Genomic DNA, 51,835 nt, shown 5'->3' with positions numbered 1-51,835 from the left:
GCTTAACAGTACAACACAATGAACATACCTTCTGCATTAGTTCCTGACACAATAGGACACAAGGGCAGGAAATGCAGCATAGAGATGCGCCATAGTGTTGTAGTTCACTTTCACATTGTTTAAAGCATCATTTTTAGACATGTAGTTCGGCTTTCTTTTTCATGAGACCCATAAAAAAATAAAGCTGATGATGTCATCAGGATGCTGTTTGGTTGCATTATGGGAATCCAGTATGAGCTGATTTATTTTTGGCACCTGGCCCCCTACGGTGACAAATAATTTAGATATGTTGGCCTCCGACGCTTCGATTTTCTGAAAGTGCAACACTCGCCATTTCATTCTGCAAACTAAACACTAACTTTAGCCAAAGCAACACAGTGCTAGAAAGAAAAAAAACCAGACATAATTCCCTCTGAAAAGGTGGTAAAGTGGATTTAGTGGCAGTGGTGTTGATCGGACGGCATTTTAAAATCACGTGAGAAATGCGTTTTGTTATTCAGTTGCAGTGTTATGAGTCCTGACTTCTTGGGCTGTTTAACCCTCCACAGTATTTAACCTGCGGTCGCTGTGGCGATCGGCTCCGCGCGGAGTGACAATAGCTTCAAAAACAACTTCTGTTTGCATGAGTGTTTCATCGCAAGTGAGCGAGAGGCCGAGTTCACACACCTGCCCTCCTCCAAACCTAATGGAGAGGCGGAGATTTACTGTTGTTGCTGTTTACTCACCTCAAGCAGCACCTGCCTGGTTGTGTGAGCTCCGGCATAAAGAAGCTGCCGCCACGCGGACCAGTATTCGTTCAGCCTTTCAGCAGACGTCGGAATTTCTCGCTCCCTTCATGGCGATCTTCGGTTTCCGTCTGCACGATGGGCTGCGGGAGCGGTAAGGTGCTGCCCGAGGCCTCCAAAAAGGGCTACGTAAGCGTGGTGCAGTCGCTCGTCGCTTTCGGTAAAGTACGTGACGACGACGATCCAAAGGAGCAAAAGGAGAAGCGAGGAGGTCTGTGGTTTTCCGCCGGCGTCGACGCTCCTCGGCTGACGGCCGACAGCCAACGGCAACGCAGACGAGAACGGAGACGGGACGGAGCCGCCAAGTACAAAGACAAGTTCGAGCCACGTGTGACAGCAAGGTGAGCACGTGGAGAGCATTTTAAAGTACATTTTCTTCAGTACATACTTTAAGTTACGGCATGAAGTAAACCAATGTCAGATCATTTCAAAATAAAAGTACTTCCTAAAAATGTTTAACTTTAAAAAAAAAAGTTATTCCCATTATTCTATGTAAAAATGTCCTTAAATCCATTGTCATTGTGTGTTTTTGCCATTAAACTGACAGGTAGTTGTCTTTTGTGGCAACATCCATTATATTTAAATCTGCTATTCTAGTTTTGAAAAGGTTAAAACCAGCGGACTCCCAAAATCCACGACAATAGCGAATAACTTCACGGTCTGTACCCTCCACTACTTTTATGGCAGCAGTAATTTACAGCACAACACAAGCTGAAGTGACTTATTAAGAGCCTTTGCAATGCTCATGGGAGCATGTTTTTCCTTCGGTCTTTTCAGCCAACTAAATTCCATGCAAGAGTAGACATTCGCTCGAGAGGCCTGCAGGCTGTCATACCTAAAGACTGCCTTTTTACGTACTTGTCAGATGAAAGCTTAGAAAAAAGTAAAGCCAGGAAAACACATGTCTCCTACATCTGATAGGTCACAGCGTCGATAAAGTATAACCTTGTTCATCGGGGCTCTAAATCAGACTGTACAGGATATCTTCCCATACATCACGGCGGCAGCAGCTGGGAGAGACATCGAGTGCTTTGCAACAGTGTATTATGAGATAGTTACGCCGTAATGAGTCATCATTCCCCTTCTGCCCTGTCAGATACGACATCAAAGCACTGATTGGTCGCGGGAGCTTCAGCCGCGTGGTGCGCGTGGAGCACAGGGCGTCGCGCCAGCCCTTCGCCATAAAAATGATGGAGGTGGAGGCCCCGGAGGGCCGCGAGGTGTGCGACTCCGAGCTGGCGGTCCTGCGGCGGGTGAGCCACGCTAATGTGATCCAGCTGACGGAGGTGTTCCAGTTCCCGCAGCGGGTTTACATGGTGCTGGAACTGGCGACGGGGGGGGAGCTGTTGGACCGCGTCGTCGGCAGGGGACATTTCACCGAGCGGGACGCCACGCGGGCCCTCCGGATGGTACTGGCCGGGGTGGGATACCTGCACAACCTGGGGATCACCCACAGAGACCTGAAGCCTGAGAATCTTCTGTACTACCACCCGGGAGCCGACTCCAGGTTGCTGGTGACGGACTTTGGGTTGGCCACGTTCACAGGGTCTGAGGTTTCTGAAACGGACGGGGGAAACCAAAGTGGAGGGGGCCGGTCGTGGTCTTTGAGGACCACCTGTGGAACCCCGGAGTACATGGCCCCTGAAGTGGTGCTGAGGAGACCCTACTCCTGTGCCGTGGACATGTGGGCCCTGGGGGTGATTGCCTACATTGTGCTGAGTGGATCCATGCCGTTCGATGAGGACAGCAGCACCCGGCTCTACAGGTCCATCGTGAGAGGAAAGTACAGCTTCCACGGAAACGTGAGTTCACATCTCTTTTCATTGAAGATTGGAGTTCAATTATGTCCTTGTTAGTGAGTAAATCTAGATGCAAACGCAATGTAACTCTAGTATCCCTTGAAATCACGCAAGTATTGGACAATTCTGCACCCCACGACAGAAAACTCTTTTTTTTAAATATTTTAGCCAACAACTATACACGTGAATCCATTTATAACGAGGAAACGTCCAGACGGCCAGTCTACATGTGGCGCTCACCTTTCTTTGGAAAGAAATTAGTTAGTAGTTTAGTTAGTAGTTCTTTTTTCCTCTGTTTGCTGTCGTTCTTTTGGGGTTTTTTTGGTACCTTAGTTTCCCTTTCTCGGAGAAAGACGTGACTCTAACACGGCGAACCTTCATCTGCATCAACTGCACTCGATTAGCCTCAGGAAGCCTTCACTATTGTTTTCTTTTAAAAAGTATGAGCATCTTAACTGATTCATTCAGCAAATTTTGTATTCAGTCATAATAATAATAATAATTATCTTTATTTTCATAGCACCTTTCATACGAGAAACGCATCTCAGCAAGAACAGTGTTTCGCTTACAAAGGAACATATAAAAAGATAGAAAATATATAAAATGCATGAGATTAAACACAAATAGAGTTCGAATATATATCATAACACTAAAAAACTGTTGCAAAGAAAAATCGACTTTTCACTGCAACACCCCTGTGAAGCCACCGTAACATTAGTGGGTGTAGGTTGTCTAACTTGCCAACTGTAGTGTGTCTTGTTGAACCACATCTCTTTTCCCCAGGTGTCGTATCTTTGTTCGAGCAACGGCTCGAACAAAGTGTGAAAAATAAGTAGATAGTTTAAAAACTGAACCCCAGCAGACGCCACAGACGCAAACACATACTGTTACATACTGATGCGTGTAGAGGAGGTGGAAAGCTGCAGTTATTGCAAAGCTCACGGGGGGGGTTTTTATAATGAAAACTTGACCCTCGCTCCGGCGCAATTTTTTGCATAATCATTACAATCATGCAGTCAAAATGCAAATTGTTTGTTTTCAGGATCAGAAGTTAAGGAAAGCAGTTTATGCAGAGAAATTTCTTCCCAGATGTATTTTTGTTTCTGTTAGTAGAGGTTAAATCTAATAAACACGACTAAATCTGCTTCCAGCATTTAAAAAGAATGAAGTAAAACCCAGATTTTTTTTTTTTTTTTTCCATTTCCAGTCTGACATCTGTCCGTTCCCACGTGGCCCCACGTCTACTCGCTGCTAAAGATGCGATTCACACCTTAATCGTGACTCTATTAGAACTGACAGAAATAGCTGCGTTATTCCATCATTGCCTGCTAAAAGCAGAAACAGAAATCTGCTGAACGTATGTCGGTGCAGGTGGACTTTACCTCGTCTTCGTCTCTTCCTAAAGCACGCGAACGGATCGGGGAAAGTTTGTTGTGAGATTAATTTTTTTTTTTTTTTTTTTTTGGCAGTTTGCTTTCCTTCAAAATGGGGGGTAAAAGGAAGCCTTGCATAATTTCTGCCCCACCCCACCCGCTCTATTTGCCGTTGTCATACAACAGAAGTGGGTATTTTTAACAGCCTATTCTGTCAAGCTCGGTGGTGAGTTCAGGGTTGTTCTTTCACGCTGATTACACCCAAGGCTGGATTATTCGCTGGGTTTAAAGCCTGGCCTGATTTCTCAGGGATGCGGTCTGACATTTTAGTCTGGCATACAAGAGGCTCCCTTACATACACCCTGGACTATTATCCCTGTGTTTACCGCTGCACTGACCACCAACTGAACAATAGTGCAAAAATCCTGGAGTTTATGTGCGAGGGCTTATTTCATTTTTATTTATTTTTTTACACGGTGGCTCTTTTCGACACAGCTCCCATTGTAGGACACACTGGTGAGGAAAATAAAAGCTAAAAAAAAAAAAACATTTCACACCACCGTATGTAGAGTATCTAAAACATGCCAGCGAGTTGGAGTGAAGGCATCAATCTGTGAATTCGTACGGTGACATATGAAGACATCATACATGCTGAATGAGAAGTCCACAGCTTGATAGACCGGCCATCAATCACATTTCCACGTTGACAAGACACTTATTGTTCCATCACGGGCGAGTACCAAACCCTCTGCAGCAGAGTGACAAGGCAGCTAAACACACACACACACACACACACACACACACACACACACACACACACACTGTTATGACAATAATAATAATAATAATAATGTTGCGGGGTGTGATGAAGGTTGACAAGTCTCCACAAAATGTGGACCCGAGCCGTCACAAGGGTTCTTGGTGTCACTCAGAAGGGTGCCCCCCCCCCCCATCCCCCCCCCCCCCCCCCACCTCCCCGATTCTTGAAGAGTTTCATTTAAAACGACCAATTGAACAAAGACACTCGGAGACCGACGAAAAGGCACACGACGACTTTCATGAGGAGCAGGTTGGCGATAACACTCGTTGAATACCGAAACTGCACTTAGAGCAAGTTAATAGCATTTAAAAGAATAATGCAGGGTTTTTTTCTCCTGAAATAACCGAGATGTGATGTCTTTTTAACTCAGGATTGTTATTTGTAATTGTGATTGGATGTCCACACAATAGCAGCAGACATTTTCACTTATCACAGTCAGCGTGTTGCTAATAACACAAACAATGGCTCCTTTTTTCTATTCGAGAGTCCCATGAAGTCGTGACGGTGTGAAAAGTGAGCCGTCACTCAAGAAACCATCAGAAGAAAAATGGGATTTAGCCAATCGTTGTTTGGATTATTGACACGTGTGCTTTCGACTGCTGATATATGTCGAAATGTAGTCCAAGAAAAAAATAATTCCTAGAGAGCCCTTATAAAGCTATTAAATTTAGTATGCAGAGTTTACAAATTTCAAATCAAAGCCAGGATGTTCTGCATAATGGAGCGAACCACCGAGCCAACGCGCCACCGTGATCTCAACAACGCTGGCAGTGCAAAGTTCTGTTTGTTCAAGATGGCAGAGATGCAGCAGATTAATACAATTTGACACGACAAAATGAGAATTGGGGAAACCATCTGGTAAATCAAATTCAAACACCAAATATTCTTCGTAGTTGACTGAATATAAGAACAAAAAACTGTTTGTTTTCCCAACACGTGCACTCAAATCCACAAATTTTGCAGACATAGAATAAATAAATGACCCAATAGCGATCTTCGAAGGCTGCAATTACACACATTTGTCCAAAAATGTGTGTGTGTGTGTGTGTGTGTGTGTGTGTGTGTGTGTGTGTGTGTGTGTGTGTGTGTGTGTGTGTGTGTGTGTGTGTGTGTGTGTGTGTGTGTGTCAGAGTGTGGATGGGGGAGGAGGAGGGGGTGGGGGGGTTTCAGCAGCAAGATGAAGGTGAGACTTGCTCAGGTGGCCCAACAGCCGCCGGCACCTTCTCACAAACCAGGTCCCTCTGTCTCCCCGCCCACCCCACCCCACCCCACCCCACCCTTCCCCCAACTACACTAGCAACACACACACACACACACACACACACATTCCCACACAGGTGCAACACCCCCTCTCCTGAGGACCTGTAGTGCAGACTCACATTGATGCCTTGGGTGGGAGGGAGGTGGGGCTGTGTGAGGGTGTGGAGGGGGTGGGGGAATCGGGGATTGATGGCAGGGTGGTGGAGAAGGTTGGAGGGTAGGAAAAGAAAGGAGGGGACGGAGGACGAGCAGGGCAGAGGCCTCCAGGGCTTCTCTTCGGGGGTTTTTTGCCCTTTATCACCACACAGAGGACAGATCATTTCCCTCGCATGTAATCAGGACGTCTCATCTGTGTGTGCGTACAAGTGCGGCTTTTTGTGTGTGCGTGTGTGTGTGCGTGTGCGTGTGCGTGTGTGTGCGTGCGTGTGTGTGTGTCAGGCTTTTTTTGCACACCAATCCTTGCATCAGTTGTGTGCAGGTAACCTCCTCGTCCGCATTCTGCTCTCGTTGAAGCGGCACTTTTTCTGACCACAAAACATCTACATCTTCGAAGCAGCACGGACACGAGTGTAACGGTTAGCCCAGTGTGCCCCCCAGTGGTCGCCACGGCAACACATCCGGCCTCCACTTTTGGTCACAGTGTAGTGTGCTCGACGGCCCCAATCTCCCCCCCCCCCCCTCCCCCCCTGCATCCGAGTATCGATATTTGAATTAGCGCGGTTCAGCTTTCAACTTCCCCCCTGAATGAACAACAGGACACCTTTTTTAAGGCCCATTTTTTTTTTTTTTTGTTATTTTAGTGGGGACTCGTCGACGAAGGCGCATTTTAAAACTTGGCTTTGTTGCTCGGGAAAACGCTGCCAGGTGATTAGTAGATTGTGATTGCGAGACGAGAGACTCTTGCCGTGGAGTAGTTCATTACTCAAAAAGTGCATTATACCCGTGATCACGTTGGCGTTAATCCGACCTTCTGGCTTTTTTCTTCATTTCTTCCAATTACGGCCTTGTCAGCGCGAACGCGCTCAGCGGTGCTTCTCATTCACTCTAACAAGATGTTGCTCAATAAGCCGAGCCCTGTAGGTATCTCCACTGCTCATCCCGAATCTGCACTCCCACCCTCCTCACCCTCCTCCTCTTTTGGCTACCTTTCTGCTCAACAGTGATGTATAACACCAGCTCTCGCCTCCTTCTTCCAAACGCAATAAAGCCTTTGTGTATTTTGACGTGAAAAATAACAGGAGAGAGTTTAAGTGTGCGGGAGAAAAGGAAAAACTTTTGATACCCCTCAGTGGTGGCATGAAAGATTCTTTTTTTATTTAAATTTGTTTTTATTGCATTATTTCCAACCTAGTGAAAGCGTTTTGTTTTTTTTAAGCCGGCACGCTCCAAAACGTATGTGCTCCCATCATTCCAGATCAAGAACCAAAAAAAAAAAAAAAGCCACAGCAGCTATCGAGTGTGTATTTCGCGGCACGGTACAATAAGGAGCGTCGGCTAGTCACCACCAGGGCTGAAGAGGAAAGTCAGACTTGTTAGTCGTGGGAGCTCAATCAAACGGTGTCACTCCGCCTGCCTCTCAGGTGTGAAATAGCAGCACAATGAGAAGAAAGTTTGAGTGAGAAGCTTTTTTTTATTTTTTTTTATATATTACTCCTTTACACTCCTCTCCAAGTCGGTACACTGTGAGAATAAGCAAGTCCTTGCTTCTTTGAATTCCTCTCACCGGCAACAGTCTCGCGATTGTCAATTTCATGCTTGATTAATTGTCATTATACCGCGAGAGACAAAAAAAAAAAATAAAAAAAAAAAAGAGAGAGAGAGAGAGAGAGAAATGCACTTCAGGATTAAAATGGAGAGCGAGACCTCCCTAAAGAGTGGAGATTTTAGTCTGAGCGGAGAATGAGAGAATTTATTTTTTTACTGTATTTAAAGCTTTGATTCTTCTTCAGCCAAATACGATGGAGAAATATTTGAACTAATTGGTGGTGACTGTGGAAATAGAGAGCGAGATAAAAGTGATTAAGAAAGCAGTCTTTGCATTACGCTTATTACACGACTTTGTTCTCATAATTCCAGCCTAACATCACGAACAGAAAAGGAGCGTTTTTTTTTAAATTTTATCCCGATTAAGGTAATTGTGTTTTGTCCCAGTTTCTGTAACCAGCCGTGTTGGACATCTTTTTTTTTTTTTTTATTTGGCGCCCCATCAATCTATTCAATGTGTATATCCAAAATATTTTATTTCAAGTGAGATGGAAGCACTAAAGGTTGTCAATTTCCCGAGGCGCGCCTCCGCAATGTTGTCCTCATGACAAAGAACCAAAAGCCACGATGAATAATTAAATGATTGTGAATTATGATAATGATTCTGTTGTCCTTTTTCTCCTTCTGGAAAGATGGCAGATTTCAAAGCGGCGTTGAATGTCTGCTCGGGTCATGACAAGGAGAAAATGATTTGCAGTTTGAATTAACAAAGAGCAAAAAGAATCCCGACGAAGCTCATCTGCAGTGCCTTTATCGCGAAGCTAAGAATAAACATGCACTGAAATCCCACACACATGCGGCAGGGCCGTCTTACCTCCCGGTCTCTATTCATTCAGCCAAAGACTGCTGCTTCCCTTTGCCCAGTGACATTTAGCTTTCCTTTGAATTTAGTTCTGCTTGTTAGGCCTGCAGAGCGCAGGGATCATAGTTTTATTGCTTTGTTAGAATGAATTCTTGCATCCCTCTTTGAAGAGGCTTTGAATCTTTGCAGGTGCCCCGTCTAGATCTTGCAGCTTTTAGAGCGCTGCAGGTTCCAGAGGGCCTATGCGTGTTGTCTGTGTGTGTGTGTGTGTGTGTGTGTGTGTGTGTGTGTGTGTGTGTGTGTGTGTGTGTGTGTGTGTGTGTGTGCGCGTGGGCTGACATGACATCTCCTGCAGAAAGTGTGCTATCAATCACCCTGCTCTTCTTCTACCCCACAGCCTTGGCCCTCCGTTTCCAACTCGGCCAAAGACTTTATTCTGCGCCTGCTGGTGTCGGACCCAGCCACCCGGCTCACCGCTGAACAGGCCAGCCGCCATCCCTGGGTGGTCACCATGGCAGCCAGCTCCTCCATGAGGAACCTGCATCGATCTATTTCCCAGAACCTCAGGCAGCGGGCGTCACGCGGCTCCTCGCGGTCCCCCAGCAGCACCGCGGGCCCCGGCGACGCTCGCAGCGCGGGCGCCGGCGACGGCTAATGTCATCCGAGACAAAACAGGAGCAGCAGCGGGGGCCGAGCAGCTGGACCGACTCGGCCTCAGAGAGCCGTACAACCTCCAGCCAGAGGGCAGGAGCATCAACACCATTCAGCTAAAGCATGGGGATTCGTGAGGAGGCTAATGAAGGGATGCAGCCAGCTGCCCCAGCTCAGTGTGTATTGCAACATAAACCTCGGAGCTGCAAACAGGGCGCCTAAGTGCCTGGAACAGGTGTTGTGACAAAAAAGTTTTCTGGGTTTCAGTCAGGTTTCTCTACTTGGGTAATAACCCAGGTTCCCCTGAAGGCTGATTTCCATCTTTCATTAGTTTCCTTTTTTGGGGTGAATATGCTTCAGTTTTGGAAGTCCGGGCCAAAGCAGACACAGAGCTGTCCACCTCCACAAATCCATGTAGCCCCTGGTTATCCACGGAGCTCAGACTGATGAGTTCAAGGTCTCATTTAGATCATTATGAGTCACGACATTACCTGCTTGTTGAATGGCTTCATTCCAAAAAAAACGGAGAAATGAATCATTTGAGGAAAAGGAGCTAATCTTAGCCAGGACGATGTTCAAATAAAAAAAATTAAGCTTCCTCTACTGTGATCGTTTTCCTTTTTTTTTTAATTGAATTTGAAATCCGCAGCAGCACCAAACAGCAGGGAAGATTTACTTCTTTTTTTGGAGGGGCAGGTATGCCAGCGCTTTTGTCTCCCCCTTTTGTTGTACTCCTCCTACACAGGAGCACCCACAGTCCTGTGTAAAGCACAAACCAGATATTGAGTGACAGGCCTCTATCAAGTAAAAATTGTGCTGCGGCTACAAAGAGCTCTCTCCTCTCCCCCCGTCACATTATGTAAGCTGTAAACAACAGCAAAGAGCATTTTCAAAACAAAGCTTCTTTTTTTTTTTCCAGTGAGAAGTTTTAAATTAAAATTGGTAATATAAATGTTTAAAAGGAGGAGGCAAAGCTCTGAGAGTAGATGAGAATAGAAGTGGGATGCAAAACATAATTAACAGTGAAATCCAATCTTTTTTTTGCAAAAAGCAAATTGACAAAAATTACCTCAAACTAACCTCTTCTCGTGGTCAGAAATATCTTGACTTTTATTTTTGCATTTTCTGCTGTTTTGTCCTATATTGTGCAGAATATCTTATCTAAACAACATCTAATAGTTTTCATGTGTGGAATACTACAAAATGACGTTTGATCTCAGGAAAATGCTCAAGTAATATTTACCAAATAGCGGCTAAGCAAAAATATCGAATTATTTTTTTTACCTCAGGCAAGGAAATAATGCTTTGGCTACAGTTTTTTCATTGGTGTGTTTGTTTGCAGGATTTTGGAAAAACTACCGGCCCAATTTTTATGAAACTCAGTGAAAAGGTGTAGCTTAGACCAAGGAAGGACCCTTTAAATTTTGGAGCAAATCTGAATCAAAACACGGATCCACAAACATTGCGAGATTTGGCCTACTAACTGCAGTGCATCTTAAAATCCAGTAGATGGCAGTAAAGTTCAAAAGTGACCAAACATAGGCCATTCTCGGAAGACGAAGACTCCATATCACAACCCACGTTCATGGTTATGAGTAATCCTCTGGGAAACACATGTACTTTAAACTTCAAGCAGTCGTTGGAGCACTCGGGGACGGTGAACGCGTCGACCGCGGAACCAGAACCGGAACCGGTACAGCAGCTGAAATGTGAGGCTTCAGCTGGGCATGAGCGCATTTTGACATGATTGTAATAGTTTTTAGAAATATATAAATAATATATTGCAGTTGGATACAAGAATGGACGAGTGGCCTCGGCAAAGGTCACCCCTCTTCAAGAACTCCTTTCCTGCTTTTCTTTGATGAGCAAATGTTAGAGGAGGGCGATGCGACGTGGTTGTAAGCTTCAGAAAAAGGGAAACAGACCTTGAATCACATTTTCTTAAAGTGTATACATTTTTATTTGCTGATGAAATAGGGCCGTTGCGTCTTTAATTCAAACTTCGGCTGGTTACATCTGAGGCCAAAAACACCCAACTCCAGTCTCACAGATCCAACCAGACCGGGTTTAGTGCGGTGCTAAATTGTGAATGATGTCATTTGGAGGAAGCTCATGTATTATTTCTCCAACAAGGACCATTGGAGAGGCGCTAATGCCTCTCAATGGTTGCCCATTTTCACTGACCTGAGATCGATGTCCCTTTGGGAAGAACAAGAGAGCTGCTCGGGTATTTTGGAAGTAATGTGTCAGCAAGTCCAAAAAAAACAGACAACTCCATGGTAGTAGGACGATAGTGGGCACAGAAAATCTCCTTCAAACAAACACTGCGTGGTCTTTTTTTCTCCACGCTTTCATGACATGCTCTATATTCTGCTTTAAAATGAGTCAATAATTCATTTTTTTTTTTTGCACATGCAGTCACACAGCCTTGTGTGAGGTGAGAAAATGCTATATATTTTTCCTCCTGAATTGTTTGCATTGTGTTGTGCAGCTCACCCTATATCAGCTGTTATCAAATTATGTTTGAGTGTGTGGTTCAGGGAGGGGTGGTTTGTTATGCATTTTTTATTCCAAACTCTGTCTGCAAACAAAATTTCACTCACAGATTGATAAAGACATTTGAATTGAATTAAACCAAATAGAAGTCAGCAATAATGGAATGTGGCCTTTTTTCTTATTATCCTTTATCTTTCCAAAAGGAGAAAAGCAAACCAACTGTCGCCTTTCTGTGTGTTGTCCTTCTCATTTTCGCACACTGACTAATCCCATTGTCTTTTTCTGTAGGTTTAGAGTGGGTGGCGAAAGCTGCTTGATCTTCAGGAAATTCTATACATATTTACTTCTGGTTTTAAATAGAGTACTGCAGATTATCCTTCTATTATTTTAGTCTGTGATGCTACGTGATCATCCAGCAATTTATTTTCCACAAACTGGATGAAAATAAGAAACCTAGCATAACGGCAAAGCGTGAATTAGACACGCCTGTCCGCCACAGCAAAACGTGACCTAGCTACGCTTAGGGCTGTCCAGGTGTGAAACTTCCACGTTTTGTAAGCGTGAAACTTACACGCACGTAAATGTCACGTGATGAAGGATCATGCGACCGTCACGTTTTGCTGCGGTGGACAGGCGTGTCTATTTCACGCTTTGCCATGATAGCAGGTTGCAACAAAATCGCCATTATTTTTGGTATTATTTATTTATTTCCTATATGTTCTGCAGCCGGACGTCGGATCTGACCGCAGAGGTTTAAAGGATCTGCCCTTTCAAAAAGGAGAAACTCTTAAACCTCTGTGTTTTCAGCAAGAAATGTGTCCTCAAAACTCATTTAGCTCGTGCGCTGCCGTGTCCACGTTTTTTCTGTACGGGCTTTAGTCTCATGCAGCGGTCAGCAAGGTCCGAACAATTGGGAAAGCAGAGCATAGCAAAGATTGCAGGCGATATGCGTTCGCTCTCTGACACCGCAGCCGTGTGCTTTGCGAGGACAAGTAGGACAGAAAGTGTCTCTTTCTTTTCTTTCAGCCTCTCTCAGCAGAAAGCCGTGGACTTACTCGCTTTATCTTTGGCCTTACTTGAAGAGATCATTTGCGGCTCAGGACCCCGAAACATAAGCCAGCAGATCCACTTGTGGCTGCCGTAAGAAAGAGGATAACAGAGGGAGGAGGGAGTGCTGGTGGAGTGTGTGTCCACCCCTCCCCCCCCCCACACCCCTCCCACCACCACCCCACCAGCTCATGTCTTACACAGGAAGCAGAGAGGAACCATCTGGTTCCCCCCCCACCCCACCCCTCCCCAAGAGGGAAGACACCCCTACTCCCCTTTATGTTTATCTCCACATGGTTGAATCAGTCAAGGTAAGTGCCTCTTATTTCTACTGTACTGTGTAAACCAAACAGCCGGTGGGTCAAATAATGTAGTCTTTTTTTTTTTTTAGCTATTCAGCGTAGAGATTATTTTCCTTAAACAGCAATTACAACTCCACTCCACCTTAATGATTTGAGAGGAAAGAAATGGTCCAGATTTTAGTCAGTAAATTGCATTTCCCTCTTTTTTTTTCCAGATGATCCTGCTATTTGCCGTCGTCCTGTTATTGTGCTGCAGAGACGACGCCACAGGAACACGAGGTGGGTCAATACTTTTTCTCATTGAGAATGCCATGAAAGTAAACCATCTCATTATTCTTCCTACTCAGAAATTCTCATTTAGATTGTAGCCTGGATCCCGCTAGTTGTTTGCCACTCAAAATTTGCACCTGTCATATCTTCAGGGCTGAGCAGGCTCTGCTTTAAATGCAGTGTGGATTCAAACGTGGTGGGACAGCAGGTGGACATGTCTTCACTTCTGTGGGGCATTTCAGCAGAGTGTAACGCTGATTAAACAAAATGGGTTCGAACCAAATTTAAAGAAAAGTGTTGACATTTTGGAAAACAATGTGTTTTACTGAACTCCACACACACAAAAAAAGGATGTTGATATTTTAAAGTAAGAGCCGTTTCGAATGCAATAAAAAGCCACTCTCACAATATCCCTGATCTTTACTTAAAGGAACAGTTCAACATTTTGGAAAATTCACTTATTTGCTTTTTTGCGGAGAGTTAGATCAAATATTGACGTCTGTATGATATGGAGCTGCAGCAAAAGGTAACAAACGATCAAAGGTAACTAAAGTCTGTGTCTGCTGCATGTGAAACAGGTGTGATAGATGTGTATAGATGTCCAGTGTGGCTGGATGGAGTCCACGCAGCCTGCAGAGTGATTCAGATCACATATTGGCTTCAAATAGAATTTGTGAGGTTGTATTTTTGATGCGGAAAGTTGAGTTCATTGCATCGTTTTCAGACTTTGAGAACCGCGTTGCTCGGAACCGGCTTCCATGATTGAAAAGTTCGGAAACAAAAACTCAAGAGAAAAAGAGAATCCGATTTGAAGTAACTTCCCACGAAATCACCAAAACTAGCAAAACTTCACCCGTACAGATTTACACATTTATTGTGGTGGGCAAGTTTTTTTAATTTTTTTTTATGCTGTCTTCTGTTCTGCCTCCAAACCATTCAGATCACGAATGCCAAAGTCAAGGGGTCAGGAGCTGTGGAGAGTGTCTGGCAGCTGGGCCACACTGTGCTTGGTGTGCTGAGGGGGTGAGTGGCCTCGGAAAAGCTCCATGACTTATTTTTGTGAAGAGATCACAGTCAGCGCAACAGTGTGTACATTTTAGGGCCACAAAGAACTTTCTCAATGCTCCGTTCAGTTCCTCTAACAGTGTGATGCTTATTAGGAAAGGCAATAATATTTTAATGAACTAATTTTTTGTGCAAAGCCTTTCTCAGTAATTTAATTGATCATAAAACTTACGGTACAAATGTAAATATAAAATGTGCAACCCGGTATCACGCCAGAGCGTGAAATAGACACGCCCATCCGCTACAGCAAAACGTGATATAGCTACGCTTAGCGATGTCTAGACGTGACAGCTACATGTTAGTAGTGATTTCTAGAAAATGAAACCTGCTGCATGGTTTCAACCATGTAACTTACAGAAAAACAAAACCATTAGCAGAAGCGGGTTAAAAAAAAAAGTTAATGATGATAACAATGCCACAAATCCTCCACTAATACGACAAAAAAAATCTGTTGCAACACCACGGTCACATGATCCTCTGTTTAGAGGACATTTGCATGCGTGTAACTTTCACTTCTACAAAGCGTGTAACAGACACGCCAGTCGACTACAGCAAAACGTGTAAGTGTCATGCCTTGAAATCGCCAATTGTAGCTATTTCACATTTTGCTGTAGTGGACATGCGTATCTATTTTACGCTCTGGCGTGATACTTGGTTGGAGTTTGACTTACTGTAAAATATTTAAACGATTTAGGAAAGTCAGCAGTGGATGGTTTAAAGTTTGTGTATTCTGTAAACATTCTGCTACAGCAATAATAAAACTGGAGAAAAACTAGGACATTTTTTAATTAATAGTTCAAACTGAGCATATATGGTGAGAAAAACCCTGTAAAATTGAGAAAATCATGCTTCTCTGATGTGACGTGTTGATATTATGTGTTAATAATAACTGGTGTTATATTTGACACATCATCACATCGTCATTTACATGCGGTGTTTAACATTCATGCGAGCATGGTATGCTGTCAGAACAAAAAATGCCATAAAAAGCAAAAGTTGAAAAGGGCAATTGTTTGGAAGTGTTGAATCTGTGTGTGAGTTTTAATGGCATTTATTTGCATATTGAAAGATGTTGTGAGCAAAAAGAGAAGAAATACACACAAACACACGCATGCTGCTTTTAATCATGACATTCATATTCTTTGTATATCACAGTAATTAATTGACAATTCTTCATGCAAATTGTTGTTTTTCACTCCAGCTGCCGTGTTATTTAGTCTTAGCTGTCTGAGAACATTTCATTTTCAGCATTTCTTTTTTGTTGTTTTGTTTTTTTTAAGGGGTGGGAGTTGTTATATGGGGCTGAAGTGAACCTAAAACTTGTGCGAAGAGTTTTCTAGAAGTGGGCCAGCACATATGGGAGCGCTGCGACACAGCCGGGGCGCTGCTGAGGAGGGGCTGTCCTTTGGATCACCTGGAGGACCCCAGAGGTTCCACCGTCCTTCTACAGAACCGCAAGATCACCTCTCACCCTCCAGGGCGAAGACGTCAGCGGTGGCACGGACAGGTGACCCAACTGCAGCCTCAGACCGTCCGGCTGCGCCTCAGGCCAGGTGGGTGCTGTAGGTAGAAATATATACGTATCGGATCCACCTCTCGTTTGTGATCACAGAGGAACTGGTTTCTCTCGCTGTCTCCAGAGTGACGGTCACAGTGGTCCACTGAAATTCAAGTGCTGATAGTGTCGGGGAAGAATGACCAACTGATAATAGTATGGTACACAACGTATAAGTTTCCTCAGGCTGCGCTGCCTTAAGAAGTCTTGCTATTACAATTGTAATGAGATTTTTGTGGAGGGGTATTATGCAGGGCCATGGCTACAAATCCTCTAACAACCTGCACCCACAAAAGAAACTAAAGAAATCATTTTTTTTTTTACATATTATTTTGAAAGTGGAAAAATGCCATTTTCTGTTACTTTCAGCTCCCTAAATGGTGATCGAAATGATATGAGCCTTCTCCATTAAGTCAGGAATTTAATTCTGCGGAAGAAATAAATCATTTTATTAACTTTTTTTTTTTTTTTTTTGCACAAACCCACAAAACCCCAAAATACAGACCCTTAAAGAATGTTTTAATCAGACTTGGAAAAACTTTCTGTGTGTGATTTGTGTGCTTTCACGGACTCCTCTTCGTGACCTCGCTGTTATGGCGGTGGTGTTGTGTTTCCAAAAAAGAATTATTTCCCCTCGGCAGGCGAACCCCAGAGCTTTGAGGTGAAGTTCAAACGCGTGGAGGACTACCCCATAGACCTGTACTACCTGATGGATCTGTCCTTCTCCATGGAGGACGACCTGCCCAATGTCAAGAAGCTGGGGGCCGACCTCATGGCCGAAATGAGGAACACCACCAGCGACTTCAGAATCGGTCTGTCTGCCTCGATTTCAGCCTCCCCCTATTTTTTCACCCTGAAATGTAGGCTGTCATAAAAAAAAAATTCTTATAACTTTTTATAACTCCATTCTCCTTTTTATGGAATACCCTTGTGTCACATTCACACAGTTACACACCTGGGAGCTGCCCAGTACAATCATAATCTTACCGTTGGCCACTGAGCAGCACCACTGGAGCGATCGGGGGATTAAGTGCTTTGCTCAAGGACAACTTGTAACCGTTGAGAGAAGGGAGGACATTAGTTATTCCATTCCCCCCCCTTCTTCAGTTTTATAATCACTCCTTAAAACTTTGTGCTACTTCTTACGCCCCCCTCCATTCGTTTTCCACTCCCCCCCCCAAAAAAAAGGCTTCGGTGCGTTCGTGGACAAGACGGTGATGCCATACATCAGCATGGCGCGGGACATGCTCCGAAACCCCTGCAAGAGGACCGAGCCGTGGCCCTGCGCGCCTCCCTTCACCTACCGCCACGTCCTGAGCCTCACTGCCGACGGGAGCCTCTTCGCGGAGCTGGTCGGGGGGCAGCGGATCTCCGGCAACCTGGATTCGCCAGAGGGTGGGCTGGATGCCCTGATGCAGGCCGCCGTGTGTGAGGTAATGTGAGGAAGCCCAGCAGGGGAGCGGGACTGCAACACAGGGATTGTTGTGATTTTTTTTTTGTGGGTTTTGTGGGCGTTAACGTGGAGGAAGTGGAAAGACTGCAAACAATAGATGAGAGAGCTATTTCAGAATACTAAGCTTCCTTTGGGAAACCGCACCAGTCAGTTTTTGGGGCGTATTTTTTCGATCCATTCTGAATTTTCAAATATGAAAAATTTGACTTTATAATTTCATACTGGCAGGTTGTTAAATTAAAGCCCTAAAGAGCATGAAGGCATAAAGTATTACTCATCCACAGTTATTTGATTACAAGCAGAAAGGTAATTCTTTTCCCTGTCAGACACAAACCTCTTTGGTGTTCTTCGCTCGCAGGAGCAGATCGGCTGGAGGAACGTGACTCGTCTGCTGGTGTTCTCCACGGACGCTGGTTTCCACTTTGCTGGAGATGGAAAATTGGGCGGCATCGTGCTTCCCAACGATGGAAAGTGTCACCTGCAGAAAAACGTGTACACCAGAGGAAACTCCCAGGTTTGCTCCTAAAAATGGATCGTATTTAAAGTCCCACGATTGTATCACAGAACCGAATCAGGTGGCTTCATGTCGAGTGACGGGAGGACATTCGCAGTGACACATCCATAAAGAATCAAACTCTAAATCTGCAGCTCCACAGAACCTTTTATCCTCTCATAGAGGCGACCTCGGGTTTAATGCTGTAACCGATAATTAGTTAAGTTTAGAGGACTATAAACACATTTACAATACTATTTTCTTCTATTTCACAAAAGGGTTCCACCATCCAAAAACATGTCAGGTTAATTGGTGATTTTTAATTGTAAGAGTGAATGTGAGCGTGCTCGTCTGTTTCCGTCTTCCTGTTCTAACAAAGTTAGCACGTAGCTGAAAAAGAAGCGGATTCTCCAACAGCTACAGACAAATATATCTTTTTGGGGATTAATAGAGACCCGGCGAGAGCTAAAAGGAGAGTAAACACCAGATTTCCATTCATTATAGCCAGACCAAAACACGATTTTAATAAGTTAATAATGCTACAGCTTGTCTGCAAGCTCTCCTCGCTTCTGGGAAACAACTGATTAATGCAGCTTTGTAATCACTGATATTCCCAGGTAAAGAGTGAAGCTTGAGCTCAGCAGACCAAACAGTCACCAGCTATGGGTGGATGGTTTATCCTTTATGGACCAGATATTGCAGCGGCGTACTAAATTGATTCCCGTCTGCAATCCTGGCAGTGAAATAAGGGGGTCTGCTGTGGACAGAAGTCAAAGACAGTGATTTAAAGGTCAGAATCAACAGCACGGTTCGCTGGGTAAAGAAGATGCTGACGGGCACACCCTGATGGGAAACAGCTGCACTGTCTGTGGAGTAATTCAAACCAAAGCTCTCATCTCTTAATCTCACTTGTGTATCGATGGCTAGCTGCTTGTCTGTGTGTGTGTGTGTGTGTGTGTGCTGGAAGAGGATGCTATTTTCTTCTTCCTGCTTGTGAGTCTTTATCCTTGTGTGGTAAACATCCAAACAGGTCTCTCATTAGGCTCATGAGAGCGTTATGTGTCCTGACCTCATTCCAGTCACAGGCAGCTGACAGGCGGAGTGACTGCGGCTGCATTATTAATCTATTTCTGTCTGGATAAATGGCCGCCCAGGTCGGGAAATGGATGCGCGAGATGCAGGTGTCACTCCTCTCTGAATGGTACTTATTTATCTGTTTGGAGCAAATGGAAAGTCTGTCAGGGAGAGTGAATGAGATGAGCAATCGGAGGAAGTTGTTAGATGGGAGGGGAAAGAGGGAGGACAGCGATAGCGGGAAGAGGGAGAGCGTGCTTAACTACTGATTACACATATATATATTCTGCTCTGACGGTTATGAGGTTTCACATCTGCCCCCTCCATCTCAGGACTATCCTTCGGTAGCTCACGTCGCCGAAACGTTGAGACAGAAGAACATCCAGATCATCTTCGCTGTCACCAAAGAAGTCACGCACTTGTACGAGGTACAGCCGGGGCCAACCTCTATTATTAATGATTTAACAGATGTGTTTCATGAATGTATACTTTGATGCTGTGGTTGTAGTGTAGTACTTCACATTTTAACCACTTTTAATGGAGCTTTTGCCCCTCGAAGTCCGCCATATTAAATCTTCATTGATTTCACTTTATCTAATAGCTCCTTCTAACTCCCGCTCTCCTGCATAAGTTTCCGAGATGTAAACAAGTATTTATCTAATATAATTGCAAAACAAGTATTATGGGTAATTTGGCTGCAAATGAAGTAACACTAAAATGTAACACTGGGCTACTGGCTAGCAGCACCGGATTACACAACAAGAAAAGTTAGAAATGGTGGTGCATTATTGGTAAAAAAAATAAAAAATAAAAAATAAAAATAAGCCTGAAAAGATCAGAATCTAACAATGTGTTATGTTGTTTTTCAAATGCCAGTGCAGCAGTGTGTCTCATCGACGTGGTTTTGGGTAAACGTGGAAGTCTGCAGGTGACAGGATCAGGCTTGTATCATTTATGTTCTCAACATGTTTTTGTTGACAAATACAAAAATATAGATGATAAACAGATTTATCCTTTTCCTGATGTATTCTGTGGAGGTCAATCAAATGAGGTAACATTGAAGGTGGGTTTTTTTTTTTTTTAATTTTTTTTGTATTCCAAATTCAATTTAATACTCAAATTTGACCACTTTGTGCCTAAAACTAACCTACGAGCATTCTGCAAAGTTATCCATGTGTTTATTATCGTTACCATGACGACAAAGGCCCAGTACATCCACCGGGTGGTACCGTCTATCAGTCATTTATGTCGTTATAACAAATGATGCATCGTTTAGCTGTAAGGACGCATTGGGAGTCATTGAAATCGACCAATTCTGTCCTTAAGGTGTGAGGACACGTTGACTGTCCTTGAGACGACCTTCTATCCGTCAGAGGTGGTGATTTTCGACGATGACTGATTCAAGTACCCGTGCTTGTTCAGTTCTTCTTTGCCACCGCAGTAACAGACAGGTTTTCTAGAAGGAGCAGCACGTAAAGCTGGCAGACTTGTCAACAAACACACACTCCGCTTATTAATTTATGTTGTGGATATTGTTGCTTTGCTGCAGGGCCTGAGAAGCATCTTCCCAAAGTGTGCCGTCGGAACGCTCTCCAACAACTCCCACAACATCCTGCAGATAATTGTCGAAGCCTACAATGTAAGTGAGGCAAGAAACTCCCTTCCTACAAAGGTCGTTATCCTCATGCGAGTAGCCTCGCTGACACCCTCCTCATCTTTTAAGAGGGTAACTGCTTTATTGACTGCAGGCACTGACCTCTGAAGTTGTTATGGAGAACGGCAAGCTGCCGGCGGGCTACCACATCTCTTACACTTCACGCTGTAAGGACGGCGGGCCGCGGCGAGGCGAACGGGGGAGGAGGTGCGCCGACATCTCCGTGGGTGACGAGGTGTGTGTGCTCGCATTGGCGGGCTCTGAGCGGGGTAAATTGTTTAAGTGCTCCTGTTGGCGTGTGGCCATTTCGCAGCGAAGCAACGGTAATGCTAATTATAATTACCTCATTAGTGCAGCATTACATTTGAGCTCAAGGATTTCTCACCTGACCTCTAGGTGAGCTTTAATGTCAGCATCACGGCGCCTCCGTGTGCGGCGGCCGCCTCACGACGACCATCCCGTGTCACCATTAAGCCCCAAGGCTACGGCGAAGAGGTTGAGGTCCTGCTGAGCCCCATATGCGAGTGCTCATGTCAAAAGGACAGGGTCCCACACAGTGCTTTGTGTAGCCATGGCAACGGCACTCTGGAGTGCGGTGTGTGCAGGTAGGTGAAGTAGCTTGATGGCATACATTTTTACCTAACCAGTCCAATTTGAAGCGATCCGGGGGGGAAAAGGGAAAAAACGAGCAACAAGATATTTTGTTTTTCCGCGTCGCAGGTGCAAAGAAGGGAGAGTCGGAACGTTTTGTGAATGCGACGATGAAGAGGAGTCGGGCGAGGCGCTTGACTCACACCTCTGTCGCCGTGGTAATGCATCAGAAGTATGCAGCGGACGCGGAGAGTGCGTTTGTGGGAGGTGTGCTTGTCGAAAGGGCGTCAGAAAGCCCAGCCGTGCCTACTACGGGCAGTTCTGTGAGTGCAGTGATTTGAGCTGCGATCAGCACCGAGGACTGCTGTGTGGAGGTAAAATACTGTGTCACATATTCCAAGAGCTGATTATGCAATATCCAAATTTTTTTTTTTGATTTAAAACTGTTTTGTCATGTGCTGCTGTCCCCAGGGCGCGGGAGGTGCGTGTGTGGCGCGTGCGTGTGTCTCCCAGCGTTCGGCGGCCGAGCGTGCGAGTGTCCTCTCGGCTTGGAGTCTTGTCTGTCTCGGGATGGACAGATCTGCGGGGGCAGAGGGGACTGCCGCTGCGGCGCCTGCATTTGCCATGACAACCGCTTCCAGGGCCCGACCTGCGAGCTTTGCCCTTCCTGCCCCGGTGTCTGCACCTCGCACAGGTGTTATAACCTTATTATTATTGCTTAAATGGCGTGTGGAAGTTTTACATTCCTGTCTCTAATCTCTTCAAAAACTATTTTTTTTTTTTTTTTTTATATATAATCATGAACTCGGCACATTGCATTTAACAAATCCCCCGCCCCCCCCCCCCCCCCCCCAAAAAAAAAAAAAGATAACAGAGTACGTCATTGTCCCTTCGTTTCGATGTCCATACTACGGTACTATTTAGTATGCCACAAAAAGATTTAGTACGTCCCAATACGTAGTATGTTAAACAAAAGTACCAGGGGGTCCTACAACATCCGGTTAAATCTTGCAGTATGCAGGCCAGCATGTGACTCTAAAAGGAAGCGTACTCATTCCAATGAATTAGTATGTCCCAATTGTACGCATACTACATGCAACAGTATGTACTTTGTAAGGGTAGCGGCAGTACCTACTTAAATCAAAAAGAAATAGTATGTGATGTACCTCGTTCTGATCATATTGACGTTTCTTCTTTCCGAAGGGAATGCATCTTGTGCCGGGCCTTTGCACTAGGCTTGAGTCTAAAGGAGTGCGAGGTGAAGTGTTCCCACCTGAATCTCACCTCGGTAAGGCAGACTGGTGTCTTAGCAACAGTTCCCAACTCTCCAGGCCTTCAGAGGTGTATGGAAATGGACACGGAGGGCTGCAGAGTGCACTTCCTGCTCAAGGCGGGAGAAAAAGGAGAACCCATCCGCGCTCATGTCGCTCTCGAAAGAGGTGAGCGGAGTCTCTGTTTTTTTTTTTTTTATGACTGCACCAAAACCCCGACATAAAAATTCTGTAATTAAAGACGCCTGAGGGATTTTTGTTTTATATAAAAATGTATCTACAAAGTCAGTCCATCCAGCAACACTTATCTCCTCGTTTAAATCCCTTATGTGTCCTTTTTGCTTGTGATGTCAAACACTAACATTATGTTAATTTGTCTGTGTATTCTGTTACCTACTTTATGTTATTTATTTCTCTTCTAAAAACTTTAAAAAAAAAAAAAACAGGACAATATGTGTGTGATGAAGAGCCGTGGTGTTTTATTTTTCTTTGTCTGTCAAGAATGCCCGGCGGGCCCGAATGTGATCCTGATTACCGCGGCGCTCTCAGGCTGTGTAGTGACGCTGGGTGTGGCCTCGCTGCTGCTATGGAAACTACTCACCAGCATCCACGACCGCAGGGAGTTCGCCCGCTTCCAGAGCGAGCTGGAGCAGAGACGCTGGAACAGGGTGAGCCTTCTGTCAGTGGCTGTCTGTCAAAAGGGCTGAAACAATAAAATGCTGCACTCGGTGACACTAGGACAGGTACATACTGACAAGCAACATAGTAAAAAACAAGCTGAATTTGGTACAGACCCAACTAAAGAAACAAAGTGAGAGCAATAGAAAAAGGCGTTACTTGAGAAATATCAGAAAATAACCACGTTATTAGATATATTGCATAAATATTAGAAAATAACCACATGTTCTTCCTTTTCTGTTGCAGAGGGACAACCCCATCTACAAGAGCGCCGTCACGACGGTCGTCAACCCGAAATATAAAGAGCAGTGATCGCACTGCCAATCTACTTTTCTTTTTTTTTTTTAAATCTCTGTTGTGTTGAAGCGCAGTGAAACAACAATCCTTTGTCTGAAACTGCTGTCAGCAGGCAGCCCAACTTATTTCACCGGAGGAAAACGGATGTGGATGTCTGACTTACTCTCCTTTGATCTCCATATGCAACCCCTGGACCGCCAGTCTCCAAGCCTTCCCCCTTGCACACACATACACACACAAACTGCTATGAGATTAGTTGTCTGTGGGATACATGCAAAGTTAATGCCCTCACATTTAAAAAATAAAAAAAAAAATCCACAAAGGCTAATTGCATATAGGCTTTTGGATGCAGGGAAGATCTCCAGTATGTGCTGACAGTTGGGCTCAGCTGTGTAACTCGGGTCTCTAAAGAGGGAGATAGTGAGGTGAGCGTTCTGCCATCATGCATTGTAATTCCAGTGGAGGCGCTGGGTCTTTAAACGTGTGTCTCCACTGCCCTCTAGATGAGAGCGGAAGAAAGTGTCCTGCTGCTGGATATGAGATGAAGCAGCCCACCCCCCCCCCCACCCCCGATTCATTTACAGTTCACCACGGAGGATGCTATTTTTTTTTAAAATTTTGTATACCAACCAAAAGCCAGACTCGCCCGAGCTTTTTGCATTCCAGCAGACACGCGTGAATTTGTCAAACAGATATACAGATATACTGGAAGTGACATACTAATACTGTAAAAACTTTAAACAACCAAATTGTGTGTGTGTGTGTGTGTGTGCCGACCACTTTGCCGGCGCACTGGGCTGCGTCGAGTAAAACGCAGAGTAACAATGGGATGTTTCGGATCTAAATGGATATTAGGGTTTTTTTTCCACTGCCTTACAGATGGCTGCTGATGACCTTGCTGGGAGAGTCGAGCAAAACCATATTAATCATAGCGACGCCTCCTCCACTCCTGGAGTCACCGGGCAGGCGTGCATGCAGCTTTAGTGGGTGGTGGGAGGCGGCGGTGGTGGTGAAGCATCACACAAAATGACTCCATATGCTTCCACTATGCAGCATTTTCTCTCTCTCTCTCTTTCTCTCTCTCTCTCTTTTTTTTTCTGCCTGATCGTTAAAAAAAAAAAAAAAAAAAAAAAGAAGAAGTGTGGTGCAAATATCAACAGCATCAGAGGAGGCAGCAGAGGCAGCCCTGCCCTGCGACAAGACAAGGAGGGGAGGGTGACCGGCCCTGGAGACTATTACATAACCAAATACTGCAACCATAATAAAATTAAAAAAAAATACTGTATATCTGATTTATTGTATGTCAATGAGAGGCTTAAATAAATGTGTAAAAATACAAATTTAAATGGCTGTCTTTTATTTGTAACTATATTTAAATTCCAAAATGTATTATTTACGTGTAGCCTTTGCTCTACAATCCTACTAATTTAAAGGGAATATTTGAACTCCTTTATCATTAATTACAGTCGCTATGATGATTGTATTCTTTTCGTGTTACCGTTGTTGTTGTTGTTGTTGTTCGTGGGGTGGGCGGGGCGACCCAGTGAGCTCATCCACAGGTGATTGGTGGCTTCCGCCGTCCAATCAGAAATCGCCTGCAAAAGTGTCTTCGGTGGTCAGTTTGGGTCTTTTTGTTTTTTCCTGTTTTTTTTAACCTCCGCCGAACTATCACAAGTTTCACCGTCAGCGACAGGATATCACTCCGGTAGCTTTTTTTAAAAATGTATTTATTTTGTATTTTGTTGCTTCTCGTGCTGAGTTAACCCGCACTTTCCAAAATATAAAAAAAAAAAATCAACTGAAATCCTTTTTTTTTTTTTTCCTCCGAGGCGCCCTGAAGGGAGCTAACCGAAGCGTTAGCATTGGGCTAGCATGACAACCAGCAGAACTGCCATCATCATCATCATCACCATCCTCCTCCTCCTCCTCCTCCCCTGTGGCTTCCTCCGCTTAAGCAAGCAGGTAAGTTGCAACTCGCACTCAAAGCTTGGGGTCGTTTTGTTGTTGTCGTCTGAAGGGAATCAGAAAAGCGGACAAGTTAGTTGCGAGTTGAAGTGAAAGTGTTGGCGGTCTCGCGTTAGCTGCTAGCTGGCTGGTAAATGGCGCAGGGTCAGGGGCTGAGCTAACGCGCTAGCCTCGTCAAGCTAGCCTCGGTGTCGCTGTTCCTGTGAGATCTTCTGGGACACGATTGTTAAAATCCCCTTAAAAAACAACAACAACAAACAAACAAACACTAAAAAAAAAAAAAACACTGCTATGTGCTCGTAGGTAGGTTTTTTTTTCTTCTACTACTCTCGTGCTAAAACAAAAAAAAAACTTGATCTACGGTCCAAAGACAAACATCATAACGTCATTTAATGGAGATAATTATTGTTATTAATGCTTCACAGAGACAATACGATGTGACGATGACATGCCACAAACCTGGGGCTCATAAATCACAGTAACAGCGTGGTTGTTGTTTTTTCCTGTACAGATTTGACCCCATTAATGCTTTTCTTTTTTTTTTATTCTTGTCTCTCTTGACACACTCTTGTTTCACAGGCGTCCATTATGGCCCACAGATGTGATCTTATTACTCCCAAACGGATGATGATTATGATGTCAACATCTGGATCGTTCAGTCATGCGCGTGGGGGATCTTCACCCGGGCTTCCAGGTTATTCCCATTTCTTTATTTATTCTACCTAAATATGGTGTGTTGTATTATTCAGAATCAGATTTATTGGCCGGGTGTGTTTCCGCATACGAGGAATTTGACTCTCTCTCTCTCAGCGTGCAAAAAAACCCCCAAAAACAGACACATAAATAGACGTATATATAGAGCACATATTCACACATATCGTGCCCCTTGTGTGTAACAATATAATGAAGCAATGCACACGATAAAATGTCTGCACATCCATTTCTTATTTGTCAGCGTTGCGTATAATCACAATAGGTATTCAGATATATTGTTTTTGTGGCCGAGGACATTACCGACAGATGTGTTGTACATGTTTTCAATTCAACAATAATTTGAACACGTACACTTGTGGTTAAAAAACAATTAAAAAAGTGTGCACACTTGCAGCCGACGTTGCTTCACTCGTTTCTTGGTGCCTTTCGCGCCCATGTGAAAGGAGATCTGTTAACGCAGAAGAGTTTCGCAGCGGCCTTAAAGTCGCATTAAACAGTCTTTATCTTTTGCCGTCTGAGGTGAAGAACCCAAAATACCTTCGCACACCGCTTCTTGGACGTGTCTTGTGCCGTTATCCAATTTGGACCAGCTTTGCTCCGCAGTGTCTCGTCTCTCAGCTGAGTTTACGGATAAATCAATAGGGCACGATCGGTCAAGATGGCTACACAGGCTGCTCCAGGCTCTCTTGCATCACCAAGCACTGTATTGTAACATGGTTTTTTACAAGAGAAGGATTTACAGTTTCAAAACACCCATCATCGAGTTTGCTCTCGTCCTCCAAGGAGGATGTTTTTTCTCTCTCTATTACAGTTTTATATATAGTTTCTGTATTGGTTCTCACTAGATAAAACTTTCCTTTTTACATCTAAAGCGGTTAGCATTGAGCAGTAATATTAAAAGTCTACCATATTCCCTCTTCCATTTTAGTAGACCAAAATGTGTGTGTGTGTGTGTGTGTGTGTGTGTGAATTCAACAATTCCCACATAAGTTACGAGGGAAGAAAAAAGTCCTCTTGATGGGAAAAACTCCCTCTTAACAGGAAGAAACCTCCGACAGAACCGGGCTCAGAGGTGGGCGGAGCATCAGCATAGTTTTTACCTGACCTTTGCAGTTCTGTGTTTAAAGATGCTACATTGATGGAGGTTGTCAGCTGAGAAAGAGGGGGGGGGGGACACACGTCTCACGTGACAGGTCACCAAAATGTAAAAGTATTGCAGCACAGAAGGACCTCTCAACATGCACAGTTAATGCAGCTTACGGCAGCTTTTTTGTATGCGTGACTGTCACCGACAAGGAAGATGAAGCTACAACTGGGATTAAACAACACTTAATCACAAAAAAGTGATTCTTGACAAATTAAACAATGCTGCTTGTGTCGGTGTATGTTGATTTCTGTTGCTTGGCAAGTCATAAAATTGATGTGTGTAGCCCACGGGACCAGTTAGAAACAAGTTATTGCAACACCACGACATACTATTCATTGTTAATGGCCCGGCACCCAAAGGGTAAAAAAACATAAAACAAAAAAAAAGAGCATTACTTAATAAGTTCACGTAAAGACTGTCAGGACTGTTCATGAAATTAAATTAAAAACCAAATTGATCTGGCGGTGTTCAAGTAGCCTTTTCCATCCAGTAAGCTGGTCTTATTTTTAGTTTGCAGGGTGGACTGCTCTCCATCCCTATTTAAGGAATAACAAAAACAAAACTTAACACATCTCATTCGAAATCAAGATTACAGAGCTTTCCTCAATTGGCATCTATTGCACAACCATTTTATTGAACTGTTTCCTATCGTTATGTCCACCCGTGTTTTGTTTTTTTTGGTGCATGTAATTATTTTTTCCCCCTCACTAGCAATACTTAAATTAATTCACTTAATAGTATTTGAGGGAACTTTATGTTTAAAAAAAAAAAGATGGTAATGATGTTTGCAAAGTTGTGGAGATGTAAGTTTTCTCTGATCATGTTGTGTTTTGTGATGCATTAACATGCAAACTGAAGAAGCTCTTTTAATCACAGTGGAGACACTGCGGTGTGGCTGTGTGTTTGCACCACAGGGTGGCGATATTTGCAAAATAGTTGGATCTAATTGGTAGAACGTGTTTTGTTTTTTTGTTGTTGTTGTTTTTTTGGCCGCATACAATAATTATAACACGCGACAGAACTTATAAAAACGTGTTCTTGCAAGGTTATAAAATATTCACACGCACACAAGAGCATGTGAGTGCTGATAGTGTTTTTGCACCCTGAAATATATGTATTCTATTTAAACGCTCTGGCGTTGATTTTATACTTTACATTTTAATTTTTAATTATTTTTTTTTTTCCACGTGGAGAATAAATATGTTTTTCGTACGTCAGCATCAGTCTTGGCGTGTTACAGGATGTGAACATCCCGAGCCTGGGAAGTTCACGTCCCTTCATCAGCATCCAGCATCTTGCCCCCACCGTTGGTTTATCCGCTCCTCCTCCCTCCTCCTCCTCCTCCTCTTCACCTCCCTCCTCCTCCCCTCGTACCCCGAAGGGTTTCGCGAGCGCGCACGCGTGCGAAACTGCGTGGGAATGGCTGTTTGTGTGATCGAGGGGGTTGGGCCGCTCGCAGCGGAGCGGTGAGCTGCATGAGTTTGTAATGTCCGCCATGTTGGCCATGGCGTATTGAACCGGGGAGGAACAGCGGAGCCTTGGGAGAGCGAGAGACCGACAGAGAGCGACCGAGACCCGGGCCCGCCCCGGCTCTGTTCGCGCTGCCACGGACCCGAGCCTACCCCCCTTTCCAATCGACCAGCTGACTCTCGGAGACCGTCACAGATTCATCCATGAGAACTCGAGGCAGACCTGCTGTTATTCCTAGCAGATCGAATAGATTTATGCTGCATCTTTTATTATAAAAAAAAATAAAATAAAAAAATGAGTAAATTGTCGTTTCGGGCACGGGCGCTGGATGCTAGTAAGCCCCTGCCCGTCTTCCGCTGCGAGGATTTGCCGGACCTGCACGAATATGCCTCGATCAACCGGGCAGTGCCGCAGATGCCGACTGGGATGGAAAAAGAGGAGGAATCGGTATGTTTTTTTGTTTTTTTTTGATTGCTGCCCGACTGGCGCTGGATCACTTTCCCCGTGTTTTCACACCGAAGGGGCGCCGCTAATGTTGCCTGCGCAAGAAGCCTGTGCAAAATGGCCGCCGTATCTTCGCTCTTTTCGCGCACACGACGGATCTCGACGAATACTGAATTTCACCGAGCCGCTCCGGCGCGGGTGTCTCCGTGAGGTCGCGGCGCGGCGGTATTTTACTCGTCGGCCGTGTTGTGTCCGCTCGTTTCCTCTGAAACCGGACCCGAACGCACAAAAGGAGTCACGTGACCCGCGTCTGCTCCACCATTTTGTTGACTTTCTCCGTGGTGAAGGCGAAGTGGGGGGGGGGGGGGGGGGGGGGGAAATGGTGGTGGTGGTGGTGGGATGGAGGGGGGGGGGGGTAGGGCCTCGGACGTGGTGTGCTTTCCGCGAACAAATGCCAGGGGGAGACAGTGAGTCCCCCCCCCCCCCCCACACACACACCCCCATTCACCCCCCCCAAGCCCGGTTTGACAGCGAGGTGTTGCGTGTTGACAGCTCCAGCTCTGCCATGTGTGTTGTTGTTTATCAGGAGGGAAGAAGAAGTGTTTTCTTACTCGTTTTCCTCTTGAATCGCATGCAGACCTTAATGCGACGTGACATCTTTTAGAGGAAGCTTTCATTCATGTTTTCAGCGTTGACATCTGGTTGTTTGTTTGTTTTTTGGTCACTGGGGTGCGTGATAATTGGTACTGTAGACTTCTGCTGCCACGTTTAATAGTTTTTGTTGTTGTTGTTGTTGTTATTGATTAGATGTGAGAAGAAATGCCAAAAGAAAAAAAAGCGTGCTTCTGTCAGTTAGCGGGCTTGTTTGCAGTTCAGTCAGCTTAAGTGTAAAAGACAAGTTTGTTTACGGTCTGAATGATGTCACAAATCATGCGTCTTTATTTGCCTTAAGAGTTGCATTTTTATAATTATAAATGTTAACTTTGGGGGGGATCATTTTAGAAAATTGTCTCATTTTTAACTTTTTCAGATTTTTAGTCGTAGAATTCATGCAACTTCTTTCCTAGTTTTTTAGTCTCGTTTATAGTTTGTAGGTTTTACACATGCAAATAAAATAAATTCACATTGTTTCTGTTGACGGCTTATGCAGAACCACGTAGCTGCTCTACATTTCAACCCTTGTCGAGTTGAATATTGTCCAGATTCAGCCTTTTGAATTCTGACTCACACATCAAAACGGTGTCAATCCATTGAACTTACTTTTGATCCTGTACTTTAAAAAAGCTAAGCCTCTTCAATTACCACCTGAAACTGCTCGTAGGTTTGTCAAGTCGCCTGCGGGGATGTCTGTTGTCCCCGACCTTTTGATAGCCGGCTGTTATTTACAAGCGTAAACAAAGCTTTAATTGCCGGTGGTGTTGACGGATGTTTACAACCCCGCCGTGGTTTCTGCCCCGGCTGAATTCCTCTCGGTCACGTCTACGCTGCCGAGATGCCTCAGCAGACACAAAAACACCAGGAGAGCGAAGTCAGCAGGACTCCCCTCCACACACACACACACACACACACACACACACACACACCACCACCACCACCGCACCCCCACGTACTGTACACATGCACACGGCGGCATTGCATAACAGCGTGACAGCAGAGATAAAGAGGACCGTTTTACTACAAGGCTGTGCATGGGCTTAGCTCCCTGACCCACATCCTGTCCGGCAACAATGGGGGGTGTAGACGCGCCGACCGACTGACCACATGCTTTTGCTTTCCCTCTTTAGTTTAAGTCAGTGAGTAGGCACAATTTGTGAGCACTGATGGCGCGAACATGCAGGACCGTCTGCTTTAATGCACCGTGTAAAGCGTGCAGGATGTAAGCCGAATTTAAAGCCAGTGGACTTTTCTTTTCTTTTTTTATATTATCCGGTAACTGCCTCATCAGCATTCATGGCTCCAAAAACCAGATAAGAAATATTGAATCTCTTGCAGCACAATTTGAACTCCTTTCGCATTGGAACAAGAAACATGGTGTTTCGTGCACGCATAGTTACTGTGACGGTACACGTTTTATATATCGGTGCTATACTGAAGTTTGTAGAGGCTTTCTGCTTCCATGTATTTATGTGTGACGGCATAACAGGGACCAAAAGGAGCATTTTCGTCCCTTATCTTTTCTTCTTCTTTAGGAAGTCTTGTTAAATTTGCACTCATAGTTCAACTATGTAGAGATGCATCATGCCAGAAATCACAAAGTGGAAATTGCACTTGCATTTGTCTCCAGTAAAGTCTTATAATGTGAAACGTAGGAAGTACACAAGATGGAAAAACTTAACTCAAATACGTAAGTATGACAAGTTGCCGTTCAAAAAAGATAATAATTTTCCTTCCCTCAGACTCAAATCTTCAGATTTGCTCGAGCCATATTTTTTGATTTTAAAGTGAAAATGTTCTCTAAGAAAGAGAACTTCGTTTCAGTGATCATTTTAGCTTTATATTGAATATACATGCCTCAATAACAGCTGTGAAGTTATGCACCAGCTGCAATGTGCTGCTGCTTGTCTGATGTCATTTGAGTGTTCGGTGGTAGCTGATGAAAGGCGATCTTGATTCTCCTTTGAGTTATAGATGTTGTAAAACACAGATCACTTTCCCTGTCTGTTTTATTAGATGTAAAGGAATGTGGTGGGGTTTTTTTGGTTGTTGTTGTTGGTTTTTTTGCTGCTTGTTCGTGTCATTTCATGCACTGCAAGTGCTTTTTTTTTTTTTTTTTTTTTTTTTTTTTGGGTGGTGGGGGGGATTTCAGACAGAGTGCATGTACTCTATTGATTTACCGAACAGATCGCCGTCCTTAAAAGACTTCCTCGCTTTTTCCATTTCGCTCGGCATGAGCTGAAAAACACCTGCTGGAGGCCCGCACTTTTGTTGCCATGGCAACTTTTGTTGGAGTCGTCTTATTTGTCTCGGGAACGTTTAATGGAAGGAACGCGTGGTGCTGAGGAAAAACATTAAAAAAAAAATGTTCCCCTCGTCTCCTCTCTCCCTGCATCGGTGCGGCCGTGACAGAAAGCAGCGCCGCCGCCGTGGAGTTTCCACGTCGGTCCCGGAGCGCCGTGTCCTGGGAAGAACTAGAGAATTGAAGGCTCAATATCAGTTTGTGTTTTTCTAGGGCGAGACGCAAGAGCAGTAAGGAAGAATTTGTTTGGGAAGAAAGAGAATAAATGCCACTAAACTTTCCGGCATCGGGAGATCGTTTTAAGTTTGATTAAAACACCACAGTTGCAGCAGGTCTTACAGTAACCTAGATTACTACCTCCCATGTGCCCATTCACAAAAGCCCTTTTATCCCCACTCACCCGATTCCTCAGCACAGGAAATCCCAGGCCGTGAACCGCGGTTGCGAGGATCACAGCTGCGCAAGATCTGGATCTCTTTGGGCCAGAGGAGGATCAGGGCAGCCTGCTGCACCCCGCCAAGGTGATATCCTCCACCGAAGCCTGGAAGAGGACAAGTCTGGGCTCAGGCTCAGGTTTAATTGGCTCCGTACGCAGCTCTCCTTTTATGTAGGTTCCTTTACTCACAAAGCTCGGGGTTCATCGGCGTGTCAGCCAGCGAGGGACTTGTTGTGGATGCGTTGGACGAGTTAGTCGAGAAAACAGATCCTTCACGGTCTGTTGGTAAGTTGGTTGGTGGAGTTTTACATAAGGTCACGTCATCGGCAGACGTGTTTGACTGATGAAGCACTGATCTGTTTTTGCTTTGAGCTTTAACGACTGGCCATATAACCGTGCCAGGTAACAGTCTTGAGTCATAGACCACATAATGTTTATGGCGGTTTGAGGGAAATACATTTTTACAGTCAACCATAAGTGGGATTAGTTCGGTCATAAATGTGTAACTTCCAAGCCGTTCTCTAACATTTAACTGTTTTTTTTTGGTTTAGGCCGGCAGCACGCCTCGAGTCAAATAAAATATCCTGTGCTCTGAAAAGCTGTCACACTATTCGTATGAAGTGCAAAGCTGTGAAATTTGTGTGTTTCCGTCTCGGCTGTGCGAAGCGCGAAGCCTCATTCTTCTTGCAGTCGCTGAGATGTGGACGGACGGACGTCTCCGCAGTTTTACACCGTCTGAGCAAGTTAAATATACGAGGGCACAGAGCTGTTAGCTAACTGCAGGAAGTTTTGTGTGTGTGTGTGTCTGTGGTCACCGAAGTTTGGCTAGACGGCCCACAAACGCACACACACACACCAACAACAGTCGCAGCCAAAACGCAGCACTTTTGTTTCGCCGTCCTAAACCTGCGATTTGTCATTTGCGCGTGTAAACATGCCAAATTCAGCGCCGCTGAGCGTAACGTGCCGGTTTTAAGGATTTTGTCAGAAATTACAAAGGGATTTGCAAAATACGTGGCAATTTGTTTTGCGGCTACGTTGTGTGTTTACTTCCCAAACTCATCTAGAGCCACCAAAGAGCGGAGTCGGGCTTCAGTAGGTCGGCGGGGGAACGCTTTCACAGTTGACAAAATAAGCTGTTGTCTTTGTGTATCGGTTGTAAGAAAGAAGGAAGAAAAAAAGTACACAACGCCGGGTTTGATAAACATTACGGGGAGGGGGAGGGGGGGGGCAGATGGTTCAGCACTGGGCACATGCTGCTTCCTTTCATGCCAGCTCACAGCCCTGATAGGGGTCCTCATGTTACTCCATGCAGAGCTCCTCAGGGCTCTGGAGAGTATTTAAGGCCCTAATCACTTCAAAACTCCCACGCAAGTGTGCAATTAAAAAGTTCCAGGTGTGTGTGTGGGGGGGGCGAGGCGGGGGAGGGGGGGTATATATATATCTGTTGATGGTCATTTTTGACCAAACATTTTCAAAGTCATGGCCAAGAATCTGTGTTAAAAAAAAAAAAAAAGTGTAATGTGTAAAAATGAGTAGGAGCTCTGTTAGAAGACTTGTTAGAGCAAAGACGGGCCTCGAGTCCGTTCGACTGACTCGGCCATCTGTCGCAAGAAAAAACACTCATAATAAGCTCACAATTATTGTGCACCACATTGGTAATAAGCTTTTGATGCAGGTCTTTGCTTCGACTATTCGGTCAGAAAAAGGCCTATCGGTAACACGTCATCCAGACAAGACGTACGACAGAATAAAATGACGCACGTTTTTGTTGGATTCTACCGAGAATAAAGCCGAAAAACATCGTGTGCTCGCCGAGTTCGAGAGTCAAACTGCCTGACTCATTTCTCCACATCTTTGCTTGTGCTGCAGTTCGAAGCACCGAGACTTGCCGCTGCAGGAACTTGCAGGTATTTCAGATTTGATCCCACGGGCTCAGGACGCGCAACAGCTTTTTCCCTCTGAGCTCGGTAGTTTAGAGTTTTGTATTATCGTTCTTGTTCCGCCCGAGAGTTTCAGCAAAAGAAAAAGGAGTCACTGCTGAGTTTTTTTTGGTTTTTTTTTAACCTGTGGCGATGCTCGAAAGGATGTCCGCACACGATGGGAAGAACTGATGACTGGAATTGACACAGCGGTACACGAGCTGATACTCCCACACCCGCTCTCCTAAGGATGACTCATTTCTCTGAGATACTTCCTCACTGCGCTTGTATACAATAGGCTGTATACGTTATGACAAACAGTGTGTTATTAGCGAATGTATATATAGCATAGAAACAGTGGAAGATGTTCAGCATAATTAGGACGATATTTCACGGCTGCAGCCCCCGTACTGTGTTGAAATGCTCTACTTTTTAGTAACTGCCATTGCATTTGATTTTTAATGGTGAAAAACAAGTCTTTACGTGCAGTTATTAGGTTTGTGAAATGTTTTGCAGCCGACTCCCCGCATAGCTCCTGCAACATATTGCAGCGCAAATGAATCTATACTGCTTCTCTCAATGCGAGATCTGGGTTGCTGTCGCTCCGAAAGCGAGGTGTCATTTTCCCGTGATGGATGCCGAGGCTTTGTGTGGAAGTGAAGATCCTGTACTACAAACCGCGTTAATTATCCCATAGAAGAACTTTGGAGCAGTTGGTTATTTATTTTTTTACCATCTGTACGGTTTGTGATTATTAATCCTCTCTGAAGGAGACTTGTGTCCCTGTGTTCAGGATGTCTGGAAGCAAAATGAAAAAAAATTCAGTGACATGTTGCTCATCTTTATTCCCATTTCACACCCTTCTGTTGATTACGTATCCACGCAATGAAGTGCTATTTAAAAAAAAACAACCTGTTCCTGTTCACATGTAAAGGTCGATAATCCTGAAATTCACTTTTTGCATTGCTTGTGTGAAGAAAACTAGTTGAGACAATGAACTGTGCAGAAGTCCTCCATTTACAGTCCCTTTTTTTTTCTTTTCTTTTTTTTAACCGGCTGTTTTGTTTCCTCTCTTCCAGGAGCACCATCTCCAGCGGGCCATCTCGGCGCAGCAGGTGTACGGCGAGAAGCGGGACAACATGGTCATCCCCGTCCCCGAGGCGGAGTGCAACATCACGCACTACGAGTCCCTCTACCCCGGGGAGTTCAAAATGCCAAAGCAGCTTATTCACATACAGCGTGAGTAGCCGGCCGCTTGCCACCGGATTATCTGCTTTAGCTGCGCGAGTGGTCCACAAGCACGTGGCCATGTTTTGGATGCACCGGATTGTCTCTGTGTGTGTGTGTGTGTGTGTGTGTGTGTGTGTGTGTGTGTGTGTGTGTTTGGATCCTGTCGACAGCGAGAGAGAGAGAGAGAGAGAGAGAGAGAGAGAGAGGCTCGTGTGTTTCAATTTGCAGTTTAAAGAGAAACTGGAAGTACAAATAAATAAAAAAGTTTGTCTGGTTCTCGTCCTTCTACGTTGTCGACATAAGCTTCTTCATCTGGAGCGTGAAATGTCAACAAAATAGGCCCCAAAAAGCTGCGTCTCATCAAAAACGAGTACAAATACAGTTTGTTTGGTGTGTGTGTGTGCGTGTGCGTGCTGCAGCCGTTAGACCGTTTGAATGTCAAACTGTGGGACAGCTGTTGCACATATTCTCACCTTAATTTCTCCCGTCATCTGAACAGTTTAAACACGGTGTGTTGAGAGGAAACGCTGCATACCTTCCCAAGCGGTTTTGACAGTTTAATGTGTTGATGATAGCGCAGCTCTGATGGTGGCTGTGCAGTAAACACTTTTTTATTTATTTTATTTTTTTCTCCCTCGGGTCACAGTAGCTGATGGATCACAACAGACGGACATATTTGCCCATTTTATGTTTTTTGTCAGACTAAATTGTTATCTTTTTCTGGATAATCTGCAAGCCGGGGCTTGAAATTGTGGCCGAACTGGTCGGGTGAAAAATCAAAAACTCAGCCTCGGGCAATATTTATAAGCAACTGCCTGGTTACGCTCACAACTTTATTGCAAGTGTTTGTCCTGCAGCACTGCTTTATTGAGTTATTAAAGGCACAGAACTAAACACACACGGTGCTTTGTCGTGAAAAAATGTTGTTTATTTCTTTCAATAAAGTCGGATGAAGTCGAATAACAATAACGCCTTTAGAAACTCGTACCCTCACGGCTTGTGTTCATTGACTTTGTTTAAAATGCAATGTTGCTAAATACAGCAGACCTTGTTAAACTTGTTTAACGACACACTTTTTCCTAATGTAACCAATTTTATCCCTCTAAAAATGTGCCTGCTTAAGTTTCGCTTTTGCAAAGTAAAATCTCCCCTCGTGGTTTGATATTGAATCATCCATTCATTGCACGATGCCGTCTGCACTATTATTATTTCTGATGTTTGTTTAGTTCAGTGCACCGCTGTACCTGCCAAATTTCCCTCTGAAATATTGTAGCTTGTAGTCTGTCTCTCCGGTAACCGGCTCCTCTTTCATCTCTCAGCTTTCAGTTTGGATACAGAGCAGCCAGACCACGACCTAGATTCAGAGGATGAGACGTTTGTGAATAAGCTGAAGAAGAAAATGGAAATCACTGCCCTGCAGTTTGAAGAAATGATAGACCGACTGGAGAAAGGCAGCGGCCAGCAGGTATTTGTCACCCTATATATGTGTGTGTGGGTGTGTGTGTTTATTCTGTTTACAACAGAATAAATACGACCATGGACTCATTTCTGCGGTTCTAACTGTATTTTACCAATTCGAGGGGTGGGTCATCTTCTTACTACTTTGTTTTTCTAGGAGCAGTTTGGGCTTTTTTCGGAGTTCTTGTGATTTCTAATAAGTCCAAATTTAATTCATACAACTGCCAAACTAGTACAAGTTAATGTGGTGTCCCTGAAGGCCACAAGAACTACTGAAAGCCAAAAAGTCTTGTTTTGTCACGTCATTGGCTGTTTTTAATGACAGCAACTTGTTTAAAAAAAAAAAAAAACTAGTCTCTTCTCGATTTTGTTTATCACTTTTATTTATTTATTTTTTATACACGAGTCTTGTGAATAATGAACCTGGTCTCGCCCGTGTTCCCGCCGCAGCTCGTCACTCTCCAGGAAGCCAAGCTGCTGCTGAAGGAGGACGACGAGCTGATCAAGGAGGTGTTTGACTACTGGAGCCGCAAGAGGAAAATCTGCAAGGGTGGCTGCTTCATCCCCAACGTCAAGCAGGAGAAGAGGGACGGCTCCAGCACCAGCGACCCTTACGTGGCCTTCCGCCGACGGACGGAGAAGATGCAGACCAGGAAGGTAGGACGCTTTGGTCAAGAGGAGGAGGAGCTTGTGCATCAAAGGGGGGGGTGGGGGAAATAAGTTCCGGTATAAATGGAGACGCTCTGAATCATCGCTGCTCCATTTTTCAGAATCGAAAGAATGACGAGGCGTCATACGAGAAGATGCTAAAGCTGCGCAGGGACCTGAGCCGAGCTGTCACCATCTTGGAGATGATCAAAAGGCGAGAGAAGAGCAAGAGGGAGCTGCTACACCTCACACTGGAAATCGTGGAGAAGAGGTGAGAGAGACCCATCGTGTGAAATCGGTTCCCCCCGAAGAGTTTCGGCTGCTGGTTGTCCGGGTCGACTGCACTGCGTCAGCTGCAGCGTCGAGCTAGTAGCTGCTGTCAAGGAGGCTTTTTTTTTTCTTTTTTTTTTTCCTATTTATTGGTATTCAGCACGCAGTCGTACATTTAAAGTGTATTTCTCACTTTGTTCATACACGGATGGATTTCTGGGTAATATCGGTCAACGTTTCGTCCTGTTGTTTTGACATTGTTGCCTTGTGGTTTTAAAATGCTGTCACCGTGTGTGGTGTTTTGGACAGCCTCTGTGGTCACATTTTTGTTTTCTCATCAAGTTGAACTTGACACAGAAGAACACAGCACTTGTCAGCTCCCTGACTGATTGTGTGAAAGTCAACCACATATTTCCTGTCAGGTCGGGCTCCACCGCTCCTGCTAATTGGGAGGCAATGATGACATTTGCTGTTGTTTTTTTCTTGCTTGCATTATCAATTTGGACTTCACCCTGTTTATCATATCACATCGACATCATGCTGCCTGCTAGAGTTTATTATCCCCAGTCTGTTTGGCAGTACACTAGACTATATGTTTGTATTATACAATATTTGTTTTCACGTATCAGCTTTTTTTTGTTGTTGTTGTTTTCCAAGCTCCGCTTTGAATTGTTCTTTCTTTTTTTTTTTTCTTCTTCTTCTTCTTCTTCTTCTCTCGCTGCCCCGGTGGAGCCGTTGCGATCCATCTAAACATGACATCCGAATGGAATGAATTTCCTCTGAAAGTAGCTGTCAGTGCGAGCTTAAATTGGACCCGTCTCCTTGAAGTGCTTTTGATTTGTAGTGACATTTCAATTTCCTCTTGTTATCCCCGTGCCTGCTTTTTCTTGCCCCGGCGCACGGCGGCCAGTGTTCACTTGCGAGCGCTCGGTTCCCGGCGGATATCTTCTCCCAGACCACTTCACCATGCTGTGCTGGTGCCGAGTGACCCGAGTGACCCGAGTGTACCGGGCTCCTCCGGTGCGCTGAAGTTTTAGCGGGCCGTGTTGCTGAACATCGGAGATAAATAACTGCACAATTTCCACAAGATTTGTAGTATTTCATATGTTTTGTTCTCCCCTCCCCCGTCCATTAGGAACGCCATGCCTGACCTGGGCAGCGAGGTGATGGCGGAGGCGCTGGCGCAGCGGGCTCTGGTGAAGCCCGTCTACACCATCCCCATCATTCCCCTGTCCAGCAGCAACCAGTACAGGCACCAGGACCACTTGGACATGAAGGACTACAAGAAAGTAAGGCCCGCATTCACAAACACGCTCGCTTCGTCCTTGATAATGTCATACATGTCAAGGGGGGAGGGGGAGGCTGAAAGTGCGGGATGTGATATAGACTTTGCCAGGCGTCCTTCACTTGAGTGAATTCACACATTTAAATGCCGTATCTCGCGTTGTACACGGACACGAGCCAGACCTTGGAGTTTTTCTTCTTTTGAAAAGAAGCATCACTTTTTAAACGGCAACTTGGTATTAATTATTGAAAATCATTGACTCACGAGGAGCACAAATGCTGACGGTCAATTGTTGCTTTCCCGCGTACGTGTGTACAAAATCTACCCACAGTGGTTTTCCTTTGTCAAAATACATGGTGGAGACCATTTAAAGCAGATTATTATAATGGAAGAAATTTTAGAGGAATATGTTTTAGTTTTTTTGTGGTTTGTGCTGAATTCAAATTAATTAGATTGTTCGAGTTTTCATTTCGCACTTCATTACACGACACTGATGTGAACTCCGTGTCACCTCCTGTCATTATAACTTCATTATCTCCAGTGTCCAACAACTCCCCCCCCCCCACCCCACCCCACCTTCTGCCCTGCAGGGACACCTCTGCACCCCCTCCCCCTCTCCCACTACCAGCTGGTTGACTTTTCCCTTTTGTTTACAGACAGTCATTTTGGGGTTTAACTCTGCCCCCTCATCCCTCTGACCCTCATTTCTTCCATTGATTTGACACAGCGGTTCTTCACTGCAGAGTCTCTGCCTCTCTGTTAGGTTTTGTCCCCCTCCCCCTCAAAAAAAAAAAAAAAAAAAAAAGAGTCTGAGGGCTGAATAGCATCTGACTAATCCTGGTAGAGTTGGAGTCTGTTCAGACAGGGAGGGGTCGTCCCACCGGGGGAAGTTGGGGTGAGAGGTGGCGGTGGGGGAGGGAGGGGGCAGCCATCTGGCTCGGCAGCAGCATCTGGCACGTGCTGCCATCTGCATATCAATGCTTCTTCTTTTATTTATTTTTTACTCGCTGTTGTTTCTGCACACTCGGAAGCGACCGCTCAATTACCAGCAACAGCTTTGTTTTTGCATTTGGGAAAATGTCCTTTTGATTACACAGAACGCAGTATATAAACATGCTATCGTTTCACCTCCCCCCACCCCGACCCCCCAGCCGGAGAAGACGGAGGCAGTACGAACCAAAAGGAAATACGAGAAGAAGCCCAAAATCCCTCCGCTGTCGGCGCCGCAGCACTCGGGGCCCTCCGTGTTCAATCCCAAGGACCTCAACCAGTACGACTTCCCCAGCTCAGACGAAGAACCGTTCTCACAGGTAACGCCGTCGTGTCTCGGGATGAACGCGGATGATTCAACCCTCGGTTGTCGGGCGGTTCCGGCACAATTTTCATATTCAAACTGAGCAAACAAAAGGATGAAAGCTTTAATCACTGAGCTAAATATTGATCTCCTAAAAAAAAAAGGAAAAAAAAGGGGGTACAATTTCAAGTCCCTGGCTCTTTATTTACAGATTTTGTGTTGTTGTTTTGCATTGTGTAGATCCATTCAGGTTCCTCGGAGGCAGAGGAGGAGAATGACCCAGATGGCTGCTATGCGTTCAGGAGGAAGGCCGGCTGTCAGTACTACGCTGTGAGTGCCCTCCTGTGACTCCCCTGCTTTCTATTTATAGCTCCAACAAGCAAGCTGCCCAGTCTGGCTGCCTCTTCTCTCCCACACTCTGCCGGACAGGACGATGCAACAATGAGACGGGCCTCTTTTTTCTTCTTCATCATCTTCTTCTTCTTCTTCTTCTTATTGTTTCGACGTTTTTAATATCCAATGTACTTCTTTTTTGTTGTTGTTGATGTTGATGTTTCCCCATCTCCCTCTTCGTCTTTCCTTCAGTCTCGTCCGGACGAGAGCGGCAGCTGGCCCTGGGCGAGCCCGTCGGAGGGGGGGCTCGGCGACCCGCGCTTCCGCTACTGTCTGACCTCGCTGAACGTGCCGCGGCGCTGCATCGGGTTGGCACGGCGACGCGTGGCCAGAGGGGGCAGGTGAGTTTGGTCTGGGTTGTCGTGGTTACGGCCGCTGTGACGCAACCGGTCGTTTCCGGGTTCTTCGGTCGTTTTGCGCGCCCCCCCCAACCCCTCCCTCTAAAACAAACAAAACCGCAAATGCAGAAATATGACGTGTGTAGGAATGCTGCCAGTATCGACGCCGAGCAGGAGATTTACTCAGCCGAGTGTTGGCTGGAGGCACCGAGGTTGTTTTGCCCGTGTACCAGCTCTCTTGGCAGATTGCCAGAGACCGTTTGCCAGGCGCGTTTTATTCTAAAATATCAAGCTGGTGTTCAAACCGCGAACACAAACGCTTCCCGTTTGTTCGGGATTCACCTGCCGCCGCGGGAAAACTTCGCGGCTCCGTCTGATATCTCCACGGTAATTACACACACGATTGGATAAAGACGGAGCGACTGGAGGAGGCAGCCGGCTCCACGCCAGGTTGTCGTGAAGGAGAGACCAACTGGGTCACCCGGTATCGGCTTCGCAGGCACACACACACACACACACACACACACACACACACACACACACGAGATAAGCGGCGTTCCCCTTTCTCACCTTCTTCGATATGACGCGTACTTATGACGGCGATCGTGTTTAGAAAGCACGGCGCTTTAAAAAGTGTTTGTTTTAGGTCCACAGTAGATTATTCACCTGACATTTTTGCTGACACTGCACAATTTTCTCTCTTTTTTTTTTTTAATATTACAACAAAAACAAACAAACGACAACAAAAAAGCCACTGCACAGTTTTAAGTCAGATTACTACACCAGCCTCTCCTCCGACTCCGGCCTCGGGCCAAACTAAATAACTTCTGCTCCACCGGTCACGCGGCTCCAGATGAGCAGAAAACGGCCTTTTGTGTCTGTTTTTCTGAGATTGCAACGAGCTCTCGAGGCCGCAGCGACGATTGTCGAACTCCGTTTTTTTTTTTTTTCTTCTTCTTTTTTTGTGCTGCTATATTCGGTACTGGCACATTGTAATTACATAAAACAGCCGCACTCGCTGCAGTGTAACCAAAATGCCGTCAGACCTTTAAACGACTTGCCACTGACTCTTGTTTTTGTTGTTGTTTGAAGGATCCTGTTGGACCGAGCGCACACAGATCTCGACAACATCTGCCAGAGCCCGGACTCCGACCCGGAGCCCGAACCACTCGCCTCGCCGCTTCCAAGCTCTCCGCTCCGCAACTCCAACGCCAGTACCTCAGAAACCAATACCTCGGACCCGACCAGCTCCTCCCACGTCCCCTCACCTTCATCGCCGCCGCCGCCGTCGTCGTCAACGCCCATGGACCTCAGCCAGATTCTTTTGAACATTAAAGCGTGCCGCTGGAGGCACTTCAGACCGCGGACGCTATCCCATCACCCTCTGGGTGCGGGAGACTTGTCTCGTAGAGGATTTAGGGATTTTAGCCGGACGGTGTCGGGACTAACCCGGACCCTGTCTGGAGGAGCCGGCTCCCAGAACCGCACCGGCCCAGCCGCCACGCCCGTCAACGGTGAGTCGGCCGCGGCGTTGCAGCCGTTTCATCTGGTTGCCTCGGAGGGGAGGTTTCTCTGCATCACAGGGGAGCTAATTTAAGGAAACGTGTCATTCTTACAAGGTTACAGTCTCTGGCAGGGATGCTCATGGGTAGATTCAGCGAAGCCTTCTGCTATAATTAAAGAAGGAGCTGCGTTCAGGCACCAATGCAGCTTTGCCTTCGGTTCGTTTTGCCAACTGCTTTAATTGGACGTCAGCATCCGTATTCATGTTTGGTCTTTTTAGAGGAGCACTTTACTCTGGAATCTGGTGTATTTTATTATTCTTGGTTTTTTGTTTATCTCTTGAATTTTGTATTCTATTCTGTTTCTATTGTTTTGGTTTTACCCGTTAGAGGATCCTCTCCTGCTCATCTCTTAAAAAAAAAAAAAAAAAAAAAGACAAATTGCAGAATTGCTTTGTGGTGCACGTGGAGCAGCGTAATTCAGAGTTTCTCTTTGAACGACATGATGTGAGGTGCTTGTTGTTTTATAGATTGGCTTTTTTTTTTTTGCGCGCGTGTTGTTCAGTCGAGACTCGCTGCTGCTTTTTTGATGAGGCACCTCAAAGGAAGATGGCTGTGCTGCAGCTTGTGCTCCCAAACTGACGGTAAATCCAGTTTATTTGCGTAGCGCCGAATCACACGAACTTCCTGCTTTCATGCTATAATATATCGTGTTCCCCCGGCTTGTGTAGCGGCGGCGGAGGGGTTGATTAGCAATATATTTTTCAATGTGTGCTTGAGTGAGTGTGGAGGGAAATAGGGTGAATATTTGAAGCGCACTGAGCTGGTAAGAAATATAAATTTATCAGAAAGATCTCCTGATTTACCCCCAAACTTCCTAATCTGTCAATACTCAGCCAAGTTCAAGGGGGAAAACTCTGGCGTGGACATTTTTTTTTTTTTTTTTTTTTAAACGTGAATTTGGACAACAGCAAACTTTTTAAATTCAAGTTTGTGGAATAAGCTGAGTAAAACATCGACCGTTTGAACTTTCGAAGTCGAGCTGTTTGTATTTTGTGAAGGAGGTTGTTTGTACAGGCCTGATTATTTCCTGTTGTTGGCGCCTCTATTTGGAGACATAATAGATAGTTGCCACATTATGGGTTCCTTCAATAATTAAAGAGAAATGAGGTTGAAAATGCATGTAATTTGTTTGCCCCTCAGCGTGGAGCCATGAGTGGGCATTTCCTTTGTTTTGGTTAGTTTCTAAAAGGGCCATTTATCTCCGGCGAAATCAGGGACATGTTCAGATTGCGGAACTCATTTCTTTCCCCGCGATTGTTATTAAAGCAAGTTAATCGCAGCTGTCGGTAAAGACTTCTACGTATTACATCTTGCTTTCGGGACCGTCTCTGATCTTAACTGGTGGCTTTTAGCCTGAAATTTGTCAAAACACGTTAAAGAGCCGCTGTTCGTAAGTCGTCCTCTTCTTTTGCCTCGAGCGGGCTGTCAGAGGAGAACATGTGTCTTCAAGTTTTATCAGTGTTCCCAAAGCATTAAACTTCCACTTACTTTATTTTGATCATGGTTTTTACAAAACAATGCTTTTTATTTATTTTTTTTCTAGTTTTAAGTAGCTGTACACAAATTTTGCGTTTCAAAAGTTCAAAACTCCAATTTTAGTGCCCTCCGTCTGGACCTGGCAGGTTTTTTTAAGAACCTGCTCAAAAGAAACCATTTTGTTTGTAACTACAAAAATGATTGAGGTTTGAAAGTCTGTTCGCTCCGTTCACGATTACTGATGAGCAATAACATCAGGATATTTCAAGGTATCCTGCGTTAGCGGCGTGTGCAGCCAATACTAAACAAAACATAACCTGATGGTTTGTAAACAACAACAGTGGCTCAGACTGAGGTCCAGATTGTGTTTTAAATATAGACGTTTTAAAGCCGTGCTTGTTGTTGCTTACGCGGAAGTTCACACGTTGGGGGAGGGGGGGGGATGATGTAATGCTGTGACATCACCACCCTTTGAAATCCCTTTTTTTTTTTTTTTTTTGCACAGACAGGGACGTTTTTGTAAAAAAAATTGTTGTTGTTGTTGTTTTTTTGTGTGTGGTTATTTTCTGATGCGGCGAAATTCAAGATGAAGTACGGAGCCGCCCGCGACGCGGTGTTGTCGCCCGCTCGGATACGTGCGTGTGCGTACGAGAAGGAGATCGTGCAGTCACGCCTCGGGACGTCCGCAGCGCCGAGCGTTTGGTAAACCGTCGGACCGGACTTTCAGGCTCGTTCGTTTGTCGCCCCGCAGCGACGCGCGCACACGTGCATCTTGTTGGGACCGCGTACGCAAACGGATCGATTTGACATGCGAGTGCAGGAATGCGGGTTTAAAAGGTGACGACGTCTTCCTCGTTCAGAGGAGAGGTCATCTTTTCACACGCTTCTCGCTTTGAAGACCCCAATTCAGGGAAAATCAAGACTTCACGTGTCCATGTGGTGTTAATTTAGTTTTATATATATATATATATATATATGGGAGGGGTCTTGCTATGTGATTGATCTGCCAGCTTGTGCTGCATAGAACTTCTAAATATGTCCTTTTGATGAACATGGATGAGCTTTTAGAGGTTTAATCAATAAGAAGAAGGGTGTGGGGTTGTTTTTTTTTTTCCTTCTCCCTGACAGAAGACATAATAAATATCTTTTTTTTGTCCCCCGTCTTGCTGAATATCGCTTCGGCAACGGTCCAAATACCCCCACCTCCACCTCCACCCCACCAAAATCGTGCTTTTAACCGGCGCCTGGTCTCGTCCGCAGTGTTCACAGCCGAGCAGTACCAGCAGCACCAGGAGCAGCTGGCTCTCATGCAGAAACAGCAGCTGGAGCAGAGCCAACAGCAACAACAAGCCAACAACCCTGCAACAACCGGCACCACCACCACCACCACCAACACCACCAACACCACCAACACCACACAGGTCAGTACGGACCGACACACTCGGAGAACCACAGATAAGGCGGCGACTGTTACGAATGTAAAAGTACGAGGAAGAAGGCCGTTTTTACGGTGTGACATCGGAGCTGTTTCCGTGTCTTTTTTTTTATTATTTTTATTTTTAACCGCGCCGCATGGGCCCGAGTTTCCTCCCATATGGAAATGATTTCCAGCTGAAGGTCAGTTCGGACATCCTCGGGACAACGGGACACGTCCTCCGTTCCCACCAGCGGCATTAATGCCCCACCGGTTGCTCAGTTTCCTGGTTTTGGCAGCAGAAGTGCTGAGCTCGGTTTGTTTTGTTTTGTTGACAGTTTCACGCATTTTAGCGGAGCGGGTCAGGCCTCACACGTTTCCTCTCCGGGGTTTTGTTTCGTCTTTTCTGCGTAGGCACTCGCGTCCAAGACGTTGGACCAAGCCAGCGCCCAGTTCGCCGCCTCGGCCCTCGTCACCACAGATCAGCTGCTGGCTTTCAAGTCCAAAGAGGAGCTCGTGCTGGCGAGCGGAGTCAACGGGGTCCTGGCGGGTGCAGGTGAGTTCCCCGGCTGTGATTTTGATTTATTAGCTCTTACACCAACCATCCCATCAATGAGGAGGTTTTGATCACCGTTGTCAACGGTTAAAAGGACGGTCAGGAGGTCCGAAGACATAAATCTGGATTAAAGACGATTTGTTACATCATGAATCTCTATAGCCATTTTTTGAATTCCTCTACAAATCCTTGAACATGAAAAGATGCAACTCCCTGTTTGGTGAAAGTACTTCCCCCCCGACGTCTCCAGTGGGACTGTAAACTCTGTCGAAGGGGTCACACGGGTACATTTCCTGCATATTTAGGAAGGACACGGGGCGACGAGGCGTCGGGACCGCTGACATAAAACAACCTCGGAGGTATTTAACGTGGGAGCACGTGGTTAAAAGGACGTTTGCAGAAAATGTGCTTGCATAACCGCAACCTCAGCAGCTTTCACCCGACACATGGAAACAAAACACCCAATAAATCACAATCACTACCGATTTGCATCAACGACGCTCCGACGTCCAGGAATTAAAACATTATACACATGAAGGTGAGATTTATGAGATTTCATTACATTGTGCAGGCTTACGTCTGATCCGAAAATCATACTTTGTCGTTGCGTGCTGATCTCACGCCAACAATTTACAAGGATAGCCAAACAAAATGTAGTTTTGGAAATCTATGTTGTTGTTTTTTATAAAATATCAATGCTGCTTGTTGTATTTTGTTTGTTTCTAAAGGGGTCGTCCTTCATTTTCATGCAAGCGGAGGCCCCTTTTATATTTGTTGTGAAACAAAAATGCTCTTTTTGTCATTTTGTTGAATTTGTTCTTGATTGTGAGCTTTTCGCTTGTTGAAAGACTTCATTGTTTTGTTCATTCGTTACCTACAGGTGATAAAGGGAGGTGAACGGGCAGTTCATCGCTGTACGTGTTTTATCATTCCAGTTTTTAATAACAAAACAAAACAAATCAAATGTTAACGAGGAGGACGGAGAGGGTTTTATTTCTCCTCACGTCCTCTTTTTCTTTACCTGCTTTTACTTTGAAAATCCAAGTTTTCTGTGTTTTTTTTTTTTTATATCATTTTTCATTTCTGGTTCCCCCCCCCCCCAGGTGTTTTTAAAGGTCTGCACCTGTCCAGCTCCACCGCAGCCCTTCACCAGACCAACCAGTCGACACACACTACCGCCGCCGCCCCGACGTTCCTCCAGCCCTCCTCCAACTCGGCCACCCCGTCGCCCGCCAACGCCGTCCCCGCCCCCCTCAACTCCACCCCCAGCGCCCACGCGACGGCGGCGGCGCTGGGCCTCCTGGGACGCGGCGCTGCCAGCGCCGCCCCGGCCACCACTCAGGTCCTCATCGGGAACAACATCTGTCTGAGCGTGCCGTCGGCCGGACGCCACGTCCCCCGGACCCTCGGCAACGTGCCGCCCTCTGCCTTAAAGCTGTCCGCCGCCACCAACCTGCAGATGCCCAAAGTCTCCGGAGCGTCGCCCATGGACATGGGCTCCAGGTGAGCTTCGCTACACCCGCCAAAACCGCTCTGACGTCTGCCTATTGGACTACAAAGACTATTAGCACTGTTTATGCTCAGCTAACAGACCCCTGGCTTTTGGCCTTACAGTCATACGTTTGTTTCCTCCGACAGGGATAATCACGACGAAGACAAGCCAGCACTGAACAGTATAGCAGACAACACAGTGGCCATGGAGGTGACGTAGTAGCGGCGAGGCCGAGGAGTGCGACTCTTCTAGGTGCTGTGCATCGTAGCAGCGGGAATGCAAAAAGGGGGAGGAACGAGCGGGACTCTTTGACGGCGACTCGGCGGCGCGACGGGAGGCCGCGGCCGCTCGCTTTTGCAATTCTCATCTCTCATACTTTTTAAAGCGGTTTTTTTGTTTGTTTTTCTTTTGTTTTGTTTTTTGTTACTGTTAAAAGTTAAAATATTGACACCTGTAAATTATGAATATGGCAAAATTAGTATCTGTACAGTAACTACATATTTGTAATACCCGCCCGCCCCCTCCTCCCCGCCCCTTGTATATATTACTTGAATACAGAACTGTCCATTTGTGATGTTTTTGTTTTTTTTGCACTTGGGAGTCAAACTTTAAAAGGAAAAAAAAGAAAGCCAAGTACTTTGTGACGAGTGTGAGAGATGTGGGAGTTGTATAGAGAAGAGTTTTATCACATCATGTGCATGGTGCGCGGAGCCTGCTGTTTTTTAATCTATTTATTGTGCTGTGTTTACAGTTTTTTTGTTGTTGTTTTTATTTTTTTTTGGTTTGGTTTGTTTTTTTTTTTTGTTTTTTTTTATTTGTACACTGTACCTTTGTTGGTTCCTGTGCTGTAGTAAATGTTAGGTAGCTACGGACTCCTGGGTATTTTTGTATATTGTGAACACAATGCAGGTCCCCCCCCCCCACCCCCCCACCCCCACCCCCACTTTCCCCCTCCCCCCACCATCACCTCCCTCCCCCCCAGCCACACACACACACACACACACACACATTTATTTTGGGTCCCTGTGCTTCTCTCTGTGGATCATGTGAAAATCAGTGGTGACATACATACAGACCAGGAGGATGAGGAGGATGAGCAGGAGGAAGAGGAGGAGGTGGTTGTGTGTTGGCAGGTGACTCCCTGGGAGAGAGGGCGCTCCTCTCTTCCACAGAGCTTCCATTAAACATTGTCCCAAACACAAGTAACAAAACAGGGATGAAGTCTCTTCCAGAAGCTGCCGCTTCTGATTTTAAGCACTATTTTTTTTTTCTTGTGATGTTTTTATTTTTTTTTTGTCGTTCATGGTTTTGATAAAATATCAATGCTGCTTTTTGTATTTTGTTTGTTTAAAAAAAAAAAAAAAGGGGGTCGTCCTTCATTTTCATGCAAGCGGACGCCCCTTTTATATTTGTTTTATCCAACAAACATTTTTTTTGTAAAACAAAAATTCAGTTATTTTTGTAATTGTTTTGTTAAATTTTATTTTTTCTTGTTCTTGTGGTAAACTTGATTGTAAGCTTTTCGTTTATTGAAAGACTTCATTCTTTTGTTCATTTGTTACTTGTTCATGCACAGGTGATAAAGGGAGGTGAATGGGCAGTTAATCGCTGTACGTGTTTCATCATTCCAGTTTTTAATAACAACAACAACAAAAAATGCTAACGAGGAGGACGGACGGAAGTTGTGAGGAAAAAAAACAAAACAAAAAACACTTTTCTCCTCAGGTCCTCTTTTTTTTTTTCTTTTTTTTTTTTTAATTTACGTTCTTTTCCTGTTTTTTTTTTTTTTCTTTTTTTTTTTTTTTTCTTTGAAAAAAGAATCTCCAGACGGCTGCAAGGCCAAAAACCACAAGTATTGGGTGCCTTCCTTTGGGGAATTTTATGTACTCTCTTCTGTGAAGAGTTAGGCACAAAGGCAGCATTACTTAGTAGTGCTTCTCGTCTTTGTCAGATTCTGAATGCCCAGTCCAATGGCAGGATATATCCTTGAGGTTTACTTGTCCCACCTGGAGGCTGAAAAGACTTAAAAAAAAATAAACACAAAAAAAAAAATAATGTGACAGAACTCTCACTAAAATAAGACAATAAAGCCCAGGGCATTAAATGTGAATTGTTTGGACTCTGGTGTATTTTATGTGTGTGTGTGTGTGAAACGTAAAGGAAACACGTGTTGTGAGAAAGTTGAGGTTTGTTTTATCCGTCAGCAGGTTTATTAGTACAGAATCACAAATGTACAGCTGATCTTTTTACACGGTGAACATATCGTCAACGATATCCGCAGATCAAAGTTGAATCGGAACTTTTATGAGAAGTTTAATGAGGTTAATTACACACCGGGATGCAAAATTTAAAAAAAAAAGCTGATCAGTTCTTCGACTCCTGACCATTAAAACATGTTTTAATGGTGTTTTTTTTGTTTTGGTTTTTTGTACGTGCACCATCATTAGAATTTAGGTATTTATAATTAAATATATAAGCTCCGGTTGCGCAAGACTTTCTGTCTTTGGGTTTTTGCTCTTTTCCCATAACACAAAAAAAAAAAAAAAAAAGGATTTTTCTCTCCAGGAAAAACTTGATAGTTTTAGCTGATATTTTCCTGGTTGTGAGATGCAGCAAGCGGTTTGTGGTGCCGACTGGCATCTGTAGGGAATGTGTTTTATTATCTTTCATTCAGTGCGTTAGACCAGAAGACTGATACCACCCGGACATGAAATCTTCTCAAGCTCACTAAAAAAAAATAAACAAACTGCATCTTGTTTGTTTCATTAAGAAGTTTTCAGACTTTTGGGTGCTGTAAATCTTTTCCATACTTTCCAGTTAGTTGTGTGCCAGCGTTTCGGGGGGGGGGGGGGGGGGGATGGAACAAATTCCTGGTATAAAGACCGAATTACTCCCCGAGCTGGAGCGCCGCCAGCGTTATTCAGTCCCCCCCCCCCCCCCCACCTCCAGATTATTTATGCGGAGTGGAAATCTGTCAACGGGCAAAGACAACTGGCCCACCTCGCAATTTTTGCAGAGTGGGCGTTCACCGTGCTTTCACATATCTCTCTCGTTACTATAGTGAGCGCAAGAGCTGAAATAAAGTTGTTTTTCCTCATCAGCCTTTTTTCTGGGTGTTAACAGTGGTGGCAGAAATAAATCACGAAGGTCTTCTGGGGGGGGGGGGGGGGGGGGGGGGTGGAGGTGGCGGGAGATAGCTGCATCTGTAGCTCATATATTGGAATTTCCATTAGATTCACTGCACATCTCTTTATTTTTGTTTTTTTTCTACAGTGATTTATGAGTCTGCAGCTTCTATTTCCCCGGCTATAATTTTAGTCTGTAATGGAACTGAATCGCGTGTGAGGGGGGTTAACGTTGCGGGCCGCGGGGCGGGCTGACTTTTCTTATCTTCACTGTTGAGTAACTCATCTTTTAGCGCCACATTCTCCAGAGAAGCTTTGCATGTATTTTTTTTTTTTTTTTTTTTTTTTTTAAACTCCAAATGAAAGTGACAAATTCCTCCACATCCACATCAGGCACAAACAGAGGGGCGGTGGAGGGGTGGGGGTGGGTGGGGTGGGGGGATTTAAAGGAGTGAAAACACGGTGCAGCTGTTGGCCACCACTGGGGTCGGATATCCTGGTGGAGAGGTGGTCTCAGACGACAGGTGTGAGAGGCTGAAGAGTCAAACTGGACTTTGAATTGCTGGTGTGGTTGCGCCCTGAGATTTGAAACCACGTCGGCTACAGCAACAAACAAAAACAAAACAAAAAACGCTTTCTGCGTTTATGAATGTCACGTGACTTGCAGTTCCAACTTTGCCCCCAGTGCCAATTGGCGCACAACTTCCTCGTCACCAGTATTTCCTTACTTCATCGAA

At 45.1% G+C, this 51,835-nt stretch overlaps 3 protein-coding genes across 6 annotated transcripts; all 3 read left to right on the top strand.

The window, feature by feature from the left end:
- Positions 1-863: 863 nt before the first annotated feature.
- Positions 864-9,258, top strand: LOC138204251 (serine/threonine-protein kinase H1-like). Its single transcript, XM_069159373.1, has 3 exons — positions 864-1,126; positions 1,882-2,587; positions 9,001-9,258. Exons 1-3 carry the CDS (start codon positions 864-866, stop codon positions 9,256-9,258), a joined length of 1,227 nt encoding a protein of 408 aa, XP_069015474.1.
- A 4,021-nt stretch (positions 9,259-13,279) lies between these two features.
- LOC138204485 (integrin beta-1-like) lies at positions 13,280-24,819 on the top strand. 2 transcript variants are annotated; one of them, XM_069159790.1, is made up of 15 exons: positions 13,280-13,378; positions 14,310-14,392; positions 15,765-15,987; positions 16,631-16,801; positions 17,178-17,422; positions 17,801-17,956; positions 19,342-19,437; positions 20,559-20,648; positions 20,758-20,898; positions 21,060-21,268; positions 21,384-21,628; positions 21,726-21,948; positions 22,458-22,693; positions 23,027-23,193; positions 23,450-24,819. In XM_069159790.1, exons 1-15 carry the CDS (start codon positions 13,315-13,317, stop codon positions 23,513-23,515), a joined length of 2,415 nt encoding a protein of 804 aa, XP_069015891.1. In that variant the 5' UTR covers positions 13,280-13,314; the 3' UTR covers positions 23,516-24,819. The 2 variants fall into 2 exon arrangements, with proteins under 2 accessions (XP_069015891.1, XP_069015892.1); XM_069159791.1 differs by lacking the exons at positions 13,280-13,378; positions 14,310-14,392 and having other exon boundaries at positions 15,904-15,987; positions 16,612-16,801.
- Positions 24,820-25,184: 365 nt separating this feature from the next.
- On the top strand, positions 25,185-50,083 carry LOC138204484 (enhancer of polycomb homolog 1-like). Of its 3 annotated transcripts, XM_069159787.1 has the most exons (15): positions 25,185-25,462; positions 26,045-26,159; positions 35,634-35,793; positions 37,104-37,249; positions 37,693-37,899; positions 38,013-38,161; positions 39,296-39,449; positions 40,597-40,755; positions 40,980-41,069; positions 41,325-41,473; positions 42,563-42,984; positions 45,772-45,932; positions 46,340-46,481; positions 47,585-47,984; positions 48,120-50,083. In XM_069159787.1, exons 2-15 carry the CDS (start codon positions 26,127-26,129, stop codon positions 48,190-48,192), a joined length of 2,445 nt encoding a protein of 814 aa, XP_069015888.1. In that variant the 5' UTR covers positions 25,185-25,462; positions 26,045-26,126; the 3' UTR covers positions 48,193-50,083. The 3 variants fall into 3 exon arrangements, with proteins under 3 accessions (XP_069015888.1, XP_069015887.1, XP_069015890.1); XM_069159786.1 differs by lacking the exons at positions 25,185-25,462; positions 26,045-26,159 and adding an exon at positions 28,735-29,243; XM_069159789.1 differs by lacking the exons at positions 25,185-25,462; positions 26,045-26,159; positions 48,120-50,083 and adding exons at positions 28,735-29,243; positions 47,362-47,395 and having other exon boundaries at positions 47,585-47,670.
- The last annotated feature ends 1,752 nt before the right edge of the window (positions 50,084-51,835 follow it).

The sequence above is a fragment of the Embiotoca jacksoni genome, unplaced genomic scaffold (genome assembly GCF_022577435.1).
Source record: "Embiotoca jacksoni isolate LCO1_2020_lvr unplaced genomic scaffold, fEmbJac1.0.p SCAF_25, whole genome shotgun sequence".
Lineage (NCBI taxonomy): Eukaryota > Metazoa > Chordata > Actinopteri > Embiotocidae > Embiotoca > Embiotoca jacksoni.
This window is presented reverse-complemented; position numbering and strand designations above follow the sequence as displayed.

Bases quoted from the DNA above. Each gene is read 5' to 3' on its own strand.
- LOC138204484 (XM_069159786.1), top strand. From the start codon at position 29,091: ATGAGTAAATTGTCGTTTCGGGCACGGGCGCTGGATGCTAGTAAGCCC. The intron at 29,244-35,633 runs GTATGTTTTTTT...CCTCTCTTCCAG, and splicing joins TGGAAAAAGAGGAGGAATCG to GAGCACCATCTCCAGCGGGC. The intron at 38,162-39,295 runs GTGAGAGAGACC...CCCGTCCATTAG, and splicing joins CTGGAAATCGTGGAGAAGAG to GAACGCCATGCCTGACCTGG.
- LOC138204251 (XM_069159373.1), top strand. From the start codon at position 864: ATGGGCTGCGGGAGCGGTAAGGTGCTGCCCGAGGCCTCCAAAAAGGGC. The intron at 1,127-1,881 runs GTGAGCACGTGG...CTGCCCTGTCAG, and splicing joins GAGCCACGTGTGACAGCAAG to ATACGACATCAAAGCACTGA. The intron at 2,588-9,000 runs GTGAGTTCACAT...TCTACCCCACAG, and splicing joins AGTACAGCTTCCACGGAAAC to CCTTGGCCCTCCGTTTCCAA.
- LOC138204485 (XM_069159790.1), top strand. From the start codon at position 13,315: ATGATCCTGCTATTTGCCGTCGTCCTGTTATTGTGCTGCAGAGACGAC. The intron at 21,629-21,725 runs GTAAAATACTGT...TGCTGTCCCCAG, and splicing joins CCGAGGACTGCTGTGTGGAG to GGCGCGGGAGGTGCGTGTGT. The intron at 23,194-23,449 runs GTGAGCCTTCTG...TTTCTGTTGCAG, and splicing joins AGCAGAGACGCTGGAACAGG to AGGGACAACCCCATCTACAA.